The following is a 72089-nucleotide window of genomic DNA, read 5'->3' on the forward strand; positions in this document are numbered from 1 at the left end:
TATTCAAACCCAATAGTTGTTTTGCACATTATTTTTTTTTGCAGGCCTTACATCATAATTTTCATCACATGTATATATGTGTGTACATCCCTGATTTAGAGTGTATGCACTTATATTACTATGAAAATAAAATTTTGATTTGGTTTCAAGCCAAAACTAATTTTTGAGAGGGGTTTTCTTCAGAAAACCCTCTCTATTCTAATTTTGACAAATTCAACACTGAAGCCTCGCATGTTGGGTTTGGTACAAGGTTTATTTTATTAGAAATCAGAATAAACTCATGCCTATGAGTTTCGATTTACGTGTAGAGAATAGAACCCCTTACCTTTTTGCGAAAACACTCCTCTTGGCCAAAAAATAAAGTCTCCCTAAGTGAACCGATTGTCCTCTTCGTGTAGTGGTTGTGGCTAGATGCTCAACCCACTCCCTCCAACATGTGTAAGTTCACTTCTTGGTTGCACAAGAGGGAAACCACAAGAAGATAGAAGAAAGGTAAGAAGAAAGAAGGGTTTTTTAAAGATAGATAACAAAAAGCTAAAAAAAAGTAAAGAGGGCCAAATAAGGGGGGTGTGAGCCCCTCCTCCCTTTTTATAAGCTATAGGGATTAGATCAAACCCTTGATCTAATCACTCGTAACTTACCTTTCTTCTATTTCACTAAGTTTCCTATTCTTTATTTATTTATTTATTTATTTATTTTCTATATAGTAGACTTAGGTTAATATTATTTCATGTAATATATACAATGTACAACCTAAAATAAGGCTCACATGGGCTGGTCAACACCAACATATGGGGTTCCAACTTTTCATAATACTCAAGGTCAAGCTTGTTTGCTTGGCAAGTAAGTTAGACTTTGTCAAACTATTGTATTTTTTCTTTTCTTTTCTTTTTCCACTTTTTTTCTCTTGTTCTTTTCTTCCTTCCTTCTTATTACTCAGCCCTATCCTAAAGAGGTCTAGGATGGGACGTCTCCCCCCCCCCCCTTGGGAGGCTCCCCTAACGAATATAGAAAGTTTTGACTTGCTTCTTCAAGTGTAATTGTTTATAACTTTTAAAAACTCTTCAATTTAAAGCTTTAACTTGGTTTTTTTTTTCTTAAGTCAACAAGGATGTGCCACATAGGATGTGACGGCCCACCTATGGACCTCAACCATTTAATACAATTTAGTTAAACTAAATTATTCATTCTATTTTAATTATTTTACTAATTAACTTTATTTATTATTTTGAATTTCAATTCTTTCAAAACTATAATTTAAGTTTAAATGGAATGACTCTAAATACAAACCAAATTATTTTTAAAGGCATATGAAATTCTTTTAAACCATGATTTGTCTAGCTTATTTAAATTCTTTTCTAAGAATATTGTTTTCTCAAAAATGTATTTTAGAATTGATTTCCACTAGGGTCAATAGAACTCATTATCGTTTTGAGTGCTTTTAGTTTTTTTTTCAATCTCCTAATCTAAGACCTAGTCTATTCATATTGTATAACATGCACTATCATTATCAAATTATTACTTATAAAAATATTCGTGAAATTTTATGAAAATTTCTTAAAAACTTGTGGGCATTACAGGTGAACTGACTTAGGGTGAACCTGGAATTAGCTCCAATGTTCTCTTTTTTTCCAAGGGCATAAGGAACCCTGAGGTACTCTCCTAGTTTAGTGACAAATAGAGCCCTAATCTCTTAAAAGACCAGATATGGCAGCCCAGTTATCGATTATAGATCCCTATGACTAGTTATCGCTTAATACTGGATAAAATTCAATAAGGAGGGTTGTAGTAAATGCCAAGCTATTTATTTTTAACTCAAGATAATTTTGAAAAAGAAAGGAAGGATAGAATGGTTGAATTTAAATTTTGTGAGATTGGAGACATTTTGAACTAAGACAATCAGAGGCACAAAAAGTGTATACACAATATCACAAGTTTACACAAATGATTTTGTAACGCCCTAAAATTTAACCCAAATTTTTGAGGAATTTTTTTTTTAACAACAGAAAGATTCACAATTAACCGGATTAAACATTTCAGGCACATCACAGGAATCATCAAAGCAACTAACATTCATTTTATTTTCAAAAAAAATGTTTAAAACATAATATCAGAGTTTGGAATAATTGAATGACATAATTACAAAAACCAAATTTGAATTAACATCCCAGGAACACAATAGATCATATATCTCGATTCGCACATCATTCCGCAACCGCTCTTTATCTTTTACTCTTCTCCAAAAAAATTAGTAAAATAATTTGTGTGAGACTACAATCAGTCTGCGTAGGAGAATACTATGATTTTGCAGATATACTATGTAACAAGTATGCAATGTGTTTGCTTAATTATAGACAGTGAAGCATGATACTAAACATGGCATAAAAAAACAAGTAACATGAAAATAATTTATTGCATATCACTAATCTAACTCACAAAAATATAACATGAATTAACATCTAATCAGATAAGTAAACACTGGTTTAAATACTTAATCACATGCTCAATTATCTAATCTCAAGTTAACAAGTTCAAGTACAAAGCTGACAATGTTTGGTTTGATTGATAAGAAGTAAAATTTAATGTTTCTCTTGAATTATCCTGCGAGTACTTGTGTGCCAAGGAAACCGTAATAGAAGAAAACATTAGGGTTTATTATGCATTGGTGTTTTATTAACCCGAATGTCTAACTGAAACTGAAATCCTAAGGGAGCGGTTGAATGACCGAGAGAACCTTTCAAAGGCCCAAGATAATAGGATGCATCTCTAACTTCTAGAGAAGAACGTGGAGCTACCACCTAAGACAAATTTGGTAGTTTGGGTCTCCTAACTCCGAGAACTTAGGACCAATGAGTCATTACAGCTCGAAGCTAAAAGCACATATCCCCGAAGTTGTGTACCACCTACCATCTCCAAGGTAAGCCCGAGTCTGATTGGATTGCTTATCTTATTAAGTTTATTAACCAACTTATCAGGGTTTCCCTTGATTTGAACCCAGCCGCTCAAAGATACTAGAGTTTCTCAAAAATTTGAATCCTACCACCGTAGTAGTAGATTCTCAACCTCGCATGCCTTAACTAGATATGCTACCAATTTATCAATTTTCTTGAGCAAACCTACCCAAAGTGCTTTGGTACCTTTAAACTGTCAAGCACGAATGTCTCAGTACCTTTAAACCAGTCAGACAGAAAATTATTATATTTTAATTTACCTATATATTCACTTTATAAACTCAAGGGGCCCCCTGTGGAACCCTTATGCACTAGGCTTGGCCAATCATGACCTTTGTTTACTTATCAGTGCATAAGTCGTGTTCCCAAGTTATCACAATAGTTAACTTGAATTATAAGTTCGATTAGATTTTATTTTGGTCGAAATCATAATTACTTAGTTTAATAGTTACTAAGCATGAAGAAAATGCCAACAACCTTTAAGATAGATTTCATTGCCAAAATACAGACATTTCTAGACTTGAATGTCAGCAGCTTACATTACATATTTTCAGATATATACAAATTACACATACACCCATTTCTATATCAGGTTGCAATTCATTCTATCAATAAAGCTTAAAACACAGTGTTTCACAAATATGTAGCATCACATATTTCCAACTACAACCAGAATGTCATACCCAGGTTCACAATGAATCAAAAATCATAATGGCAATAAAGATTAAAACGTAGTTTTTTTTTCAAGTATCTAATATCACCCATATTTAGCTACAAGTATAGTGCCCATATACCCGCAAAAGGGTCAACTGTTGTTGGGCTCTCAAAAGTTTGTGCAGAAGACTATATTAAAAACTTGGTTTATTTACAGTTAGGATCACCATAGAAAATACATGTATACTTCTGTGGGTGTGCAGTGATATGTGCAACAAAATATGTCACAAACTAAGTGTGTGCGGGCGGCAGAATACAAACATGGACATATATATAGACTAGACACTGATAAAATGCATCTCACTTCCAATATTAAGTAAATGAATCTTGCTTTCACCGAATGGATATCTAACATGTTCTTCACCATTAAGACAGAGGTGTTCCTACTTACATGAATTAACATTACAAAAACAAAATTTGGCATTTATACACGGATTATATAACATCCATCATGGTGACTCAAATGAGGATTCATATATACAGGGGTGCCTTGTCAATTCAGACCCCTCGACTGAAACAACAAAAAGAAAAACATACCTACCCGACTATTAAACTATTAATCAAACTTATATTGAAATCTGGAACAGGAGTTAATATATGCATCTAACAGAAATTCGTTGCAGAATTATAAAGTAAATTACACTTTCTGCTTACAATCTTCAGCCCAATTTCATCAAAGGCTCAACGCCACTTCTATACAGGTTACATATTTACAGGAGGTGTAGAGCTTAAGTTCAAAGTATATTTTCTGAGGCAACTCTCACAGATACTTGTATCTTTTCAACCTGATGGTTTATGCTTACACACATGAAACAAATCTAAATGTGTGCATACTCTACTGATTAATGCTATCGCATATCCCTTTAAAGAAATTACTAATTAAACAATTTAATCTCAACATAACACATATTGTTAAAGAAAATGAAAATCACATACTACATACTACAAAGAAAAATCGGTAGACAGCAATTCAACGTTCAATATCAATCAACATGGTTATTAAAAATGATTTTTTTTTTGGGAAGTTCATAATAGAATAGAAAATTGTCAAATACAAATCAACTCTTCTCCCATTGTGCCTCTTACAGTATATATATATATATATATATACAATTCAAAAAATCCCAGATCTGGATTTAAAACATGTTCTCCAAAGCCCCTTACGCAGGTCGGCAATTTTTGCTTAATGTTTTACATGAATTACCCAAAACAGAATCGGCAAACCCGTGTTCACTCTGCCTGATTTCATGTTGATTGGTCATACCAGAGGATATTGACCAATTTGCCTTACACGAAAACACCCGTAGTTGTATCCACACGAAAACCCCTCTAAAATTTTGAAATCTTTTCTATTTGGGGCGTGTTACAACCCATTGCAAACTTGAAACAAAATACACCGACAAAAATTATAGTAAAACCCTACCTCGAAAACTCAAAATCCCCAATTTTCTTTTTATTTCCCTGACCTGCTGTCGTGAATCCAATAGATCTCATTGCTACCGTAGGTTTGGTGCAGCAGTCGTGCACACCTTCTGCCCTTGACGTGCAGCAGAGAGAGAGAGAGAGAGAGAATGAAAGAATGGTGAAGGGAGAGGGAGAGAAGAAGGGAGGTAATGAGTGAGAGAGGAAGAGAGAGCGTGGGGGTGTGGAGGGGGGACTTAAGAGATGCGAGGGAGAGAGAGCATGAAATGAGGAGTTGGAGGAAGAAACGGAAAGTAGGAGAGAGGTGGGTTAGTTACTCTACCCCCCTCATCCATTCCCAGCTGCGTGAATGGAATTTCATGCAGCCCTTCCCCTTTTCCACATTAAGAGTAAACCCCGTTTTTAGGGTTTACATTTTTTTTTTTCATTTTAACGCACCAATGGGTGCGGTTTTGGTTCGACCAAACTCGTGACCTGTGACCCACCTATAGTTGGGTTCATGTTTTGGGCCTATTTGGATTGATCCGCAGATTCAGATTTTCTTCTTTTTATTTTTTTTAATACTAATATTTAAAATTTTGAAGACGGATCTAATTATGTTATCCGGAATTTTATGTAACTGTTATTGATCCATGATCCGCTTTATTCATAAATCCATAAAAGAGATCCGGATCTAAGGATCCAAAGTTTTTTTCATACTCTGATTTGGAACCATGGATCCAAGCAAATTGTTCATGGATCCAAATTTCTCCATCGTGGATTCCAAGTGACTTATAATGGATCAAAGTAAAATTTTAATTGGATCCCTACCCTATTTACCTCTTCGGTGTCCAGGATCCAAATAGAGTAATGTGGATCCAACCATCGTATGTGCTATTACGGATCCCTCTAAAGTGTTATAAGTCTAATATATAATTTTTTCTCATTAAAAATCTAATGTAAACTCCATGGATCCACTCAATTCGACATGGATCTAATATCAAATTTAACCATGTTATTGAGGATCCTAAACCAGAGACCCGATCCATTTGACCAAAATCTATTATGAAATATCCAATTTAAGATTCACAATCTGATATCTAAGATCTGAATGGAATATCAAAGTTTCGAACATGATATTAGGGATCCAACATTAAAGATCCGAATAGGATATCTGAGATCCAAATACAAATAAACAAATACTACACTAAAAATACACTTGTACCAGCTTAAGGATATAAATTTCAAGTTTATTTATCTGATAAAATTCGTGAGTATTATAGATTTTCCTAAAAAGTGTGCAAGTGTGTGTTCCCTAGTGTGGAGATGAGTTTGTATGAAAAATGATCATCCGTTTTGTGTCATACGAAAATATCATTCATTATTCCTTGTATATTCTTATGCTCAAAGTCACACACATCGTCACGTCCATCATGCACATCCATTCATACCAAACATTCATCATTCAAGGCAAAAATTCATGTGCATTCATCTAGTTCATCAAATGCATAACATGTTTTATATAAGAGATAAAGCAAAAAAAATGAAACTATAGAGTGGTCTGCCTCAACGGCCTCTAGTTGTCTTTGGCTCCTCCTCTTATCTGCCGATAGCACGAGGGTCTTGACTCATTGTCCTATGAGCTAACACATGTTGAAGTGCCCAGAGTTGAAGACATCACCTCCAGTCAATCCGCTCTTCTCTGCATTGGTACTGGTGGGCTTCTTCGAGAAGTGCTCACTCTGTGTATGGAAACCCGAATCCAGTGGCCATCCATCTTCTCCTAGTAGCACATCATTAGTGCCTTTATAAGAGTCAGCTCTCATTGTGTGGATTGCAACCTCGTGGTATTCCATATGCTTTCCCCTCTACAAAAATTTTCAAAAAAATCAATGTTAGCGTCTTTAAAAATATTTTGTGTTTATCAAAAAAAATCTTTATATAAATAAAAGTGGGTCTATCAGCATAAACAGGGTATGATCTCTATATCACTATCCTAAATGCTAAAGACCTATAAGGAGAGAAAATTTATCTTGAGGAATTAGCTGATAACGACAATTTATGTATCGTTAATGGACCTGATAATGACAAATGTCAATTTGCCTTTCTAAAAATTGTGGCATTATCTAGGCTTCCTTTTTTGTTAAAGACAACTAGAAGTATCATTATTGGACTTTTCGTTTTGCTAATGACACATCTTGATTTTTGAACACCCCTTTGGAAAGTTGCCTTCTGTGCTAATGACAGTTCATAAAGTTGTTGTTTCTCCTTATAACAGTTGATGTCTGATGATGACAAATTAATTTGTTGTCATTTGGTATCTAACAATTTTTTTATGTTTGAGGCCCTTCTTCATTTCAATCAGTGGACCTTTTTTCAATCTATTTTCTTCTTTTTTGAGTGTGTTTTCCCTCTTTTCAACCATGGTGATGATCAAGAATAATAACATTTTTTCTTGATTCAATGTTTTGGGGCTGATTCACGAGTACCACTGAATGGAGGAAAGAGATGTGGTGAGATTGCTTCTCTCTTTCTTTCTTTCTTTCTAATTTTTTTTATTTTTGCTCTCTCTAACTACCTTTTTCTTTCTTTTCGAGCAAAATTTGCAAAGTATTGTCCTGTCTATCACCCTCATTGGTTTCTCGAATGGGTGTCGATGTGCGGACTTTTCCATGAAGAGTACCTAATCAGTTTCACTTGTAAGCTTTGCAATTTCAAGGTTAGTGGCCAGCTCATTTTCATGCTCACGGAAAGGTGGAATCTAAGTACCAACAGATTCATGCCTCCCATGACAGAGCTCATGATCACTTTATATGAGTGCATCACCATCTTGTTGATTACTTCTCTATCTTGAGGTGCAACCATCCATAATTCTTCTTGAACTATCTTCCCTATGATGAGTGGACGACCTTATAGAACCTAATTAGCGGAGTACAATGATCGTACATGGATCACAACAGAGTTTCTTGTTTGGCTTTGCAGTCCTTGTGGAAAGCATATTACAAGTTCACTGACTGTATGCATTCTACATTATTACTTATGATTAACATATCATCCACATAGAAACAAATAATTATAACATGACTATTTTTTACCTTGCTATATATGCATTTATCAAAGTCATGAATTCTAAAATCATATGAAATGATTACTTTATCAAATTTCTTATGCAATTGTTTAGGTAATTGTTTTAAACCATACAATGACATTAACAGTTTGCAAACTTTTTTTCCTTAACCTGATGTGATATAACATTTAGGTTGTTCCATATAAATTTTTTCTTCTAAGACATCATTAAAAAAACAGTTTTAACATTCATTTGATGATTTTCGAAACTGTAAATTGATGTCAAAGCAACCATAGTTCTAATAGATGCAATCCTACTTTCAGGAGCATCTGTGTTAAAATAATCAAGTCTAGGTTTTTGTTTAAAACATTTAGCTACGAGTCTAGCTTTAAATTTTTCAATAAAGCCCTCAATTCAAAGTTTTATTTTTGAAAATCAATTTGCATTCAAAGGGTTTGAAACCAGGGGTTAAATCAACCAAAATTCAAGTTTTATTTTCTATGATAGAGTCTTATCCACTCTCTATAACTTCTTTTCAAGAAAGAGCATCAAAAAAGGTCATACCTTCCAAAAAAGAAACACGATCTTTATCATCATGTAGAGATAAAAATCATGACAAAAATCTTTTGATTTTCTTGATCTTTTATTTTTTAAAATTTTAGGATTTTCAGGCTCATAAATTCTTTTTCTTGGATTATTTTCAATAACTTTTGAAGCTTCAAATGGTTTTAAAGTTAAATCTTTTCTTAATTTGGCTTAGATAGATTCTAAAATCACTTTGGTTTCAATATCCATAAATTTATATGTATAATTAGACCCATTATAAGAGAAACCATACCTAGATCTTATATGGATTACATGAATAAGACTTGGATCATACTTGATAAAATAATATGTTTTTATCTTTTTCACATTGAAAATTTGTAGATTTAATCGGAACTCGGGTCTCGCACGGATCCTTGGGTTTGAATCCCACACGGTTATCTCCCAGTTTGCCTATTAAAAAAAAAATTATTATGTCAGGCCAAGAAAAAGTAAAAGGATTTCCGATGAGAAAATTCATTCAACTCTATCCAAGTGCATCTCAAAGAGCGATATTAATGCATTTCTGAACCATGTAGGGATGTAGACAAAGTGGATTTTGTCTGAATCATGGAGAACAATGCGGCAAAGGTTCATAGAATAATGCATACATGTTTAAAAATGTTTTGCATTTTGAAAAAACGACCGAAGAAGCCATAAAAAATAAGTGAGAAAAAAAAGCACATCAAATTTTTGTTTCAACACAAGTAGACATGCATATATTGAAATTTTAATAGGTGTGCACTAGGTGCAATGCACTTGTAGTTTTCTCATGATCTTCAAAATTCAACGACGCACAATGTTCCAAGATTTTGTGTCATGAAAATTCGTATTTTTACGCCCAAAAAATATGGTCCAAGGCATGATCTCCCATCCTGAGAAAAACAGCCTACTTCACAAAAGGAGAAATAATGGCACCTCATAGACCATGTCAGCCCGAAGTTGTAACAGAGATGCCCATGCCTAGTGAAAGGTGCTTCCTGTAGCGAAACCATTACTTCAGAAGGTAAGTATGTCGAGGATCCATGAGCTATAATGAAAGAGACCAGGCATAGCCTGAAGCTGCTTTTAATCCTAGTACAAGACTGCTCAGACATAACATCCTAAGAAATGCCAGTGTCAAAGGGAAGGTAGTCATAGAATCAGGCTGAATTGATCGCTTTTACAGAATGTTGCAAGTTTTGGAAGGAAGTGGACCAAGAAGGGAGATGCCTATGGAGCTTAAACACATTGTACAACTTTGATAGGATTAAAATCAGTTATAATTATTGTAAAGCACAAATTTTAGTAAAAAACTAGCTAAATTAGCAAGTGAGGGGCTGATCAAAATATGAAAAGATCACCCCCTGGGTTGGCACCCATTGATTGAAGGGTCAATTTTACATACGATTATTACTATACTTGATTGATGAACTGGTAGGGGTCTGCCTAACCCCAGCTTGTTTATAAAAAAAAAACATGTAGAACACATGAAGAGGATCGAATCTCAAAAATAAAAAATAAATGAAATGATAGTGTGTTTCGCTCGTGGATTTGAAAGCCACTAGTTTAACCAATATTTTTGCCTTTTTAGGTGATTTAGAAAGAACAAATGCCAAACAAAACAAAATAACAGCAATGCGCACCTACCCATGTCTCGATTTTAAGGTCATTCTATAGATAGATGGGCAGTAGCTCCATAGGTTGTCCCATGAATTGATGGAGCAATCTGAAGTTCTTGATGAGTGCATAAGTTGTCATAAACCCAATCTTTGTCCTAAAATATGTATTTTTGAAGCAAAACCATTCCATGTTTCTCAAAAGGTCCAAAAATAATGTTTTTGGGTGTCTGTCTTTGTCTTTTCAAAAAAAAAGTCTCATATTTAAGAAGATATTTGCATATTTAAAAGAAAATCACATATTTAAGAGAAAATTTACATATTTGAGAGAAAATTTGCATATTCTCATATTTAGAACATATTTAAAAGGAATTTCATATATTTAGGAAAAAATTTGCATATTCTCATATTTGAGAGAGTTTGTATATTTGGAAAAAATTCACTTTTGCGAAGGGTAAAAGGTCCTTTTAAAGCGAAAAATTGTGAATTTAGACATGGGGCGGATTTCAAAAAATTACAGGACATTTTAGAAAACACATCATTTTTGTCATCCACTACAATAAGGTCATTTTCTGAATTTCAAAGCACCAATCCATCTATGATCAGAATTCAGCCATTTTGCATGTGCACAGCCTTGGATGTCTGATTGAACAAGAAGGTGAAACAAAATAGGTTTGAATATTTACCCGCAATTATTCCGCTCCAGCGACGGGTACCACCATGCCGAGCAGAGCCACCAACAAATGAAGCACCATTTGGGCAGCCCAGGCAAAGAAGGGGGACCAAGGATAAGGAATCTGAAGTATATTTATTACTACTTAACGAGCCTATATGAGAGAAGCTGAGCTGAACACCTCTTTTGCAACTGCTTCACAAACCTATTTTACAAGTTCAAACGAGCTCTTTCACAAGCCGAGCCATGAGCACCTTATGTCGCTTTCCAGTCCTAGCCATAAGGCACATGCATGTAAAGGCCTGCAATTCAGAATTTCATTTTCAATGCCTTGTTGAACATTCTAAGGACAATGGCAGTTGATGGACTAGTGTCAGGGCCACCACTGTTGGCCACCAGCACAAAAGAAGCTGGTCCAATTGTTTGGTGCCATCCTGTGGCTGTTAATGCACAAAAGGATCCACCAACGGCTGGGAAATCACAGAAATCATAAATGTTACTAAGTGCACCCTGACTAGATAAAAGATCTTTTTCTAATGTGCAGAAAACCAAAAAATAGGTTACAATGTAAAATTGATTTTACATGGTTACAATTAAATGGAAGTGCCTATGTGCTTCGTTTGAAAATAAATTGCTAAAGATACTCTTCAAACTATGACTACACGTCCCTGCCGGGTCGCCCAGTTGGTCAGGGTGAACATCAGGATGTTCTTCAGAGGCCCCGAATGCCACGAGTTTGATTCTCTCTGTTATCAAACCTGCGTGATGCAGGAACAAAGCGAGCCTTAATTTCCATTGTTCCTGCTTTCGTGTTTTTTATAGTATAACTTGCATAGGAATAGAGGTAAACTAGATTTTCTCTGAAAATCCAGCCACGGGTTTACATCACTATAGCAGGTATTGAGCAGAGATCGATCAGCCCTCTGAAGTTTCCCACTATAGGGTACGACCAATTAGGGATTGATCTTGGCGGCTTTCTTGTCTGAAAAAAATAGACTGACTTGGAGGGCTGGAACTATGGAAGATGAGCTTGTCTTGAATGGGCTCGGACCTGACCTTGAGTTTGGTGCCATCTCAGCCAAAACAAACTTTGGAACACAATCAGTTTTTGAGTTGGGTTTTGTTATTGGCAGCTGGATGTGTGATCTACACAAATCCTGGTGTGAAACAAAGCAATGACTTATGTGGAAGTTCTAGATGGACACTTTGAAAAAGGAAGAGACGATGGGTCTCATTGTCTTAACCAAACATTGGCTTTTGGTGGGCTGGTGTTGGAACAGAGCAGGATGTGTGGGTGTTAGTGGGAGACCATGATAAAGAGATGATTGTACAACCAAAAGAGACCCATCTTTTTGGGTGTTTCTCTTCCTGAAAAAGGTTCAACCCATCTGGGAACCAAGCATTGCACATGTCCACACCCAGCACGCCACCTTTTCCTTGGAAAAGCAGCCTATAAAATCCCTGATTTGCTAGGGTGAGGCCCACCCTAGTGCAAAATGAAGATTATGGATCCTGCTTATGCAGGACTATAAGACCTCCCACCACCCACCCACAAGCAAAATCCAGCCCACTTGCACCTTTGGCATGTGGCAGTGACAACTCTCTCTCTCTCTCTCTCTCTCTCTCTCTCTCTCTCTCTCTCTCTCTCTCTCTCTCTCTCTCTCTCTCTCTCTCTCTCTCTCAAAGGATTGGTCCAAAAATAATTTCAATTCAACGTCTTTTATTTTGTTGGCCTGGATCCACCATCCTCATGGTCCCATGATGCACTGACCCATCTTACAACTAGTTGCCCAGACATGTATAAATGAAAGATTGATGTGGAGTCCATAAAATAGTGTTGGTTCATTGCTACCAACTCCATCTTTGACACTGTTTCATGGTCCACCTACGTAAACATGGTGTTGCACAGACAGGGCTATGAAGGTCATGTAAGATCTCAAGTGGGGCTCCACGTCTTAGAAGATTTAGATATAAATGCAATAAGTAATAAGGCGCCCATTGCCTAGTTTAAACTCATTTAAGAGACCAAATTCAGTGGTCTGAATTTGTAGCATATCTATCTTCATTTGATCTCAACGTTATTTCTTTCTAAATATGGATGGCCATATGCAAACGCAGACAAGTATCAGAATCCAAACATGTAAGTGCAGGATATAGCACTGTTGGGGGAATTTTTGAAAGAATCACGTAGTAGACATCTTATCTTTGGCAAGTATACATCCACACGCAATTGGTTCTAACAGCAGAAAAACGCCAAAGGAGATGGTGTTGGCTGCTCCCCCAGCCAATTCCCGACTGTGTGAGCTAGCAAGAATTGTAGGGTTTCTACTGGAACTGTATAAAAGTTGACTATGCCAAGCATCACACCACTTTTTCTTTTTCTTTTTATTCACGAACTGGGGGGATTAAGCCCCCTCTCCTTGACTGTACAATTACACGTGAGATAGATCCACCTCCCAATCAGGAGGCTTGTCTTTCCAAATTATACAATCTTGATCCTGATCTAAACAACACAAAAGAATCTGCAGAATCAACAAATCTGGTTGTCTGAAACAAAATTTGCACTTGTGACATAGCTGTGCACAGTTCAAGCAGCTGCTGGCCAAGGGACTTCTGACTTCCACAAAGTTCCCATCCTGTTAATCCACCACCCATTGTTGGATGAAATATACAAGTCTCCAACATAATCCCCAATCTGATTCAGAACTTCCTTTATGATTTCAGTTTCAGGCAGGAGGTGATCATAATGATGCAGAACAGCACTGATGATGAATAGGGTACTTGCCCTAAGCATCACACTACTTGATCAGGCCAACCACAAGTTGATTCAAGGAACTCATGATGAATAGGGAAGATCAGTGATAAGATAGGCCATGATCCGATTGAAAGTCGTGCTCAGCAACCAACTAGACGCAATTAGAGAACTCATACGCAACGAAGATTGGCTAATCATCTCTCACATCGTTGGGATTGCCAAATGTGACACGATTTGCTAAAGAGACGGCTCCCAATCAATGCTAAAGAATGGGATGACAGGCAAACCAGGTGATCAAGAAGCAATTCCTAAACTGTTCATTGCTTTCATGATTCAATTAATTATGACCACAAGATTATTTCAACAATTATCGGAATAACAGTCAGATGACAAATACCCATATAAGCTTATACTCGGACCGCCACCCATACGTTAATCATCTATCAAATTGAGCTCTATATGCATCTTGCCTCACACTAAAAGCCCAAATAATGCATCATTTTTCATCCAACTTTTTCCAAGCCAAACTCAATTTGCATTCTTAATTTTCCTGGGGTGCGAATCCAGCAAAACCAAGATCAAATCAAGGAAGTCAGATACGGATGCTGTGGCATTCTTTTTATTGGCACAAATTTAAATAGTGTCCAGACCCAACTGCCCTCAGCCTGGCAGAAAAAGGTGCAGCTTTAGAAATAAGATCAACTCAAGGCCTACCCAACAGCATTCCAAAAGGCAAAAGAGAGAGGAGCAAACCAACTTACACGTGCAAGGATAATGATTACACATCCATACTTCCCTCACAACACATACAGCAAATCCAAACAAACCCATCTAGCCTGGAAAAGAGAGAACAAACAACGTGATCCATTCTTTATTCCCACCTCACCACCAATATGGCATGCTCAATACAAATAGGTACTCAGACCATCTGCTATCCGTGCTCATACCACCCTTTTCAACTCTGTTCCTGTTCTTCCTTATGGAGCACAGAGAGTTACAACTCCTACCAGATAAATATTCAACCAGTAAGAAATCAAAGTTTCCATTGCCAATGTTATCTTGCATCGCTTTCTCTGGTAGCACCGCCGAATGCACCGACCTACCATCAACCGATCTGCAACTCTCAATTAGTTCACAACCTGGGAACAGTTACAGCTCTTCAGACAGATCAACTAGACAACATGCTTTCCTCCACCGTGGTGGTGACCATGCATTTGAGAATGTTATCAAAGGATATGAAAAAGCGAGGAGCGACATAAGTTGTGCACAAGCAATGAAACGACAAGCAGAGGAACAGCTGCGGCTTGCCACTGTGGAGAAGGCATATGCAGAGAGAGTCAGAGAAATGACGAAGCAGGAGATGGAGTTAGCAGAGTCTGAGTTTGCATGTGCGAGGCACATATGGGAGAAGGCAGCAAAAGAGATGGACAGGGCACAGAGGATGAAGGAGAAGGCAAGTCGGCATGTTGATTCCACTTGCATGGAGATTACTTGCCATGTGTGTCAGCAACAGTTTCGCCTATAGCCTTCAGATCACACAATAAAATTTCAAGATGATAGATGAAGCAGCAAAGACTAAGGAGTAATCTGAAGTTCATGTAATCCTCATGCGCACTTTAAACAATTGTGCAGGAACTAAAGATTAATTTCTAGCCTTCCTGTCTTTTAGCTGTTTCATAATTCACATGATTTTCCTAAAAACTAGAGGGTCCCAAAATGTCCCTGCTCTAATGACCATACTGAATCAGCAAAAAGAGGCAGTTAAGTGTTCGACTGATGACGATCACAGGAGATATGGACTCTTCCTTCTTTTCATTCATTGTTCAAACACTTGCTGCCTCAATGCAAGCAATCAAAAACATGAATAAAGCACCATAGTCAGAGAAGTGTTTCTGCTTTCCCTACAGAGCAAACAAGATGAACACTGGCTTTGATGGCCAAGCCAAAAAAGATCAGTTGGTTCTGAGATCATGAATTTTAAATGTGCAAAATCTTGTATTGTTCTTAAAGATATAATCAGTAAACTTGTCTGATATTGATATTGATCCTTGATGCCTGAATATAATCCTTGTAACAGAGCTCATCTGTGCTAGAAAACTCTGAAGCAAGAGCAGAAATATCTGCATTTTCATCTGTGAAAATCCGCGGTACTCCTGCAAATTTATAGACAAAAAAAGGTTGAAATCATGACAAAGTTAGAAAAACAAAAGCATGCACTAAACTATACTGATGACAGCTTGTAGAAGGCCAACTCATATCAGCTTGAATAAACATGGGTTCGATAATAAGAGTATCAAAAGACATCTCTCCAAAGATAGGCATCACTATCCAGCTTGAGGTTGCTAATCATTTCGGCCACAAGGAACTTGATTTGTAAGACAACTATAAACTGTTTTTATGAGAGTGAATCGAGACTGGGACAATTCAAGACCATCTTTTGCATTGGGTATAGCAAACTGAATATCCCCATATCTTCTTTTTGTTTTAGATGCAATTTCTGTAATAGTATCTATATCACAGGGATACATGCTTTTTTGCATGTGCACTACATAATACGACACGATTCCATGTACCTCATGTCCAACATAGTCACACTGTGTCCAATAAAAAAAATATAGCATTTATTATTTTATAAAATTTATCTATTCAAGGCACCCCTCAAGTTTTGAACCGATAGAGAGGGTTACTATTACTAAACTCACACCCTCTCGTTAATGCATTTCCATTACCGAAAAATCTGAAACTCTCTCTCTCTTTCAAACTGATTAGCCCCCTTCTTCTCTCTTTAAATTAAAAAAAAACAATGAAAAAATATATAGTTGGATTAAGCTTACATGTTACGGAATTTTAAATTATTTTTAAATTATATATTCAAGATTATATGTTATATGTAAATTAAAATTATATCTATATATGTATATATCAACAAATGCATCCTCGGGCCCTAGTTTTTAAAGAATTGAATTTAATTCATTAGTTCATGTTGCATCTGTTTCCGTGCCCATATCCTTGCAAGATAGAAAAGTATTGATGTTTGGAGTTGCTGTCATGTAACAAAACATAGAGTTAGTATAGAAGTCAAGTTCTTATCAAAGTGGATCCCTAATTAGGTGCAAATATTTTCCATGATAGAAACAAGAAAACTAACAGAACTCAACACCTCATCATTAAGAGTCAAATATTTCTCTAAGACTAACCATCAGTAGATAAATTGCTTCAAAGTAATCCCTCAACCAGCATTTGCATGCTTTTTAATGCAAAACTTTGAGCAACATCTAAGGTAATCTTCCAACAATGTGAGTTGGTTGTGAAGCATATGCATTGACAAATAGCATGGGCCAGTTAAAGCTCAGCTCGAGTTTGTTTGCTTATAAAATGAGCTGATCTTGTACTTATTAGACATAAGCTCGATAAGTTAAATGAGCCCAAGCTCAAACAACAGTGTGTGTTCATTTATTATGTATACATAAAGTATTATTGTGGTAACATTGGTACTTCTAACAGGCCCCCCTACCTACGTCACATGGATACAGATGCAAGAGTGGGATGCGATGCGAATAAGCTTTGTACGATATGATAATTTTCAAAAATTAGGACATGGGAACACGGTTGTACACAAACACAGATGTACTAATGTGTGAGTGTGTGTGTGTGTGTGTGTGTGTATAGAACAACAATTCTAAATCACTTTATAATTAGGATTATCAAATAATGAAACTAAAATGAAATGTAATGTAATTGATGACAAATCCTAAAAGAAAAAGACAGCAAGTGAATATGAAATAACTAAACAAGATCATAAAAGAAAAGAGATAAAGTTAATGACAGAATGTTAGACTGTGTGAAACTGGTTTGACTATGTCCATGAAGTATTGTATTGTGTCCATGAAGTATCCGAGTGTTATCATGTCGACACGGCATATGCATGCTAAGTGAAGTGTCCGTGTGACATAGCTCATGTCAACAGGTCAGGTTTGGTTCAGATCCAGGTAGAACCAGAGCCAAACTTGATTTGAGATGTTGGTACTGGGTCTGGACCAATGTCCAATCGGACCCACCATAAGAGAAACCATACCCGGATCGTATAAGGATTACATGGACCAAACTCAGATCAGACCCACTAAAATAATATTTTTTAACATTTTTACATTCAAAATTGTGGATCTTAGTCAGAACTCAGGTCGGGCTCGGGTCTGATATGAAATTTTACAAACCATACCCGGGTGCATATATTAATCGGACCCTTTGGGTGCAACCCGGATTCTAATGGGACCTTCTTATTTATCACCAAACCCTAACCCTATAGGGTTTGGTATGAGTCAGTCCAGGTGAAACCCGACCCATTGACACCCCTACCTATTATTGTCATACTGCATTCTGTACCCGCACTGGTTCCTGGGTACTTCAGTTATGGCCAACTAACTTTCGGACTTGAATCAACTCATTTTATCCATTTTATGATCCAACCAACACATAGTCAACACTCGGGGTCAAAAGCATCCAATGTTAATAACATACATTTTTATTATTAATTGTTTGTTAATTATATATCTGTACTTCAGTAGCATGCTTTAAAACTTTTAGCTAGTATTGTTGACAGTCTATAACTTCATGGGTAGATTATTTTGTAAAATGCTATGTAACATGGACACTTCTAACATGGCACCACACCCGCGTCGCACCCACACCCATGCAGGTGCGACACTTGGACACGGCTTACTTTGTGTCAGGTGAAATCAACTTTCTATCCAAAAGTAGATTAAGTTAACCCTAACCAAGTCCAATTTTATCTATATTATATATATAAATACATAAATGCACATACATACACGTAGTGTTAACTTAAAACTGTTAAAAATTATATATATATATATATAGTAATGTGTTCATTCTGCTCCTTTTTCTCATTTTGCCCTGTTAGGCCCCTTCAAAAATCATAGTTTTTGGTATTTTTTTCTCATATCTAACACCATAGATGTGATATATAGGTTTTGTTTAGTGAGAACTGGCTTTTGGATCACTGGAATTTGACCTGTGTACAGTTTTTTCCAGATCCAAAATCAATGGCTATGAAGGCATCAATTTTTCTCGGCTCATAAAAATACATTTTTTCGTTGAAAAAACATGATCCAAGAGTTGATTCTCACTAAATTGAGCATGCTAAACACACCTAACGGTTCAGATCTATCATAAAACACTTCAAACTATGGGGCCTAACAGGGCAGAACGAGAAAAGAGGGCCTAATATGATCAGTTTTCATATATATATATATATATATATATATATATATATATATATATATAGGAAAATTGGTAGCTGTGAAATGCTTAGGTACTAAATCGGTGGTCACACGTGCTGGTCGTCCATCACGTGTGTTGATAGACAGTCACGCGCAAAAAAAAAATAGCATCAAAATGATGAGTTTTTCTGCCAAAAGGGCATTAGCGGCGACAAAATTGTCGCCACTAATGCTCATTTTTCTGCCGAGAGCATTAGCGGTGATGATTTTGTCGCCGCTAATGCCCCTTTGGCAGAAAAACTCGTCAAAAATGTTTTTTTTTGTTTTACGTTGGCCGTCCATCAACGCACCCGATGGACGGTCAACGTGTTTGACCACGGATTTTGTACCTATGGATTTCGCAGCTACCAATCACTATATATATATATACCCTCCCCGCACCCCTGCACTCAAGTTTTTTTAAAGTGCCGTATCGCCGCATCCACACCCGCACCTATGTGACATAGGTAAAATGTAGTATAGCTGTGCATTTTTGTGTGTGTACCCCATCTCAATTCTTCTAGAAATTCCCATGTCATACCCTTCATACCCATGTCATGCCCCATAAACACATACCTATGTGACAGTATTATTTACATGTTATCACAACCAGTGCCATTGGTGTAGTGGTTTTCTTTTGTCTTCTGAAAGGAGAGGTCACAAGTTAGATTTACTCCTCTCCTTTGCGTGTTTTCAAAAGGAAATTATTTTCTAATATCCAAGCTCGGCCCAAGCTCAGCCAAACCAAGCACAAACAGTCTGACCTTAGGCTTGGCTTGCCTTGACTCCAGCTTGAGCTGAGCTCAAAACTGGGTTTGTAATATCCAAGCCGAGCTCGAACAGCCCACACTCAAGCCCAGCTCGACTCATGTGCAGCCCTAACACCGCATCTTAGTTTAAGATTTTTTGCTACTTCAATCTCAGCAGTAATTGGCTAGCTTTAGGGTGTCAAATAGAATAAACTATAGCACTGTATAAAATAGTTTGCATTGAGAATGAAAATGCTATGGCGGTAAATGATTGTACATTCAAGCTTTTTTGATATCTGATAGTGATACTCTCCAACCTTTCTACATCTATGCGCACTGGAAATGGTCAGGCAAGGACACCAACACTGTCAACATCAAGGATGTGCTAGCTATATCCAAAATGATGTTGGTATCCAGTGTGTTCAAATCTGAGCATTTTCCCAACTTCATGTCAGTAAAAGAGACCCATGAAGACTCCATGACAGCACACAAATAAGTCATGAGACAAACAAAAATTGCACAAATAGTAAGTAATTGATGATATTAAGTAGAGTCACAAAATGAACAAATGGTGAGTAATGGTTAAACTCATTAGAAATCGAATCAAAAGGATCTACTCTCCATTCTTCCAAAGCACAATCACTGCACCATGAAAAGATCGTGAGTTCACGACACATTGACTATCGGAATGTTTTGAAAATGAAAAAAGGAAATCTCACTATTTTACCAATGGCAAGTTGCAATACAGATTAAAAAGACATGCTATTATTAGAAAAACCACAGCCTCAAAAGCTAAGATTACACCACAAACAAGAAAAGGCATATCATCTTTAATTACAAGTAACAATGGCCACAAGATTTAGAATGTTAGTGGTTTCCATGCATAGATCATGAGAATTATGAATAATGTACAATGACTGATTTACATGAACTGACATGACCAACATATGTTAGTATACAATTGCATCGGTTTGATCAGGTATTTCTCAATTACAACTTTCTTATTTGATCTTGTTAGTTTTTGTGTGTGAATGCATGGATCTATCAGCATTCTCTTAGGAAACATGGAAGCTGCTTCATCATTTCAGTACCTTCCTTTGTTGGTGTGTGGTGTTTAGGTTCCAAACCTTATATACAAGGTGAGCCCCTTTAGACTAGGCCAAACAACTCACCTTGGCCACATAATCACCCAGACCTTTGATAAGTTAACAGGTCATTGAAATTAATGGTGGACAATATCTTTAATGATGTACAAACTTACAAATCCCCAACAAATTTTTTTCTTGGAATATATCCAAAGTTCTGCCAAAAAGAATAAAACATGAGCAAAAGGAAAAAATAAATATAAAGGCCATGAAGTTGGTAAATGACATGCATTCGCCTCCATCAAGTGACGCAAAAACCTGAAACTGTTATAACAAGAACCCACAGGTCGAGCAATGACAGGGAAATAGGTCAACTGAGAGTAGCAGAACAACAATTACTTGCACTACAACAGATCAAACAATATCAACAAGTTGGTGGAAAACCATTGAATGTGTCAATAAAACAACACAAGTTGAAGGAAAGCCACTGAATGCATCCTCAATAAGATCAATGGGCTTTATGAGCAACATGGGATACAGAATAAATGGGTTTAAAGGGCTTTTGAAGCACATGGATACTCCATTTTAGCCCCCATATCATGTCCTCTTATATAGTAGTCATATCGAAAACTTCATACAAATGGCTGTATCCGCACCTGTATCCATGTGACACAGGTACATAGTTTATCATAAATTTTACCCTCCAGCTCAATATTAACAAACAAAGATTAGCTAGCTCTACTGTCACTTCTTGCTCGGGCAAAAAGACAGTGGATTGATTCCTAAGCCTATGAGTTCATGTGCCTTCCTCCTAAATATCTTCTCCTCTTTAATATTAACAAGAAAGTTGACAGCCACAAATACAACAACAATAGCATATCTGATGATAAGAAAATGATGGCTAAATTTATTTCATAGTTACGTTATAGTTGACAATAAAATATTCTTAATGAATGCATATAAAAGGTCATTCATGCATAAGAACTATTTGAATAAGATAAAAGAATATAGCAAATATAACCCCCAGAAGTGGGTCCCTAGGTCAACTTTAAATTGTATCAACTGGAGAGAGAGAGAAAAAGAGAGAGAGAGAGAGAACTAAAGACTACAGAACAATGGAAAAGATTGGAGTTCATTTAACCTCATTCTGAACAATGGAAGAGATGGGAGTTCATTTAGCCCCAAGTCTATCAGTGTTTCAGTTATTTCAAATAATAAAGATTCATTGTAAATTGAGACACTTAGTCATACATTTTGATGCAATTTCTGGTGCCAGGATATGCTAAACTAAAATGACTCATGACTTAGGTCACAACTGGAATTTTAATACATGTGACAGTTTATTTATGGGTTTGTTTATTCATAACGCCATGAAGTAGCAAAATGCAATCAAATGTTATCATGCATATGGATGAGCTGTGATGATTTATGACAGTTATTGTCGTCTTGGTGATTATTTCCCTGTTTTTGCTTCATCATGAGGAGTCAAAGAAAACATAATAAGTAAAATGATGCAACATGATGCAAGTGACTAGGTGCATGAGTAAAGGTCTAAAACTTAGAAGCAACCTCAATCATGAAGATGGTGTCACTGGAAGGCAAAGCATAACCAATTTAGATGGCACACATTAAGCTACTATGCAAACGAAGGCAGCTAAATGATAAAATAATAAGTAATATAATTATTACTAGAAAAGCTAATTGGAAATTGTATGGCCAGCTTGGATTTCGAATTTGCATGAGATATCAGAAAATGAAGTCCCTTAAAAGTTACATTGAACAATAGCTTCAGATTATAAGTACATTTCCCACTATTTCTCAGCTGAAAATCACAGCTTGTACTAACAAGGAAACTGCAACTCTATGCAAAAAAGTGCTCTGGATGATGCACATATAGCAGGCTTAGAATAAGGACATATGAGTAGAAAGAAATGAGCAATGGAAAATTACTATACTAACCATGGAAGCATTCTCTTGCTGCTCCAGCCATAAGCACAACATCACCACTCCGAAGAAACATCGCAATTGGAGGGTGATCCCTATGGTTCCCACCCAGTAGAAAAACAGCTTTGCATCCTAGACTGCGGTCACCATAGATATGGTCCTATTTAAATCCCCCCACAATAATTCATCATATGGATCCAGGAAACAATACCTGATGCTTACAATGGGCTTACTCCAATCTGCTTCCATGTCATCAACATGACCTCCAAGTGTATCATCTAATGACACAAGGCAAAAGCTTAGGCAACAAAGTCTACAGGATACTATTTCAGACATAAAGAAAAGAAAATACATTATGGATGAAAATAAGCATATCCAGTGACAGTTCCACATTAAACTGCCAAAGTATCTTTGAACTGCACACATACCAGTACCATAATAATTAATGATTGCAGCTTCTGGACAGAATTGACCCGCTGGCATGGCCGCCCTAGCTAGTTTCTTGGCAATTTCAGACAGCTTGTCAGGGATCATGCCATGCGGAAGAGAAACATCATAGCTCCGCTACATGTCAGAATAGTTAAATAAAGATGATGTAAGAACCAGGCAGTAATAGAAGGAGCTGTTAGCAAAGGATGAGAAGATGTTTTTGAGTAAAAAGAAATAAAAGTAGAAATTCATCAAAGGAAACCAAACATATGTGAAATTAAATTATATATATAGATATAGTGGCAGAAGCCACAGGACATAACCAGACCAAATCTGACTGAACAAATGGACAATGAAGACAACAAACTGACATCCACTTATCATGGTGTTTTTGTTTATTTTCTTCATGAAATAAAGTTCATAAATCTGATAAAAGAAATCTATAAAGGATGCAAATTTACATATTCACAATATTCACATATCAGACAAACAAAAAGCATAGAGTGACAACTGACAACCATGTTCAGTCACCACAAGACATTGTGGTTTTTGACAGTGAAATTATGGCAGATTATCCCTCTATATCCGATATTTGTCTCTATTAACACAAGGAAGAAGACTGAAGACCTATGAGAAGTCTATATGAGTTCTTGGTCCAGCAAAAGGTTGGGGGCACAGCAGGGAATAGAGGAATAGCTGGTTGAGTTATATAGTACATAACCAAGAGCTTTTGGGTTCAATTCTTAACACTGTTAATACAACATTTTGTTTATTAAAATGATCCAGATCTGGCTTGTCTAAAGCCCAGGATAATGAATCCAAGCCCAAGCATGACCGGTGTTTAAGTCTAAACAAGATGAACATGAACAGATAAAGCTCGGTCCATATTATTAACCTGGAGAGCAAGAAATATGATAGGGAAAACAGACATTGTTTGCAGCACAATATCCGGACCCTAAATGATAAATTATTTCTAAAAGCCATTGAATGTGTCTTTGTTGGCTATGGAGAAAATAAAAAAGGGTACAGGTGTTTTGATTTCAAAAACAATAAATTGTATGTTTCTAAAGATGTGACTTTCATAGAAAATGAGAGTGGCTTTGAGAAAAAGGAAGTAGATTACTCTTTTCTTATTTGATCTCTTGCCTAAGGACCCGGTTCTTATGAACCAAGTGATTGCGAAGTTAGTCATGATAATAATTATATTTGTGATAACAATGTAGATAATGATGTTCATGATGTTAATGATTTGTTAGAATCATCTCATAGTGATCATAACACTGTTGAGAATCCTTCTAATAATATAAAAGTTTATACCCGGCGTGAACAAAGAGACCAACCATGTGCATTTGAAAAATACTCACTAGGTCTACCTATAGAAGAGTCAACCCTTAAAAGATTCAATCGTGTCTTCATCCCTCCAAATAGGCTTGCATTCTATGAATCGTTTTCTCTAAATTTTACAACTTGTTTGATAGCTCTACATTCTTTTCATAAGCCATCTCATTAAATAAAACCAAAAACTACTCACATTGGATTGAAGTTATAAACTTAGAATTAGAAGTCCTTCGTAAAGCCAACACTTGGAAAGTTAATTTACCTTCAAGAAAGAAACCAATAGGATGTAGATGAGTTTTTAAAGTTAAAACTAAGAGTGATGGAACTTTAGTAGCATTGATTATAAAGAGACTTTTGCACCCGTAGCTAGAATAACTAGTGTAGGAACCTTGATAGTCGTTGCTTCAATTGAAAATAGTTTATTTACCAATTGGTGTAAAAGATGCATTCCTTAATGGTGAACTTAATGAAGAAGTTTATATGGATCCTCCACCGAGATTTAATATTGAAAATGGCAAAACTCTTAGATTAAAGAAGACTTTGTATGGTCTTAAGCAAGCCCCTAAGGCTTGGTATGATAAATTTAATATTGTTGTGATCAGTTTAAGTTATTAATCTTATTATATTGACAGTGCTCTTTTTGTCAACAATACATGTACTAACAATATTATACTTCTGCTATATGTAGATGACATGATAATCACAGGAAATGACAAAAGGAGAGTTTAAGAAATAAAAATTATCCTTAAAAAGAATTTTGATATGTCTGATATGAGTTTTCTAAGATATTTTTTAGGTATAGATGTTGCATACTCACCTAGAGGATATATTTTGTCTTAAATGAACTTGTTGTAGTTATTTATTCTAAGTCGGGAATATCATATGACAAGTGGATGCCCCAGAAGTTGTCAATGCAACACTGAGGCTTGAGGATAGAACTCTACATGAAGATTCAACACCTTATAGACAACTGATTGAATCTCTCACTTATTTGTCCATAACTATACCGGATATCGCCCTTGCAGTTCACTCAACAAGCCAATTTCAACATGTTCCCACCACAGTGCACATGAGTGCAATGATAAGGATTGTTTGATACATCAAAAACTCCATAACAAAAGGGTTTTTCTTATCCTCATCCCCTTCTTTAGATTTAATCGTTTACATTGATGCAGATTGAAGAGGAAACCATAATGATAGAATCTCAACAACCGATTTTTGTGTATTTTTAGATCCTCTAATATCTTGAAGGTGCAAGAAGCAACAAAAGGTATCGTAGTCTTCAACTAAATCTGAATATCGTGCAAAGACAACAAGAAGCTGGTGTGGCTAAGAAATCTTCACAGAAACATGGGTGTAGTCATCTTCAAACCCTTGAAAATGTGTTGCGACAATAAAGTGTGATCTATATTGCAAGTAACCACACCTTCCACGAGTGAACAAAGCACATAGCGATGGACTGTCATTATGTACGTAATGAATATCTAAGAACTATTAAGTTGTCGTATGTCACTTTAGAGTGTCAGCTTGCGAATTTCTTCACTAAAGCTCTTTTGACACCTTGATTCATATTTTTCCTTAGCAAACCTTTGGTGATTACATTGAAAGTTTGAGGGAGAGAGGGTGATAAAATATGTTATTCTTACATATATATATATATATATACCAACTCCGTCTGTTATACACTGTCGGTCCCAAGCTCGGATAAAGGAGGGTTGCGGTAGGCCAGTGACAGCCAGCATAAAAACTTAGTCACACCCTATGAATATGAACCAATATGAGAATTTCGTTGGGGCGTTCCCTACTGAGCGACGCGTTGTACTCTATAAGCCCGGAGGCAGTGATAAATGGGCAAGGATTGCTAGGTCGTCGCCCAGAAGCGACGCGTCACACCGGCGCTCGGGTGTGGTGTCAAATAGGCAAGGGTTCCCTCACTTTGTTGGACGGGTGGGGGTAAAGAAGATAATTCAAGACCATAAAATTAGGTTAGCCACTTGGAAGTCTTTAACTGGTAAGTTGGTAGAGTTAGTAGATGTTATGTGTAGGAGAAAGATGGATATTTTATGTCTACAAGAGACCAAATGGGTAGGTGAGAAAACAAAAGTGATAGAACCTTGGGGATATAAAATTTGGTATACAGGAATAAATAGGAATAGGAATGGAGTAGGGATTGTTATTAGTCGTGAGTTTATAGATAATGTAGTTGAAGTCCGTAGGAAGGGTGATAGGATTTTACTTATTAAATTAGTATTAGGTACAAATATTATTAATATTATTAGTGTTTATGCACCTCAAGTAGGTTTAGATGATTCCATTAAGCGTCAATTTTGGGAAGATTTAGATGGAGTAGTATAAGGGATATTTTATGGAGAAAAGCTTTTCATCGGCGGCGACCTTAATGGACATGTAGGCATTAGTAGGGATGGATTTGAGAGTATCCATGGAAGCTATGGTATAGGAGAAAGAAACGAAAGTGGAGAAAGGATTTTAGATTTTGGTTTGTCCTATGATATGATCTTAGCAAACACTGGGTTTAGGAAGAGGAGTCTTACCTAGTAACATTTAAAAGTGGGGTTAATACGAGTCAGATAGATTTTTTCCTACTTAGAAAGAGAGATAGGGGTTGTTGCATCGATTGTAAGGTTATACCAGGAGAAAATGTAACTACACAACATAGAATCTTAATTTTAGATCTTAGAATTAGAAAATGCCGCAAAAGGGATAGACATAGGATAGATCCTAGAATTAAGTGGTGGAAACTGAAAGGAGCTAAACAAAGAATGTTTGTAGAGCAGGTAGTTAAGGAAGTTGATTGGTGTCTCGAGGAAGATTCAGAATCAATGTGGAATAAGATAGCGGGTGGCATGAGAAAGGTGGCTAAGAAGGTATGGGGTGAGTCTAAAGGCGATGCACCGCTAGGTAAGGATACGTCATGGTGGAACGAGGATGTCAAATTAGCTATTAAGGTTAAATGAGAGTGTTATAGAAATCTAATTAAGAGTCATGATAATGAGAATTTGGAGAAGTATATGATAACAAAGAAAGAAGCTAAAAAAGTAGTTCGAAACGTGAGGGATAAGGTATATGATTGTAAGAAGGTAGGCGTTGCATCCATTGAAAATAAGATGAGAGAGAATCATTTATGGTGGTTTGGACATATTCGGCAAAGGCCTAACGATGCTCCAATTAGAAGGATGGAGAAATGGGAAAATATATTAGTTAAAAGAGGTCGGGGTAGGCCTAAGAAAACTTGGATGGAGATGATAGGAAAGGATATGAATGCTTTGAACCTCACCGAGGACATGGCATTGGATAGAAATGATTGGAGGAGAAGGATTCATGTGGAAGACCCAAAATGATTTTCTTTTTTGGTTCATATCGCCGACCCCAATTGTTTTGGGATGAAGGCGTAGTTGTTGTTGGTGGTGTTGTTGTTGTTACATATATATACCTATGTATGTATGTGTATTCGTCTATATATCTTTATGTAATAGGTAATACCCTCTAAGAATATTTTTGTCTCTTCACTCATATATTTTTGTCTTGTATTTTATCTTTTTCTTTTTCTTTTTTCCTTTTTTGTGTCTTTACTTTAATATGTAAGGGCATTAAGATCAATGGACCTTAGAACCGTTGAGAGCTCCCCAACGGCTCTATGAGGCCCATTGTTTGCCTATTTAAAGGGTTATTTGGCCCCACTTCATGTATGTTTTTCTTTAGCATTCTCAATATAATTATTTTTATTATTCTTGGACTCTTATTTGGGTGCACACTTTGTTCTTTTGTATCCCATTAGTGGCATTGTCTTTGTGGACCATTTAGTTTTATTATGGAACATACAAGTGTGGTCACATTTCTCATATCTGCAAGGTAAAATTCTGGTGATTTTTGCCACCAAGATTCGATGTAGGAAGAATTTTGGCTTCTCTATTATCAAGATTCCCACGCCCATGTCCTTGCTCACAAGTAGCATTAGCTGCAATCATGACCTCATGTTGGGGCTGTTGAGTCTCCTCTTTCTTGGAAAAATTTAAAACATGGTTTCAAATTCCAGGAGCATAGACCATAGTTGACAAACCCAGTGATCCAACTCAAGAATCGCCTGAGTCAGATCGGATCGCCCATTAACTGGGCCAACGATTCATCCCAAACTTGTTTAAGACAGGTTCGGGAGTGAATCGGTCAGGAATCGCCTGACTCGACACTCGTCGAGTTAGTCCTGAATCTGACAATTCAGGGTCAAGACTGCACAATCCGATTCTGACCCGATTCATCAAGTTGAACAGGTACAAATATCGGTTCGTCCCGAAATGAGCTGGGATTCGTACCTGTTCATTCTGAGACAAACCAGTTTTAAGGTAATAAAATCTTTTTTATAAGGGTCTCAAAAGTCGAGACCCTTCTTCCCCATTGTTTTCCCACTCTTGAGTCCACACGAAGATGAACCCTAGCATCTCTTTGTCGGCGACCACCATCGGCACTAATAGCCAAGCTCTCTCTCTCTCTCTCTCTCTCTCTCTCTCTCTCTCTGCAAGGAGAGCCTCTTCCTCAAGGGTCGCCCGAAGAGGTCGGGCGTTCGAGACTGAATCTTGTGTCCCGCTGGCATCCTTCCTCCTCTTCCTCTGCTTCTTTCTTCTTCTTCTTCTTCTTCCTCCTCCTCTTATGCGGCTGCAATTATAAGTGTGGCCTTTTATTGAAAGAGGGAAAGAAACCCTAAAAAAATTAGGGTTGCATTTGGTGTGGTAGCGATGAGTGAGAATCGGGTTGACCCGATTGTTTTAAACCTTGGTATCTGTAAACACTCCAAATTTTTCAGGTTTATTCCGGACACCCTCATTTCACAGATGCCAACTCCCTGCAGGACGATGTAGAGTCTCATCCCTAGGTTTACCCCAGTCTAGAGGTCAATTTACCCCCATTTTAATAATAAAATTATCATTTTACCCCTGAGTCACCCTTAGATCCTTCGTCAGTCAGACTTAGCCAAACTCACCTTAAGTTCAGAGAAATTAGAATATCGGTCATTACCAGCTCCACTGAGCTCACGATAAGTTGTGTCAGTTTCCTCGATCTAAATTTAGTTCATTTTAGGCGAAATGAGCTCATTTCTAACTCAAATTTTAGCTAAATTGTCTCTGAGTCAGTCAAACCCAGTAGATCCTATCCCCATGAGTCTAATATGAGTTCATCAGGAGTTTGAATGGTCCAGTTCAAAGTCACTCTCCATATCCCAGGACCTTCATTTTAACTCATTTTAGCTCATTTCAGTCAGAATTGAGCTAACCCCAATCAGTTGAGCTAGTGTTTTAGCTCCGAATTTAGTTCACCTGAGTATAACTGACTTCCAATTCAGTTCATTTCAAACATATCCAGTTCAAATTAGTTCAAACCAGTTCAGTACCGTGTTTCTACCCCTGCAGAGCAAAAACAAAAAAATAATAATTTCTTCATAACATCGTTTCTGACAATTTTCAAACTGGGACAATGATAAAACTGTTGTTGTGTTGACGTGTTTTGTTGAAGAAATCAAGAAAGAATAAGAAGGGAGGATAGAGCCTTCTTGGGAATCAACAGCCCCTGTATTTCTTGAATGGATGCAGTAATCTATCATTAAACTTAATAGGGTTACAATGCTTTTTACATGGACGAAAATGCCCTGTATTAGAAATACATATTACGTTAGAATATAAAACATATAAAACACGTGAATGGCTATGGGATATGGATCTTTTATTTGATCCATATTCTAATACCCTCCCTCAAGTTGTATATGGGGTTGAACCATGTGCAACTTGTTCTTCAGATACCAGAAATGGTTACTTGTGAGACCTTTTGTGAACATATCAACAACTTGGTCTTCTGAAGACACATAAACCGGTTCAATCTCTTTGTTTGCTATCTTTTGTCTGATGAAATGTTAGTCAATCTCAATATGCTTAGTCTGACTGTGATGAATAGGATTGAACGCAATTTGTATAGCACTTCTATTATCACACATAAGTGTCGAACTTGAGATATTCTCTCCCATCTCTGTAAGTAGATGCCTGATCCAGGTCACTTCTGTTGTGGCAGCTACCATAGATCTATACTCTGCCTCTATGCTAGATCTTGCCACAACCTTCTGTTTTCGGCTACTCCATGAGACAAGATTTCTCCCAATAAAAACACAGTATCCTGAAACAGACCATCTCTCATCTAGATCCCCTGCCCAGTAGGCATCTGTATAGGCCAATATATCATGTTTTGGTGTTCTCTACGAAGATTGTATATATGTGAGTTCATCGCCCATCGTGCCTTTTAGATAACGGAGAATACGTTTGACGGCATCCATGTGACCAGTCTTTGGTTCATGCATGAACTGAGATACTTGATTAACAAAATATATTATGTTTGGTCTAGTAAAAGTAAGGTACTGTAACATGCCCACTAAACTGCAATATTTGCTTGCATCAGGATATAACTCACCATCACAAATATTGAGCTTTTGATTAACAACACTGAGGGTAGGCGAGGTTTATAATCTGTCATTTCTGCTTTGGCCAGAAGATCAAGAGTGTATTTATGTTGAGTTAATGACATTTTTTTGTCCTGTCTATCCACCTCTACACCAAGAAAATATCTCGATTCCCCAAGATCTTTCATTTTGAACCGCATACTTAATAAAACTTTAATTCGTTGAATGTGGTTTGGAGCATTACCAGTGATCACAATATCATCAACATATATAAGTAAGAAAACCATAGTAGTATCATCCCTGTATATAAACAGAGAATAATCTAGTTGGGAACGAAAGAAATTGTGGTTCTGAATCTCTAAGGAGAAGCTTTCAAACCATGACCTGGAGGCTTGCTTCAAACCATACAAAGCTTTGATTAATTTGCATACATATTCTTTTGGATCTCTCTCTGCATAACCTTGAGGTTGCTCCATGTAGACCTCTTCTTTTAAATCCCCATGAAGAAATGCATTTTTAACATCAAGCTGACTAAGAGTCCACCTATGTTCAATTGCCAGGCCAAGTATAATGCGAATGGTTCTCATTTTCACCACTGGGCTGAATGTGTCATCATAATTTTGACTATATTCTTGAGTGAAACCTTTGGCAACAAGACGTGCCTTGTACTGTTCAATGCTACCATCCGGTTTATATTTAATCTTATATACCCACTTTGAACTAACAACATTTCTATCTGGAGGACGACCAACTATCTCCCATGTTTGACACTCATGAAGTGCCTCGATCTCCTCATTCATCGCTTCAATCCATTTGTTAGATTGAATAGCTTGACAAAAACCAAGTGGTTCCGCGCGTTTTTCAATCTTGGATAGAAAAATCTGAAAATCCATAGAAAAGTTATCATAACTAACCCATTTTTCAATAGGGTGTCTTATCCTGCCTGATCTTCTTGGTGTCTCTCTGTTATTAGACAATGCCACGTGTTCTCCAGCAGATACATTTGTTTGCTCTCTGGGTCTCCTGGTATAGACATTTCTTTTGTATCTCAGACATTCTGTTTGTAATGCCTCATCTGAAACCATCTCACCATGTATGCTTTTAGGAGCCAAAGTAGTATGTTCTTCAGCATGTGAAATAAGTTCAGCACTAAGTCATGGATCATACCAATCAGCAATTGCGTCGGTATCTTCACGATTGTGGTCTACTTTATTTCCCAGAAAACTATTTTCATCAAAAACAACATTTCTAGAGATTCTAATCTTCTTATTGGCAGGATCATAGCACCTGTAACCCTTGTGTTCATCTGCATAACCTACAAATTGGCATATGGAGGCTTTGTCGTGAAATTTAGTTCTCATGGATTTATCGATGTATACAGAACATGTGCATCCAAAAACTCGTAACTCATCATAATCAGGATGTACACCAAAGAAAACATAATAGAGAAACTGATTTTCAAGAATAGGCATAGGAAGACGATTTATCACATGAGTAGCAGTATGAAAAGCTTTGGTCCAAAGATTGATAGGCAAGTTACAATAATGCATCATACTCATTACACTTTCCACAATGTGTCTATGTTTACGTTCGGCAATTTCATTTTGTTGTGGAGTGTACGGGCAAGAAACTCTACAATGCATCCCATTATCTTGGAGGAAATCTAAAAATTCTTTGGAGGAATACTCACCACCTCCATCACATTGGAGACTTTGAATATTTTGGGAGAATTGAGTTTTAACATAGGCATGAAAGTGACGAAAAATAAGATAAACTTCTAATTTATGTTTCATGAAGAATATCCAGGTAAAGCGAGAGAAACTGTCAATAAAAGATACATAGTATTTACTTACAGAAGAGGAAGGATTGGGAGTTGGGCCCCAAACATCAGAACATATTATTTCAAAAAGCATGGAAGCTCTCTTATTTATTTGATGAAAATGAAGTACATGACTTTTGCAGACCTGACAATTGGGACACATTTTGTCCTTCAGTAAGGAAGATGAAACAGACTCTGAAAGAAAACCATTGGACACTAATTTCTACAATGACCAAGACGGGCATGTCAAACACCTGGCTTATTACATTTGGATATACTTAGAACGCTTTTAGAGACATGATCGGACTTTGGCTTCAGGACACTGAAGGCTGGATCTTCATTGAAGATATACATGTTTCCACGTCGCTCTCCTTTAGCGAACGTCTCCGTTTGAAGATCATTGACAAAGACAGAAGTAGGAGTAAATTCCACAGATGAATTGGTAGAGTCAACAAGATTAGAAACAGAGACAATGTTTTTCTTTATATTTGGTGCATGGACAACATTAGATAAAGGAATGGATGAAGACCAGACAAAGAAATGAGGACATTGTCTACGTTTGAAATAGGGTGGTGAGTCTCATCTCCAGTTACAATATTAGATTTACCAAAATATGGGGTCAAAGTAGAGAATTTACCTACATTGTCAGTGACATGAGTTGTTGCCCCAGAGTCTACATACCATATTCCATCATCTGTTTCAAGTTCAAGTTGGTCATTGCAGACAAGAGAAGATCCTTAGCATCATCACTGACCCGAAAGGTACCTGCAGTTCCTGATGTAGCAACGTTTCTATGGTTTTGCATTATGTTACGATTTTGGGGGTTGAACCAGCAGTTAGTTTTGATGTGACTACGTTTGTTGCACTGGTAGCATGTGGGAACACTCTTCGAAAGACCGACAGTGAAATTTGGCGTAGGTAGCAACCCACGTCCACTCTGGATTTGTGCTCCTCTGCCACGCCCCCCTCTAAAGAAGGGATCTCGTCGTGCACGATCAGCAGTCATGCCTGTAGCAAAAACATCATGCGTAGATGATTGCCCTGTTGAAGTATCAGACATGCTTTTCAAAGACATCTCGTACTAGAACAGTTTAGCACGTAAATCCTTGAAATTGGGCAATGTAGGCAAGCACAATAAAGAAGTGACAAGAACATGATACTCTGTTCCTAAGGCACTCACTGTCTGCTGCACTTTTTTTTTATCTGACACTGGGTAACCGACAATAGCTAATTGATCTGTGATGCTTTTGACTTGATTTAAAAAATTCAATAATAGTCATTGCCCCCTTTTTTAAAAGCTGAAATCTACGCTTGAGAAATAACACCTTAGCCTCTGATATCTGAGAGTAGGTCTGAGCTAGAGTCTCCCACAATACTTTAGTTGTGCAATCATCAGGAATAGAAACTAATATTTCTTGTGACAATGTGGAAGTGATGTACGCGACAAGGGCCTGATTGCGCTTCATCCAAGCAATAAATGCAGGGTTGTGAATGATGTTTGGTAATTCGCCTTCCTCTTTTGCTTCTTGTGTGATAAACTCTGGAGGCGTTGGAGTTTAGTCATCCAAGTGACCTGAAAGATCTTGACTTCGAATGAAAGGAGTAATCTGCCTTTTCCAAGTCAGATAGTTATTTGTATTTAGTTTTTCAGAAACTAGCTCCTCCAAGAAATTGGAAGAAAGACCAGAGTTGGCAGAAGTATCCATTTACAGACCTTGGAGTTAAGAAGAATTAAGAATAAGAACAATGACTTTTGAAGGAAAAACTGAAATCGAATCAGTGAAGCAAGATTGGCGTGACTGATTTCAGATTGAGAGTAGAACCAGAATAAAGAAGAAATGTGAGGTAACCTACACGTCACAGTCGGCTAGAGAAGGAGAACAGAAAATCAGTTGTTGACTGTAGGGCTCAGTTCGAAGAAAAGTAAAAATCTATGGAGATGGTGGACGATGGATTTAAAAGATATAAAGTTTATTTTAGGGTTTTAAAAGGAAAAACAGAGGATATCACGACAGGGTTTTAAAAGGGAAAACATAGATTTGTTGAAGACACACAGCAGTTGATCTGAATGCGTTCAGATATGCGATATGAATGGTGAACCTTGAGCAGACGAAGATAGATAAGGAAGGAGAAGGCGTGACCAGATTCATGTGACCTATTGACGACAAGGATAGGTCGAAAAGAAACAGGAAGAAGAGGGAAACTGAAAGACACGAATAAACTCGCCTGCAGATTGACTTGATAGACGACTTTGAACCTTGTCAGCATGAGAATGGAACTGAATCTGGACGAGATGGTCCAGGGAATATGCAGAGGTGTAGTCTGCTCTGCAACATAAGCCGCAAACGCTCTAGAGGAATAGTAGTTGCAGAACAAAGTTTTCTATACTGCAGAAGAGGATGCAGGAAGTCTGGAACATAAGATGAACAACAAGGATCGACCAAGGCTGTTGTTGAGATGAGAGCAGAAGCAATAAGACAGGTTGATGAAGAAGGCCAAGCTAAGCGGCTGGCGAAGATCAAAAAATCCGAGTCTATCAGGGTATCGACTGCTCTGATTGTTAATATATATATATATATATATATATATATATATATATATATATATATATATATACTTATATATATATATACATTCGTATATATATAAGTATATATATACATATATGTATATATATACATATTCTTTTTAGTGAAATACCCGATAGGGGTATTCTTGTAAAACTGCAAAATGTACTTTTTATTTTTTTACTTTTTTATTTTTTGTTTGAACCACAAGGGGCCCCACTCTTGTAGTCGTTGGGGCCCCAATGCCTACAAGGGAGCCCCCTTGTGGTCCCTTCTTAGTGCCCTCCTCCTCTATAAATAGAGGAGGTGTTCCCCTCTTGTAAGCATGGGTTTTTACACCCTTCTCTTCCTTTCTTCAATAAATCCAACTTTTGACTTAAGTCATTTTCTATATTTGAGAGTTTTGTGTGTGCACATTTGGTGTTTGTGTTCTTGGCTCTAGTAGTCACTCTTAAAGAGTGACTTTTTGCTCTATTGGTGCTTCCGCCTCTTTTCATTACATGGTATCAGAGCAAGGTTGGTGATTGGGCTTTTCCTTTGTCATCTTGGAACGCGTGCCTCTCAAAGTTTTGAAGAAAGGAAGAATATTTGGTGCCGATGGAACTTGACTCTAAAGTGGAGCTTTCTTTCAAGCTAAATGGGTCCAACTATCTCATGTGGGCCTCCGCAATGAAAAATCATCTAAGAGGTAAGAAACTTTGGGGCTTTGTTATGGGAACTACTCCCGAACCCTCTCTTGTTCTTACCAAAATTGAAGATGAAGTTGAAAAGGCTTTAGATGGAGATGAGCGCATCAAAGCCATTAATGAACATCAATCCAAAATTGAGGATTGGGAAAGTAACCATGCCAAAATTTTGGCATGGTTTATGAACAATGTAGACCTTAAAAAATGTGCCAATATTGCCAAATTTAGAAGGGCCAATGAGGCTTGGTTTTTCCTTAAGGGTATGTATACCCAAAAGGATCTTGCTCGGCAATTTTTTTGTCAAGAAAAAATTTGTTCCACCAAACAAATGGATATGAGTGTCCGGGACTATTTTAGCTCTCTAACCCCTCTTTGGGATGAGCTTGCCCTTCTTGAACCTAAATGGGTTGCTCCATAAGATATTGAACTAAGAAGGGAACAAATTGAAAAGGAGCACTTTTTTCAATTCCTTCATGGACTTCGCCCGGAATTTGAACAAGTGAGGGCATCTCTTCTCCATAGAAGCAAAGCCCTACCGATTGAAGATGCCCTTGCCGAGATATGTCAAGAAGAAACTCGACTTGGCTTGAGCATTAGGAGTGATGAAGTTTTGGCCGTTAATAGGCCCGAATCGAATGTTAAAGCATATAGACCTCCCCACTTTAACAAAAATAGTAATGGCCCTAGAAAGGGAATTATATGCCACTATTGTAATGAACCGGGGCACATTAGACCGGTTTGTCCAAAGTTTAAAGGAAAGGTTGCCGCGGTTGGGGAAAGTTCTCCAAAGAAGGAAGAAAGTACCAAAGAAGGAGATATCAAAGAAACTCTTAATCATATCTCTGAAGTTCTCCAACACCTTCTCAAGTCTTCTCCTTCAACATCCGGAGCCGCCATCGCCTACTCTTCATCACCTCCAGGTATGTGGATACTAGACTCTGGTGCTTCTTTTCATATGACATCTCATAAAAACTCTCTTTCAAATATTTTTTCCGAACCCATGTCCTCCTATGTTTCAACGGCCGATGGAACATCATTGAAAATTGAAAGTATTGGAACACTTGACTTCAAAAAATCTCAAAACTTTTTTGTTCCTAAAGTAAGAGTCGTCCCAAAAATTAATTTAAATCTCTTTTCCGTTTCTCAAATCACCGACCATGGATGCCAAGTCTCTTTCTCACCTAAAGATTGCACCGTGCAAGATCTCCAGTCAGGGAAGCTGATTGGGCAAGGCCATAGAAGGGGTGATCTCTATTTTATGGACTTTTTGACGCTTCCATCTAAGTCATCTTGCAATCTTGTTAAAGACAAAAGTATTGGAATTTGGCATGAGAGACTTGGTCATCCAAATTTTGTAAAAATGTCTATTTTCCCTTTTTTGAACAATACTTGTAAAGACAATCACATGACTTGTAAAGATTGCATTTTTGGGAAATCTAAAGCTATTCTGTTTCCTCAAAGAAGTTACTTTACCACTCGGCCATTTGAACTTGTTCATTCCGATGTGTGGGGACCCTCCCCAATTTTGTCTAAAGGAGGTTTTTCGTATTATGTGGTCTTTATTGATGACTTCACTAGATTTACGTGGATATACTTCCTAAGTCGCAAATCCGAAGTCTTCTCCTTCTTTAAAGAATTTCATGCAATGGTTAAAAATCAATTTTTGGGAAATCTATCTATTCTTAGGTCTGATTCGGGAGGTGAATATATGTCTAATGATTTTCAAAGTTACTTAAAAGAAAATGGAATTTGTCATCAACGTTCTTGTCCCAACACTCCGCAACAAAATGGTCTTGCGGAAAGAAAGCATAGGCACATAATAGAAACTACAAGAACATTATTGATTTCAAAAAATATCCCAAAATCCTTTTGGGCCGAAGCGGTTCTAACCTCAACATATCTCATCAATAGAATCCCTTCATCCTCTTTGAAAAATCTTTCTCCATTTGAAAAACTTTACAATATGTCTCCCGATTATAAAAGACTAAGAATTTTTGGATGTAAATGTTTTGTTTTAACTCGCAAAAATGATAAACTTTCTCCTAGGGCTATTGAATGTATTTTCTTGGGATATGGCGAAAAACAAAAAGGATATCGATGTTTTGACATTCTTAAGAATAAACTTTATATCTCAAAAGATGTCACATCCCTCGAAGAAGAAAATGGTTTTTCGCATCAACCAAATGAAAATATTGACTATTCCTTTTTATTTGACTTGTTACCTCAAGAAAACATCATAGATGATCATGTTGATCCTAGTGAATCTCTTGATGAAGATCTTGTTGAACATCCAAATAATAATCAAAACTTAGAAGAAAATGCTTCAAGACAAATACAAGTCTACTCTAGAAGGAATGAAAGAAATCCTCTGTGTGCTCTTGAAAGATTTTCTCAAAGTGAGTCGATAGAAGAAACCTCTCAAAGAAGATCAAATCGCATTCCCAAAATACCAAATAGATTTGTTTCTTATGACTCTTTTTCTCCTAATTATCGAGCATGTCTACTTGCTCTTCACTCCTTTCACGAACCATCTCATTACAATGATGCTAAACAATATGCTCATTGGAATGAAGCTATGGAACTTGAACTTAATGCCCTTGAAAGGGCGCAAACTTGGGAAATCATTGATCCTCCCAATGGCAAGAAACCCATTGGATGTAGATGGGTGTTTAAAGTAAAAACTAAGAGTGATGGTTCATTAGAAAGATATAAGGCTAGGTTGGTAGCCAAAGGATATGCCCAAGAGTATAGGGTAGACTATGATGAAACTTTTGCCCCAGTTGCTCGAATGACTAGTGTTCGAGCCCTTATTGCTATAGCTTCTGTTAAAAAATGGCCCATCTTTCAACTTGATGTTAAAAATGCCTTCTTGAATGGCAATTTAAATGAAGAAGTTTATATGGAACCACCTCCAGGTATGAATTTAAATGGAAAAGTTTTAAAATTAAAAAATGCTTTATATGGACTTAAGCAAGCTCCTAAAGCTTGGTATGACAGGTTTAGTAATGTATTAGTCAATTTAGGTTTTTCTTATTGCTATACTGACACTGCTCTTTTTGTTAAAAGAACAGGTGACTCCATTATTATGCTTCTGCTGTATGTTGATGATATGATCATCCCTGGGAATGACAAAAAGGGAGTAAATGATGTTAAGTCTATGCTAAAAGATACTTTTGATATGTCTGACCTTGGTTATTTGAGATAATTTTTAGGAATTGAAGTGGCTTATTCCGCACGATGATACATCTTATCTCAAATGAAGTTAGCTGCAGAAATTTGTACCAAATCAGGAATATCAGATGAAAAGAAAGTTGAGACTCCCGAAGTTATCAATGTGAAACTAAGACTTGAAGATGGTGTTCTTCTTGAAGATCCAACTCCCTACCGTCAATTAATTGGATCCCTCACCTATCTATCCATCACCCGTCCTAACATAACTCATGCGGTTCATGCAGCGAGCCAGTTTCAGCACGCACCTACCACGGTTCACATGACGGCCGTAATGAGAATTGTGCGATATATCAAAAACACCATCTCCAAGGGACTCTTCTTATCCTCTTCCTCATCTCTTGAATTGACTGCTTTTACTGATGCTGACTGGGGAGGAAATCCCAATGATCGTATCTCAATTACGGGTCTTTGTATTTTTTAGGTGAATCTCTCATCTCGTGGAGATGCAAGAAGCAGCAGAAAGTCTCCTTATCATCTACTGAAGCTGAATATCGGGCTATGGTGATGACAACTATGGAAATCGTATGGCTCAGAAGCCTCCTTGCTGACATGAGCGTCCTCATTTCCATTCCTACCAAGCTCTGTTGTGATAACAAAAGTGTGATATACATTGCCAGCAATCACACCTTTCATGAGCAGACAAAGCATATCGAAATGGATTGCCATTATGTTCGAGACGAATACCTCAGAGGGACTATCTCATTACCATATGTTACTTCAGAGTATCAACTAGCTGACTTCTTCACCAAAGCGCTCCCAACTCCACGATTTATGTTTCTCCTTAGCAAACTTTCGGTCTACTCCCCGTAAAGTTTGAGGGGGCGTGTTAAAATATATATATATATACATATACTTATATATATATATATATATACATTCGTATATATATAAGTATATATATACATATATGTATATATATACATATTCTTTTTAGTGAAATACCCGATAGGGGTATTCTTGTAAAACTGCAAAATGTACTTTTTATTTTTTTCCTTTTTTCTTTTTCCTTTTTCCCTTTTTCTTTTTTCTTTTTTATTTTTTGTTTGAACCACAAGGGGCCCCACTCTTGTAGTCGTTGGGGCCCCAACGGACAGATTTCTGACCATTGGGGGCTCCCAACGACTACAAGGGAGCCCCCTTGTGGTCCCTTCTTAGTGCCCTCCTCCTCTATAAATAGAGGAGGTGTTCCCCTCTTGTAAGCATGGGTTTTTACACCCTTCTCTTCCTTTCTTCAATAAATCCAAGTTATGACTTTAAGTCATTTTCTATATTTGAGAGTTTTGTGTGTGCACATTTGGTGTTTGTGTTCTTGGCTCTAGTAGTCACTCTTAAAGAGTGACTTTTTGCTCTATTGGTGCTTCCGCCTCTTTTCATTACACTGATACCATGATAAAATTGTTGTTGTGATGACGTGTTTTGTCGAAGAAATCAAGAAAGAATAAGGAGGGAGGATAGAGCCTTCTTGGGAATTGGCAGCCTTTATATTTCTTGAATGGCTGCAGTAATCCATCATTAAACTTAATAGGGTTACAATGCTTTTTACATGGACAAAAATGCCATGTATTAGAAATACATATTATTTTAGAATATAAAACATATAAAACACGTGAATGGCTATGGGATATGGATCTTCTATTGGATCCATATTTGATCCATATTTTAATAGACAAGTCCCAATTCGGACTCGGATCAACTCCTTTATCTGAGATTTTATCAATGTCCGAGATCCAATTCACTTTGCAAATTGGATACTGGATCTAATGTTGGATCTGATGTCCATCTTCCATCCCGAAGCTGGATTTTTCATCTAATTTCATTCTATAATCCATATCCAGAGTCCAAATTCACTTTCTGAACCTGGAATATCTCATTAGATATCCAAGATCCAATTAACCAGTCCTGGATCTAGATCCATTTCTATCTAGATCCACCTTCTGATCCATTCAGAAGGATATTTAAAATCAATTTCTGATTTCAAACTCAGATTCATCTGATATCTGAGACCCAATTTCATTTCTTGGATTCTAATCCAGATCCAATTCTGTTTTCAGGCTTGATCCAATATCCAAATCCAAATTTCATCACGAGCATGGATCTTTCATTTCATAAAACCCATATCCAGAGTTCGAACATCGTTTCGAACCAATTTCTTTCATTTTTAGCTTCCTTCGAGATCCAGATCCAATCTTTTTCAAAACCTCGGATCTAGATCCTTTTCAAAATTCAATTTCAAAATTAATCATCTTATTTCAAAATAAATCCAGTATTCTCCTTCTTTCAAAAATTGATATTTCAAAGTTGGATCCACTTTTAAACTTTGATTTGGATTTCAAAAACCAAAATGGATCTAGATCTAGATTCAAACCCCAATTTCTATCCAATTTTCAAAACCAATCCTTGCATTTCAAAAATTCAAATCCAATGTTTTGAGAAAAACTTTCAAAATTCAATCCGGAACCAATTTTTAACTCCATTTGGATTTCAAATATCAAAATGGATCCAAATTCAAAATCCAATTTTTATCCCAATTTCGAAAATATTCCTTGAATTTCAAATTCAAATTCCATGTTTTTACAAAATCTTTAAAAATTCAATTTGGATCCAGTTTTAATTCAATTTGGGTTTCGAAAAAAATCCAATTGGATCTTAGATCCAATTGAGATCCATTATCTTTAATTTCCAAATCTCCTTTATTTTCCACCATTTTATTCCCCTTTTATTTTCAAATCTTTCATTTTTAGTTTTGAAAATCAAAAAAGAAAAAAAAATTCTTTTCTTCTAAAGAGGGCGCTACTTGGCATTTTCAATTTAAAATCAATTTTCATTTTAAAAAAAACCTTTTCTTTGTTAAAAACCTTTTTTTTAAAACTCATTTTAACCTCCCCTTTGTTTTAAAAAACCCACATGGGCACCCACTTGCAAAGTGGTGCCATGTGTAAATTTTTTCTCAAACTACCCACCTTGCCCATTTAAACCTTTTAAAAATACCCCATGTGTGCTCCATGGATGGCACATCAACCCTAAGCCTAATAAAATATCCAACTTTTTGTTCCCAAAATGCCCTTCACTCAACCAATAAATAGACCATTTAGGAGGGTCTATTTTCATATCTAAAAATTTAGAGAACTCCCTTTAAAGTTGGAGCTCTCTCTCTCTCTCTCCCCTCTCCTTGGGATTGGCGCCCTTCTTGGAGGATTTCAATCCCTCTCTCCTTCAGCCCTCTTCAGGTCAAGGTAAGTCTCCTTCTTCCCTCTTTTTTATTTTTTATTTTATTCTTCTTTCTTTTTTTTTCTTTTTTTCTTTTTTTTATGATTTTCGGTTAGATTTCTTCTTTCAACAAAAAATTTTATGAATATTTTTAGAAATGAGTAATGATCTAGTGGTTTCTAAAATATGTCTATGTTTTCTTTCCGCTAGACCGTTTTGTTGAGGAGTCCTTGGGCATGATTTTTTATGACAAATGTCATGTTGTTTTAAATATGATTGAAACTCATTTGATAAGTATTCTCCACCCGAATCGAATCTAAGAATGGATATGCGGCTTTGAAATTGATTTTGAACTTTTGCATAAAATTCTTTGAAAAAATTAAAAACTTCTGATTTAAGGTTAAGAAAATAGATCCATACATATCTAGTATAATCATTAATAAAGGTAACATAATATGAATAACCACCTTTAGATAGAACTGGAGATGGTCCTCATACATCAGAATGCACCAATTCAAAAGGTCTTGTTGACACAAAGGTTCTTATAGGAAAAGGAATAGACTTCATTTTTCCAAAAATGCAATCTTTGCAATTGATATCTTTTTCTTTACAAAACTTGTTTCCAAAAGGAAAAAGATACATTTTAGAGTAACTTGGATGTCTAAGCCTTTTATGCCAAGTTTCAATATTTTTATCTGGGACATAAGTACAAAAAGAGGTATTAGGGAGCGTTAACTGATCCATAAAATAAAGATCTCCCTTCCTATGGCCTTGCCCAATCTGCTTCCTAGACCGGAGATCCTGCACAAAGCACCCTTGAGATGAGAAAGATATTTTACATCCATGGTCGGCAATTTAGAAAACGGAAAAAAGGTTAAGATTTAGTTTAGGAACTATTTTTACTTTTGGAACAAGGAAATTTTGAATATTTTTAGAATCAAGAGTTCCAATAGCATTTATTTTGAGAAAAGTTTCATCGACCGTAGACACACAAGATATTTTTGAATTGGTGCTCACGTTGGTTAATGCATTTTCATGAGGAGTCATGTGAAAAGAGGCTCCGGAATCTAAGATCCAAGAGTACGTACCGGGAGGTGATGATGAGGCAACGGCGGCACCGGAGGTGGAAGAAGTGGCATTTAGAATTTGTTAGAGAGCCATGAAAATTTGACCAAGAGTATCCTTGAGATCCCCGTTTTTGCCTTCATCTTCTTTGGTGGAGGATTCCTCAACAGAAGCCACCTTTGGCTTGAATGTCCCATTTAGCTTTGGGGAAACGGGTTTAATATATCCCGGCTCATAACAATGATGACATATAATCATTTTTCTTCCACCACTCCCTTGCTTACCAAAATGAGGTGGCTTGTATGTTTTAACATGATTGTCGGGTTTAGATACGACAAGAACTTCATCTATGTTTTTACTCATGCTATGCCTAGTCTCTTCTTGAGTGATTTCGGCAATAGCCTCCTCTAAAGGAGGAAACATAGATCTATAGAGGAGTGAGGATCTAACTTGTTCAAATTCGGGACGAAGCCCAAATAAAAATTGAAACAATCTATCTTGTTCAATTTGCTTTTGTCTTAGTTTCACATCCTCCGTAGCCACCCATTTAGGCTCTAAAAGAGTCAATTCATCCCACAAAGGATTTAGAGCACTATAGTAGTCTTGTATGCTCATGTCGCCTTGTTTTGTGGTTCTCACTTTTTCTTGCAAAAAGTAAGCTCTTGCAAGATCCTTTTGGGTATACATACCCTTCATAAAAAACCAAACTTCATTTGCCCGGCGGAATTTTGCAATATTTGCACATACCTTAAGTTTAACGTTATTCATAAACCATGCTAGGATTTTTGCATGGTTGCTCTCCCAATCTTCCATTTGGTGATGATAATCTTCAATGGCCTTGAGATGAGCATCACCTTCAAGCGCTTTCTCTTGATTTTCTTCCATCTTTGTGAGCTTAAGTTGGGGTTCTGAAACGGTTCCCATTACATAACCCCAAAGCTTCTTGCCTTTGAGATTATTCTCAATTGCGGATGCCCACATCATGTAATTTTTTCCATTAAGCTTGAATGATAGGTCGATCTTGACTTCCATTGCTACAAAATGAAGATGTGAAATAGAAAGGAAGTAGAGAGAGAGAAGATTTCACCTTAGAGAATCGATTGGCTCTGATACCATGTAATGAAGTATGCGGAAGAATTCAAGAATGCAAATGTATTCACTATGTCCAACACTGGACAAAGGAAACAAGCATAAGAGAAGAAATCCACTAAGGGATATCGAAACGCCTTACAACAAGGCTACACACATAAAATAAATACTCCTTTTATTGGAAAGGAGCTCTCTAAAGCAATGCCAAGATACAAGGGGGTTCCCCTTATTTATAAGCAAAGGGAGACTAAAGGGGGCTCCCAATAGAGTCCTTGGGAGCCCCCAACGGTCACAATTGTGACCGTTGGGGGCCCCAACGACTCCATTGTGGGGCCCCTTTAGTATCTCAAACAAAGATTCAAAAAAAATGAAAAAGAAAAATAAAAAACAGGAAAATAAAAAGAAATAAAACAAATACCCCTATCGGGTACTTGTGAAAAGACCATAATACCCCTATCAAGTATTATGGTGAATATAGATGAATATATATATATATATATGTATTATTACATATGTTTTAACAGTGACGAGTAGGGTTCTTGTTTTTTCTATAATATGCTTATGTTTTCTTTCTGCTAAGTCATTTTGCTGTGGAGTATATGGGCATGATCTTTGATGTGAAATACCATGTAAATTTAACTAATCGTTAAATTCTTTTGACAAAAACTCTCCTCCTGAATCAGTGCGAAAAATGGAGATATCATTCTTAAATTGATTCTTAACCAGTTTATGAAATATTTGAAAATAAAAAAATACTTCTGATTTATGTTTTAGAAAATAAATCCAAGTATGTCTTATAAAATCATCTACAAAAATGACATAATATGAAAAAAAACCTTCGGATATAACAGGTGCAGGACCCCATACATCTGAATACACTAACTCAAAAGGCCAAGAGGAGACAAAATTTCTTTCTTGAAAGGGTAATTTATTCATTTCTCTCATAATACATTTTTCACATTTAAATGTTTCAGAATTACAAAAAAAAATCATATTTGAAAAAAAATGAATCTTGGATATGCTAGGATGACCAAGTCTCTTGTGCCATAGATTAAAGTTTATATTCTGAACATTACAACAAAGTGTATTCTTGGGAATTTCTAAAAAGTCCATGTAGTATAAGTCTACTTCTCTATGGCCTTCCCCAATCAGCTTCCCTGACTGGTGATCCTACACTCGACAACCACGAGAGGAGAAGGAAACGTTATATCCATGGTTAGATAGTTGAAAAACAGACAATAGATTGAGATTTAATTTGGGAATATATCTAATTTGTGGAATATGAAATCCTTTTAAGTTTTGAGAAATTTTTTCAAAATTCTTTATTGCTTTGATTTCTAGTGATGTTCCATCAGCAGTAAAAAACTAAAAACATTAGATTCATTTGAGTTATGACATTCAGATAATATTTCAACATTCAGAGTCATATGAAAAGAAGCACCTGAGTCAAGAAGTCATAGAGTTTTACCTGGATCGGAGGTGCTCACGGAAGAGACAGCAGCTCCTGTAGATGAAGATACTCCCTTGAGTAGTGGTCCGAGTGCTTCCACCAATTGTGCAAGAGACATACTCTCAATAGAAGTTTCGCTTGATTCTTGTGGTGGTCCGACGGAAGCAACATTTTTCTCATAAGGTTTCTTTAATTTTGGACAGTGAGTTTTCACATGTCCAGGTTCACGACAATAGTAGCAAATAATTTTATTTTTCTCAAAATCATCATTTTCTCTTCCATAGTTGGGAGGCTTGTAAGTCCTGACAAAGTTTTCAGGTTTCGAGATGGCTAGAACTGAGTCGTCATCGCTTTTGAAAATTCTACTTTTTAGTTTATTTTCTTTCATACTCAACTCCTTTATTGTATCTTCTATTGACAACATTTTTCCACTATGGAGAAGAATAGACTTAGTGGATTCAAATTCCGATCGTAATCCACTAATAAAATGAAAAAAATGTTCTGCATTGATTTGGTTTTGGCGGAGTTCAATATCTTGTGAACAATGTCACTTTGGTTCAAGAAAAGCTAACTCTTCCCACAATTCAGACAAGCCATTGTAGTATTCTCTAATGCTCTTGTCTCCTTGAACCATATTCTGAACTTTAATTTATAAATTGCACACATGTGCAATATCCTTAAGAGAATACATTCTCTTAAGGGAATCTCATGCATCATTAGCATGCTCGAATTTTGCAAAACTCGAGCATTTCTTTATGTCAACACTTATAATAAGTCAAGACATAATTTTGGCATGACCCATTCGCCATTCCTTGCATTTTCTTTCATAAGTGAAAATGGCCTTGATCCTTTCTACCTCTCTGAGAGGTATTTCTTTCTCTCCTTCATCCTTGGTGAGGATTAATGTAGGTTCCATATCGGTTCCGTCTACTAATCCCAATAATCTTTTTCCCCATACAAGGGGCTTCATAATTTAAGCCCATCTGACATAGTTTGAATCATTAAGCTTAATGGGTTTAATGGTGACGTTATCATTGTCATCCATTTTACAAGGCTTAACAAGGAGAAGAATAAAGAAACTCAACGAGGGTAGAGAAGAAAGATGTACTCTACCACAAATGGTAGATACGAACACACCTCCAAGCTTGTTGATCACTCTTTTATATATACTTGAAGAAGAACGCCTCTTCTCCTTCAAAACTTGAGTGGCATGCTTCCCAATGCACCAAGATAAGTAGCTTGATCACAATCGTCGCTCTGATACCATGTAAGAAAATAGAACCTCAAACGGAACTTCAAAAAGAAACTCACAAAAGATCTTTCTCAATGAACACAAAGGTTCATTCAACACACTCATTAAAATGGGATAAACCCACATAAAAAACTTATTTAAACAAGAAGTAAAACCCCATATTTATAGGGCTGAAAAGGAGCTTAGAGAGGGGGAGTCGTTGGGCTCCCAACGGCTCAAATTAGAGTTGTTGGGAGTCCAACAGCTTTATTGACTTTTCAGTCAATAAAGGCATAAGCTTATTTGAATGTCCTAAAACAAACAATGCTTTATGCTTTATTGACTTTTCAGTCGATAAAGGCATAAGCCTATTTCAATGTCCTAAAACAAAAAATAAAAGTTATTCTAACTAGCCTAATTCTAACTAAACCTAATTCTAACTAAACTAAGAAGCTAAACTAAAAGATAAGATTTCATATGACAGAGTTAATCTCACATATGAGATTAACTATGAGATTACAATTTTAACAGGCCCTACACTAATCTCCGGTCAGCACCCCAAGGGAATGGCCTCCACTGCCTTCAAACATGAGAGGCCTGTTAGAGGACATGTTTGTATATAGGGGTGTGCTGGTCATTTGAATTGGAAGAAATACCCTGCTGTCTTATGTAATTGTGTTTGGGGTATTTTTGTAAAACAGCATGTAATCTTAATATATTATGAGGGACGACCCAAGAGAAAGGGTATCACCCTATTCTTTCTCTTTCCTCTCTATTCTTTATTGTCTTGCAGGGCATGAAATCCAAGGAGACGTCTTCACAGGCCCCTGGTTGAGATAGTGTGGTCCTTACCTCTTATTAATACAACTATCACATTCAACCTCTGTCCAAGTATATATTAAAGAAGAAAGAATTTCTATCTATCACAACATGAAGCTTTTGCACGTAAAAAAAATGGAACATCAAGGTGGCAGAAAAATGCTACACAAATAATAATTAAAAGGAAAGTAGTCCTTACAAACCTTGGACCAATCGAACTGCAATCCCAAAGTACTCCAGCGCAACTTTCTCAAAAGAATAGATGCTGGGATCATTTTCTGTGAACACCCTGTGCTCGTGCCACAACTTTCCTCTGTAAATGCCCACCTAGAACCATTTGATCCCATTGGATCCAAGGACGACCCAGACTTAGACACACCAACATTTGGATTACATAATTCAATCAACACCTTCCCTTTCTTGTATGCGTCTAATAAATCATAAATTGGACCATAGATTGCATTATGATTGGTCCTGTTCGGTGGTTGAGGAAAGCTTGCTAAGCTCTCTTTGACCAAGTGACATTGTTCTTCTATACTCAATGCATCCAGAATAAAATAAAAACCTAGTTCAGATAAAAAATCTTGAGTCATAAACATGATCAATGTTTGAGCGAATTTGTTAGGAAAATAACTGGAATAGTGAAGTGATTCATCATAAAACACAAATCCACATGTAGTGGTGGGCATCGGGCTGGCCCAGCCCGGGCCCGTTTAGAGCTCAGCCCACCGGGCTTTAAGTGTGGCCCGGCCCGGAGATGGCCCAGGCTTTGGCCCGGTTCTTAACAGGCTCAGGTTTTAAGAGCAGCCCATGACCCGGCCCATTGGCCCAATGGGACAATGTGAACCGGGTTGGGTCCAGGTCAGCCTGGCCCAAACCCAACTAATTAGTGCAACTAATTAAGTAAATAATAAATAATTAACAGGTTCTCATGTACCCAACTAATTATCTTTCTAGTTTTCATAAAATTAATGCAATTAATTAGGTAAATAATAATAGTTACCAAATTACTATGCAATTAATTAATTTTATATTTTTATATTATTAAAAATTAATAAATAACTCAAGCCCGTCGGGCCGGCCCGGACGGGCCGATCATGACCCAGCCCACATATATAACGGGCCGGGTTTCGGCCCGGTAGCTAACGAGCCCGGGCCTAAAACCTTGACCCAAATTCGGCCATGGCAGGCCGGGTTGGCTTGGCCCATTGGGCCACCCGTCCCGTTGCCCACCCCTATCCACATATGCTGAGTAGATTAATAATATCAAATAAATAACAGTTTAAACATTAGCTGATCACAAATATTAAAGAGAAAACACTAACTTAATGGGCATCAATAGTAAAAAAAATTATCAGTTAAGAAAAACGAAAAGAGCCCTAACCTCCAAAAAATATGTCGCCAAGTTTAGCTATTTATTTTCATAATATCACACCATTATAAATAGCCATCACTAATTCCATTAGTACCAGGCTACCAGCAACCACTCTCACCATGTGAAGCTTCCATTTTTTAAAACATACTTCACTAATAAGAGCACATTAAAATTCTGTTATTTTGGTATTTATTAGCAAATGTTGCATTCTTTTCTCAAGAATATATACATATAGCAAATGTTGCATTCTTTTCTCAAGAATATATCTATGCCTACTAGTTTGCTACTTTTGCCTGTGCCATATACCTCCAATAGAAACTATCCATTGTCAACATTTTGTTGATATTTTTGTGGATCAAGCACTACTATGTATCTTATCTACATACTTTATTTAGCCAAAGAAACATGCTTTGAGTGTGCTTCAAAATTGGTGGTTCATAATGCATCCAAATTTCATGATTGAGAAAAACATATTATTGTGTACAAGCACTTGGTCCAGCATGTGATTCCTAATCAATTAACCAGGCCGAACACATATCTGGGGTCAGATTGATTGCATAACGCTCACAAGTCACAACCATGACTTTCTACTAGACAGCACAGTACAGTGGAGTGCACCAAATATGTGTTTAGTATAGTGGGGTGCACCAAATATGATCCACACACACACAGAAATGCACACATATCCAAAAAACTGGCATTTTTGGCACATATTAATATATTATGATATTTTTGGAATTTTGACTGTGTGGGTGTGTTCTGCATGCTTGATTTTGTAGGAATCGACTCTTGCATTGTCCAATTATGGCATATGAGCAGATTCTTTTAGGCCTTGAAAATCAACAGTCCAAAATTATTTTAAATATTTAAGCCTCAAAAGATTATATTTATCCGTTGAGAAAACACAATCCAAGTGTCCATTTCTAGCAAATGGACCATGCTAAACACATCTGTGGGGTCAAATTTGCAAAAAAAGTGGCAGGAATTCCCAGTTTGTACGCACTTTATATATATATATATATATATATATATATATATATATATATATATATATATATATATATATATATGGTAAATATTTGCTACTAATGAAGGTAAGGAACTAATGAGTAGAAATTACTTTTTTCTTCAAAAAATTCCAATTTTTTGTAGATCAAATGTTACAGATGTGATCTACATGGTTTGTTTAGTAGGAAACTTGTTTTGAATCATGTGATTATGACAAGTAATTAGGTTTTTAAAGGAGCCAAAAATCAATGGCCCACAATGTGCCAAAATTTCATAACTCAAAAGATCACATTTTTACATCATAAAAGCATGATTCAAGGCTTGATCCTTAGCAAACAAACCATGCTGAGCATGTCTATGCGGTTAGATTGAGTCGATACAAGTTGCACCTATGATTTCAAGCTCATTAGTTCCTTACCTTCATTAGTAGGAAATATTTTCCCATATATATATATATATATATATATATATATATATATATATAATGTATTTATTTATTTATTTATTTATATCTAGGTTAGGTGTGCAACAGATAATGCATGCACTCATTGTGCATTGGAGCCAAAGAATCCCTCGCACTCAATCCAACTCTATGGATGTTATCTACATGGTATATTTAATTAAAAACAAGTTCTGGGTCATTGTTGCAATGTGTAAGGAAGATTTTCAAAGGTGACAAATTTTTCAAAATTTCACAACTTAAAGAGACCATGATTTTATTTCGAAGAAGCATGATCCAAAGTTTGATTCCTACCAAACAGATTATCTTTAACACATCCATAGGGTTGGATTGGGAGAGAGAAACGATTCTTGTGCATGAGAGACGAAATCTTCGTCATTATAAAATGCAAACGACAAGAAATTAAGAACACTAATCCATCATTCACAAGAACAACACCCACGAACACTCTATTTCTACATATTGGGATAGAAGCTACGAAATTCCGCATCAGAACCACGGCCAAACACACTAAAACACAACCCTCAAACCACAATTCTGCACAAAATCCCTTAAAATTTATGCCACGACCAAGAACTACAACTAAAAATGCACAACCCCTAAAATCCAATCATACAATAAAAATACAAGAAGAAAGAAACTCTCACTACCGACACGGAACCGAAGAAAAACGAAACAGAAGCCAAAATGCAGATACGATAAGAGGAAAAAAAAAACTAATATTCCATTTCAGCGCATTTAACGACTGATGAACAGATTAAAAGCCATATCAAACACTAAGCGAACGAAGAAAACAAGTTCGAAACCAGGAACCCTAATTGTTAAACGAAAGAGCAGTCGGATTGGGGAAACGGAATCGTTTAGGCAATTGGGTACCGGGGCGATCATCGAAAGCGAAGACGGAGAGGCCGGAATCGTCCGGGAGCTTGCGAATGCCGAGCGGGAGGGCTCCGTCGAGGGCGAAGGATTGGAGGATGGCCTTGAAGTCTACTACTTGGGAGAAATCGACTGGCGGGTGGTGTGGACGCGAGTGTTTATTCCTACGCGCTCATTCCAAACCAAAACAATTAGAAGAACAAGGAGAGAGAGAGAGAGAGAGAGAGAGAGAGAGAGAGAGAGAGACCTGTGCTTCGGTTGAGGGTGCTTGTAGAGCTTGTACTTTTTCTCTGCGTTTCTGAACGCCGTTCTCTCGGTGTTCGTCCCTTCGGCTTCCTCACCGTAACCCATTTGGCCTCTCGATCGATCGATCGAAACGGCTCGCGCGCATAGATTTTGAGCGGGCGAGTAAAACGACAATCAAGCGGAAGTAAATTTCCCGTGAGGTTTGGAATTTTTTCTTGTTTTAAAGCATATTATGGGAAAAATAATTATATCCAAAAATAACGGTTCGTTTTGTCACGATATTGATGAATTCACGAAATTTATAAAACAAAAATATCTGGTTCAAAATACCACGATATTTATCGCTCGATGAATGATAATGACGATTGATTGAAATGCATGTGAACGTAAGGATGGGAAACAAGCTGAGCCCACTCGTGAGTCGGCTCACGTTCAGTTCCTACAACGCAAAGAGCTTGTTCAAACTCCTGAATATGAACGATAAGTACTCGTGTCGGCTTGGCTCTTATAAGCTCGTTGGTTAGCAAGAAATATATTTTAGACATATTTTACATATATCTTTTGTAATCCTATTGTTTTTCCATAGACTAGCTAACTAACTGGTGCTCAGCTTGTTTAACTAGGGCAATTATGAGCTCGAACTCGGCTTGGCTCACCACAAGAATGAGCTAAGCTTGAATACTTAAAGTTCGTCTGTACGATTACCGTGAAAAGATCAGGTGCAATATGATTGCACTAATATTTATGCATTAAGCACCTGATCGCCCTCCATCTTGGGGACAGGGCCTGTCAGTTGTGAGGCCCAAGGCCTGGTGAAGGGCAATAAAGTGTTTAATGCACAAATTTTTGTGCAATCTGGGACCAGCAGGTCATCTTGGCATGGGAGTGCGAGTGGGTCCCGGTATGATCTGGATCATAGTATACCCAAATCCAAATTTTGACCTGGAATCTGAGTCAGGATCCGAATTAGATTCTTATTCATATGGCAGTACTGGATCCAGTAAAAAAGAAAAAAGTTGGGAACAAGGGTTTTTCAGGCAAAAAAGTGTGAAAATATATGATTTGATATGGGCACCGATGTAGATCTAACAGAAGATATTGATCTGAGTCTAAATTTGGCAAAAGTCTGAACATCTGAATCCAACAAGTTCGGATTTTATGTTAGGATCCATATACAAAATAATGTGTTGGACTGCCCATGAGGGATTTGCTTATTTAGAATGTAGCACCGCGGCATCATGCATCGCCCACACGTCCACCCATCTTTGCATTTCTTGAGTTGTGTGGCTGTCAGCAGCGCTGCATTAAAAATGCCCTCTTAGGATAATGAGCTTGGTGAGCAAGGCAATGAAAAAAAATATTAATGTGTCAAATTCAAGTCAAACATCTAATCAATATGAGCTATGTGGGTTCTCAGTGCAAATTTAGTTACCAATGATCTCATTGACAACTTAACTCAAATTGATGGTCTCTCTCTCTCTCTCTCTCTCTCTCTCTCTCTCTCTCTCTCTCTCTCTCTCTCTATCTATCTATATATATATATATATATATATATATATATATATATATATATATATATATATATATATATATATATATTGGACCTGATCACCAACTGTAACAACACACTTAAAAGTGTGAAATCACACTGCAACATAATCTCAATTCCCAATTGTGAGTGTTGTTTGTTGTGGATTCCAAAATTTTGAAAACCAAAATAAAAGTAAGTTTGAAAAGATTTGAATTTTAAATCTGGATCTGAAATTGAGATTAAAGAGATGTGGTTAATTTTTTAAGTTGCACATGTTTCCTCTTTTGTTGATTAGGGATCAATCATACCAAGAACTTCAAAAATTGGGATGTAACTTACAAGTGACTCACCTCGTACGCAAATCCTAAAAAAAGATAGGCTCGATGCCACCATCAAGGCTAAAAAAAATACAAAACAAAGACGAATATGATATATGTAAATAAAATCATACTTTTAATAATAAATAAAATAAATTTAATAAAAAATATAAGAAAATCAAATATCACATCGGGTTTAGATAGTCCTTTTCTATGATGTTCGCGAGTGCAACGAAAATCTAACTACACATTCACATGGCTTGGGCTCACCGAGGTTCTAGTTTGGTAGGGTGGACCCTGAAATTAGGATAGTTGATAAGTGGGCTCAGTAAAGTTGGGTTGACATAGGCTAGGGCGGACTCTCAATGCAACAAGGTATTCTTACTCTGGTTCTAAATGTTGAACTAGGGAGCTTAGGCCTCTATTTATATATTTTGTGTTAGCTATAGATTTTTAATCTTATTGAGTATGGATTTTAAAGTTTCTTTCCTATTGATTATTGGTTTATATGTTAAATTCTATTTGTTGGAGTTACCTAACTTAGAGACTAAGCAACTTAAGAAGGACTAAGTTTAATGAATCTAAGGTAAAATCAGTCCAAGAAATTAGGAAGACTTATTTCTAAGAGAAAGGAAAAGACTTTTAGGTGGCTTATAAAAATTTATATAAATATAAAATCTAGGGATATAGATAGGGTTTCAAGAATATTTATAGAGACTGAATATAAGAAGTTTGGATATTTGCATTTTAAATCGGATCGTACTTCATGTCCATGATAATAAACTAACTTATTTTGATCATAACTCTCTATCATAGTGTTAGATTGAGAGAGTTTAACGATGAAAAACTAACACCCTAAACTTTAATTCAATTTTTAAATACAAAACTAAATTTGATTGTTTTAGTAGTAAAAATATACTCAAATAAGGTCATAGTTGAAAAACATGAATTTTTATTTAACAAGTCACTTTGTTTTTATTATAACTTTTTACTCAAATATCATATCTACTTGATTTTTGTCTCAATTGAAAGTTGAGATTCTTCAGTTTAATGCAGTTTTTGAAAAAAAAAAATCTTGAGAACGTCATTTTAAAGGACAAAAATGCATTTGAACCTATTTTTGACTTAAAAAAATTTGAAATACCTTGTTTTCAAAGAGAATGTTTTTCTTAAAACAATTTGGTCAAAATTGAGGCATCTACACTTATGAAGATAGACTAGTCCAAACAAGAATTTTGGCGTGTGTCCCCCATGGCATGAGCAGACATGCTAGGGCACGTGGGCATTGACACTGACATGCATGGCTAGTATTTTAATGTTTTTAAGTATTATTATAATATATATATATATATATATATATATATTGAAATATCAAAATAATAGTTTTATTGATTAAAAAATTCAAAAAACTCATTTCCTCGTGTTATGTTTTTCAAAAAAAAAATCCAACTTGTCTTCGAATCTGCGTCAAGCATCCTCGTATCCACGTGCCTTTGTCACATAGCTTGCAATGAACTAAGCCGAGGGAAAAGAGCCTATTTGATTCAAACTTTGTTCATGACCATTACTGATTCCCTTTTTGCTCCAATCTTCCAAAGTCTATGTAATGGTTTGTAATTGACAAAACTCAGAAAAGTACCATCAGTGGTAGGCAGAAGTGCCTGTAAAGGCTACGTCAATTGCCACTATAAGTCTTGTTAAAATCTTTTAAACGGTGCGCTATAGGGACAATTTGAAGTGCTACTAAACATGGTAGCAGTTTTGATGTGCCACCGTTATGCGAATAGAGTCTGTCCACAGTGCACTCTGTGCCAATAGTGACATTGCAATTGACACTGAAGGTCAAAGGTGGCAATAAAAAATGTCATCATTTAATCTTTAGTGGCAATAATAAGTGTCCTAAGCTTCTTTTTTACAAGGAAAACCCTCATTGAGCACCAGGTCACTCAATGGAACTGCTTTCCTGGTACTTCTCACCTACCTGTTTGGGAGCACTATCATAGCTTTGGCCAGCACTTAACAAAACGATTTTCATTACTGTTTGGATGACGTAAGATTTTAGAGTTCCCTCTCTAGCTACCTATTTTCAAACATATATTAGAAATGTTGCAAATGTAATTGTCATTGTGAGATATTAGAAAAGGCTTGGGATTGGTTTGATGTGCCCTTATAGTGGGTGTGACTGGTCCTTGCAAATTTGAGCATAGCTGCACCTAGTGGGTCCAATTAGCTTGGATCCAAGCCCGACCCAGTGACTATTGGGTTTTAGTAAGGTCCACACATGAGCCAAACTCTGACCAAAATGTGAATATTGTTTAAGTTCAGCTTGTTGACTTTGAGTTTGGACTGTAGGTCAGCTCAATTTTGGTTTGATTCAAAAAATAATTTTGTTTTTTGCACAATAATGGAAAAGGTGGTGGCATTAACGTAATGCCCACAGTAACAAAAGGGACAAACGAAAGGTCTCTGCATGATATTTACCTAAGAATCAGCGTTATGTTTTATATTTTTTTTACTTTTTAAAGGGTCTTCGCTCGCACTTCTCTTACTGTAAGTTGGGGCATTGCATTTTCTGACTACCACCTCCGGATGGTGGTAGCTGGTTTGTGGAACTGGGGTCGGCTAATGCCATGCCAATTCCATAATTTTCACCTTTTTTCCTCCATCCCAAACGGAGGTGGGAGTTGTGGATTCCATAATTCCACTCCGGTGTCCTCCCGCACTGAGTTTTCAAACAGGGTCTTATTGTTGGTGATACCAATTTTCACATAATTTTTTTACATGAGCCAGTTCATAGCTCGTGGCTTGGTTTGTCTGACTTGAGATCGACTTGCTTACTTATGAACATGAGCTGACTTAAATGGTAAATGAGCCGAGCTTGAACAGGCTAGGCTCAACTCATTCAACTTGTTTACCAACCAGCAATGGGCATCAGGTTCAGCATCACACTAAACCTGTGCAATAACATTGCACCTGATTCTCCCTCTGTTTAAACACCCAGCATGGCACACTCACCTAAGGGGCGGAGGCATCCCAGGCATTCCATATTTAAACCTTGAGATGGCCACCATTAGCTTTAGTGCTGAAGTGAAGGAAAGGCCTACCACTACAAGAAAACTGTGAATTATCCGTCGCTAAATGTGTTTAGCGACGGATTAACATCCGTCACATATTCTTGGTTGCTAATTAGCGACAGAACTGATATGTCGCTATTTTCATCGCTAATTTGTGATGGATTAGCGACGATCATTATCCATCGCGAGTTCGTCGCTAAATAAGCAAGGATTTGGTATTGCGATAGATACATATCCGCTATTTTAGCGATGGATTACATTTTGTCGCAAAATCAAATATTAGCGACAGATAATATCCATCTCTAATCCATTGCAAAATTTAAAAAAAAATAAAAAATTTTGTTTGAAATATAAATATCGAGAAAAAAAATCCGTTATACAATTTATATAAGCTATGTATAAAAGACAAAGAACACATAAAAAATACATATACAAAGTAGGTGAAACAAATTTAATACAAGTCATAAGTGAAACAAATTTGACAACCCAGTATAATCCTCGCCAAGTTCTAATTAGTTATAAGTGAATATATACAAAGAATTTTGTTTGAAACAACAAGTACGTAAAACAAATTCAACACATGAAGCTACTTCTCGCCAAGATTTGGAGCATCATCCTCTTCATTGTCTCGATCTGCCCCTCCATCCATGCCTCCATCAGCTCCTCTACGCTGATCATCTCCAGCATCCTATAAGAGAACCAAAATATTAGTATTGATAAACAAAATATAATGAAATAAATTATATGCAATGCACCTAATCTAAGATAATCAAAATAACATGGCTGAATGACACATAGACTAACCCAAGAATGATATCGAAAGGACTTACAGGTTATACAAGTCAGCCAACTTCCCAAGTTCAGGTGGTATGTGGCTAGATAGCTGATTATCATGTAACTTCCTGCGGGTGAACAAACAACACATCATGCAACATTCCCACACTAAAAATGAAGAAAACAAAATAAAGACATGCTCCTCACAGATAATGATTACCTATCTATTGGCTACACAAAAAATTACAAAATTTTGAAGAGAAAATGAAAAGAAAATGAATGTAGCTTTGATTACCCTCTAGACAATAACAATCAATCTAAATCTAAAATAGGACGGGAAGTCTGACTCTGATTAGAAACATCAACTTACATTTTTTCTATGTAAGTCAAATTTTCCAATATTGGGGGAATAGGACCAGTCAAAAGATTGCAACTCAAGTCTCTGAAACAAAAAAACAAGTTATTACAAGGCCGTCATCCATCCTATAGTCAAGGCACAAAAATAAATAAAAAAAGAAACCTTTTAACACAACAAGTTTCACTAAAAAAGATTGCATTTGATATATGAGGTAGTACTTTCTTGCACTCAAAATAGCAAACATTTAAAGACTGAATCTATCATGCCATTAATTGCAAACTATGAAGCTTATCCTCTATATGAGTTGCATGCTTACTTATTAAGCAAGTAAAAATTCACAAGTTTTTGATAGAGGTGCTCACAGAACAGCAAGAGCTTGCATCAAGCCAATTACAGATGGGATCTCTCCACTCAATCTGTTATTCAACATCTAAAAATAGCCAACATGAACACCTAAATCCATTCTTGATGTTATGGTCCACCAAAGACTAAATAACATTGGGAATTTTGATGAGACACAAAAGATTTGGTCAAAACCAAGTAACAAGCCATATTTGATACATTCTCAAGGAAACTCATGACACTCTGATTTCAAACCTCTTCACATATGACAATAGAACATTTTGAGTCAGAAGGAGAAAATACACAAACATGAGAGCTAGACCATCATAGAATCCATGTAACACCACACTAACAAAAAAATTAGTCAAACGAGCCACTAACAGATGCCAACAGAAAAATGAAAACAACCCAACCAGAAACATAAGCCAACCAAAGTTGTTGGATCTTTCAAGACATGCAAGGAACATAATGCAAACCACAAATGTTGATGCTACCATTGGTGAAAAATCTCTATTCAAACATGAGAAAATCAAAATTACTGAATCTTTCAACAGATGCACGTAACAATAGAATCCACAAAAACTAACAGATCATTGGTGAAAAATGTGGCTTGACACAACAGAAGCCTCATTATAGATTAAGGAAGAAGGAAAATGGAAAGAAACAGAAAAAACAACAATCTAAACTGTATTAGTAGCATATTCAACAAAACCTAAATGCACAAACAACCCCTATTTCCTACAAGAGAAAAGAAGAGAAAGGTAAAATGATATTCACATACCCTCGATGCGAAAAACTTATTTATAAAAGAAAGAACCAAAAGAAATCAAATTGTAGGCAGGGCTAACTAAACCACAAGAATATTAGATCCTAAAAAGTTGAAACATTACTACACAAAAAAGAAATATAACATAAACAAAAAGGATACACTTCTCCATTTGTACTTCTGTTGCCATTAAGTCACACCCAAGATCCCCACAGAAAAAGCCTTTGTTACCTCCCTCCAGTTCTACACACAAATGCAACCATCAAAGAAAAGCAAAGATTAAAACACCAAGCTCAGAACCTAAACCGCCACCACAAACTTCCATCTGTCAAACAACAGTTCAAACCATCTTCTACAAAGACAATAGAACCTACAAAAAAATCTACAAAGATAAGTGGCACAAAAAACAGTCTTAAATCAACACAGAACTTCTCCACACAGTTCAAACATGGATTGAAAAATGATGGTGATGACAATGAAGACGTCGATGATCACGACGATGAGACAAAAAACTAAAATCAACAAAATCTAAAGCAAACGCTCAGGAAATGTTTTTGAAATAAGAATACTCTCATAAAACAAAACTGCCACAAGCAAAAAGGAGCAGCCTTACAGATCACCAGTGACCCGACTAGAAAAATGAGTAAAAACTGAACACCCAAACCACTGTGAAATAACTCAATCTCTCCACCATGTGGAAGAGTAAAGAGGAAAATGGTGCGCATCCCGGACGACGAGTCATTGTTCATGCGGCGGTCAGTATGGGTGAATGGGCCGATGTTCGAAGGGGCGGGGCCGTCGAGATTGGAGACACGGGCGTGCGTGCTTGAAGCAGCAAGGGGTGCCCTTCATGATGCTGGAGAAAATCGACTGCATTGCCTCGTTGTGGCAGCGCCGCACCTACGACCACCTCAAGCTCCACCTCCCCAAGCGCTTTTGCCCACTCCTTCGCCTCTCCTTCCCTCCTCACTACCCCGAGTATCCCTCCAAGCACTAATTCATCGCCTACCTCGAGTCCTACACCACCCACTTCGCCCTAAACCCAACCTTCAACACTTGCGTCCAATTCTCCATCTACAAAGACATTTGCGGCCTCTGGCGCGTAAGAAGAAACCCCCAAATCCAGAACACAATTACTCCCAAACATGGCGATTATCAATCAGAAGAGGAAAACGAAATTCAAAAAAAAAAAGAGGAAAAGGGGTGCTCACCCTGTCCCATTATCGATGACGACGGTGGGACGAGAGGTAGCGTCCATCCAGATGCAGAAGGGTAGAGGAAGACACTGGATCTACGACGGAAATGCAAAGTTGGGCGATGGTGCTAGATCCAACGGAGGTCGGCGATGACCCGGCTCCAGCGAGACTGCAAATGGGGAAGTGAAAGAGGCGGTGGTGGTTACATCGATAGCACCTGGCTCCTGCCGGCTGCGGACGAGGAAGCCAATTTGGGGGAAAACAACGGTGCCCGACCAAGGTGGAAAACAAGAGGTAGAGAGAGCGAAAAGAGGAAGGGAGAATTTTGCGCATCCTTAAAATTGAAAAGTAGCCACAGAAAATTTTTGTCAGAAACTCCGTCGCTAATTAACGACAGAGTAGAGACTAAAAAATTTTGTCGCTCATCCGCCGTGAAGTTGCGACGGCTTAGCGACACAATTTTTTGTCGCTAATTTTTTATTTTAGGGATGACTAGTTTTCTCTAGCCAATCTGTCACAAATTTGCGATATGGAAATAATCTGTTGTAAATTTTTGTCACTAATTAAGGTTTTTATTGTAGTGTACCTAGTTGTCGAAGGGGGAAGAGGGTTTTGGCATCCAAGGAGGATGAGGTGCAATATGATTCTACACTTTAAGTGTGCTGCTACACCTAATCACCCTCTATTTGTTATTGCGTACTAGAGCTGACAGGCTGTATAAAAAAAATGGAGGTTGTTTAGATGCAGCAGCACACCAAAAATATGCAATCACATTGCACCTCCAAAAAGGTGCAGTAAATTAACATGCATTTCTCACGACGAGATACTTTGTGTAGACCAACATTGTAAAAACTGATTCAAATTGAGCAGAATCGAATGATTCTGATCAAATCGACACATCAAGTCAAATACAAGGGATGATACAAGATTCTTTGAAATTGAGAGATTTATGGACTAAATCACAAAATCAGCCTGAATTGGGCCTATTCTACCTTGAATATCGATTCACTTAAATGTTTCCCGAAATATATATAAAGTAAAATTAAATAAAAAAATCAATAAAAAAATCAATAAAAAATGATTCGATTCGATTACATTCTATTCAGGCATTTCAGTAAACCTAATCAGTTTAGTGAACCGATTTTAACAACATTGGTATGAACATCATCAGTGTTAGAGCAGAAAGCAGTTGAAACAGAAGCACATATCCTGAAATGCCCGAACCTCCCCTTTGCAGAAGCCACATTCTCCTCGCACAGAAACTCTCATGAATACCACCTTTCCACCATCCGATCAGCATTATCCGCCACCATATTTGTAACCTTCTTCAACTTGGTTCCCATTATTGCAATGACTCCAACACTGTAGATGGCTTCCATCCTTCCTGGTGCATCCAGTTGATCGCCACTAGGACCATCAACAATCACCATGTCCCATTCTCCATCATACACCTCTGCTGGGAGCCCTGTCATGGCCAATTCATACTACGAGCCACGAAGCGAGCCATGAAAGTCGCAGACGGTCTGCTCCACTCGCTGGCGCGACGGAGAAGATCATATGCTTCCTCTACCAACTTGTCAAGCTCTACCTTGTAGGTCTGCGATCCATGGAACTATAAACTTGAGCTCTCAATGCTTGTGATCGCTTCTAGGAAGACCATTTGGCCGCCATTGTTGAGAGCCATGAGGAGAGGAGCTTCGGCTCACATTCCGAAGATGAGGAGGTTGATGGGAGCTCTGGTGGAGATGAGATTGATGAGGAAACAAAGCGCTTTCTAAGTTCTGTAGTGGTGGATGATGAAGCATGATAGGTCAGTATTTGTGAGGTGTTGGCTGGGAGGTTGATGCAAGTTAAGGGGTTGAGAGAGAGAGAGAGAGAGAGAGAGAGAGAAAGAGAGAGGGAGGATGAAGAAGATGAGAATGGGGAGTTTATTCTTTGAAGGCATTGTTGGGCGGTCTGGGGATGGATGGTGCAACCTTTGTAAGGTTAATATACTTGATAATTTTTCTGTTTTTTAGTGCAACTGAAGGGAGGTTGATCGAATCACATTAAGATGATGATGTTGGGGTTTTGGTGTTTTGAGTGGTTTTTTGCATTTTCTGGCCTTTGATTGAGAAGAGGGTGAGTTGGTGCGAAGTAGGTTATATGTACGCAAGTGCGTGTTCGGGATCCGAGTGAGCGCCACGTATGTAAGCACGTGAGGCTTGTATTTTCGTGTGAGTCAGAATCAGTTAGCATCAAAGTTCAGTGCGATTGTAAAGACTTAAGTACCCTTTCTCGTCATTTCTATCATGAAATGATAATTCTAGAAAAAGACAAAAATGTCTTTCATACAGAAAAAGGGAGCAATATCTTAATTCTTTAAAGTCTAAATGTTTTGTTTTCGTCCTAACAGTAAATTCATCTATTGTAACAAGAGTTCCTCACAATATTTCGCCCTAAACATTTTGGATCACCCTTTGACAATGCACCATCTGCTGTAACAGGAGCTCTCTTTGACGACACACCCTTTGTCGTCGTCTGCTATCGTCAAAGCACCCTTTGCCGTCGTATTCTGTCGTTGAATCACCCATTGTCGTTGTTTGCTTGTGAGAAATAGTTGAACTAAGAATAAGCATTCTGCCTATTGTTCATCACGATACCAGGGTGCAAGCGTCAAACTAATTAGACAGAGAATAGCAATTTACAGAAGAGATAATGGTGGCAACGTCAAACTGAGTAGATAGAGAGCATCGATTTACAACAAAGATTAGATCAGAGAGTAGCGATTTACAATAGAAATCAGATCAGAGAGTAACGATTTACAGTAGAAATCAAATCAAATAGTAGTGATTTAGAGTAAAAATCAGATCAGAGAGTAGCAATTTATAGTAGAAATCAGATCAGAGAATAGCGATTTATAGTAGAAATCAGACCAGAGAGTAGCATTTTATAGTAGAAATCAGACAAGATAGTAGCGATTTACAGTAAAAATCAAATCAGAGAGCAGCGATTTATAGTAAAAATCAAATAAGAGATTAACGATTTATAATAAAAATTAGATTAGAGAGTAACGGTTTACAATAGAAATCAGATCAGAGAGTAGCAATTTACAGTAAAAATTATATCTGACAGTAGCAATCTACGAGAGAGATCAGAGAGTAGCGATTTACAGGAGAAATCAGATCAGTGAGTAGCGATTTACAATAAAAATAAGATTAGAAAGTAACGATTTACAATAAAAATTAGATCAGAGAGTAGCAATTTAGAGTAAAAATCATATCAGACAGTAGCGATCTACGAGAGAGATAAAATCAAAGAGTAGCGATTTACAGTAGAAATCAGATCAGAGAGTACCGATTTACAGTAGAAATCAGATCAGAGAGTGAATTGTTAAAGGGTGATCCAGAACGTAGTCTCACAGAAATGTAGACTCGCGGGAATGTGGAAAACTATTTATGGGAGGATATTTTCGTTAAACGCATATCTATCTTTTAAAGACTCTCATTTTTACAAAAGAGATCACCAAAACATTCATATCGTTCATCGTCGCGTTTATTTCCTGTTGTAATGTAATTCTATGTGCAACTGAGGATACAACCTTTCCAAGCAAACAAGTTCATTAGTAATGACAGCCCACTACACCATTTTTCTCGGACCGAAGTTGATTCTTAGAGACTCTAGTAATGATGCACTCTTAAAAATATGCTTCACAAACTTCAACTCAGGCATTGTCTTCTTGAAGAAGCCGATGGGCTCCAACTCAAACAATGATAAGAGTCGTAGGAATGTGCAAAGCTATTTACAAGAGAATATTTTCGTCAAACGGATATCTATTTTATGAGAGAACATTTTTGTCAAACGCATAAAATAATCATGGATAACATTGGTATATGAATTATCATGGGTCCCAAGATATTCCTCCTCCGTACACATCGGACTTTGGGCGAGAACACAACACCCTCTAGAGTTGGTGGTTATGGTGTACCAACCATGATGTGAGGATTAGGGGTGGCAATCGGGTCGGGTTGGCGGGTTGGCAGGTTGGCGTGTCAGCATACCTCAACCCGAACCCGACCCGTTTATTAAACGGGTCGGCTGTGGCAAACACGAACCCGACCCGTTTAATAAACGGGTAACCCGACACGACCCACCAACCCATTTAATAAATGGGTTGGGTCGGGTAAACGGGTTTTCAGGTTCGCGAGTCAGGTTGGCGGGTTGACGGATCGGGTTGACGGGTCAGGTTGGCGGGTCGGGTTGGCGGGTTGACGGGTCGAGCAGACGGGTTGGCGGGTCGGGTTGGCGGGTTGGCGGGTTGACCCACCCGCCTAACCCGTTTATTAAACGGGTCAGTCGGGTTGGCGGGTTGGCATACCCCCAACCCGAACCCGCCTAAGAGGCGGGTTGGCGGGTCGGGTTGGCGAGTCATGTAAGAAATTGCCACCCCTAGTGAGGATTGGAGAATAACACACAATTGATGGTCCTCATGAATTAACAAGTCCAGTGATTGGGGAACAGGCATTCTTAGCGCCTACGAATGCTCTCTTTGTTTTACTTAAATATGAATTTATGCACATGGCTCTCCTTGGAAGCTTTGCATTGGGTTGGAAGCAAATGTTTGCAGCGGCTGCCACACTAGTTTCAAATGGCTTCAACTCATGTGTCATCCCTATCTTCGTACTCTTTTTGAGATTTCATTGATGCCAGTGGTTTTGTGCGATCTACATCACTCATTTAGTGAAGATTAACACTTAAATTGTAGAAATCCGACGTGTCTGCCGAATGTTTTGTCGATTCAAAAGTCAACCGTTGACAAAAAACACACAATTTTGTGACTTAAAAATTTCTACTTTTTCATTGAAAAACTACAAAGCGGTACGAATATCCGGGATGACATAGGGGATGAGTGAAACCAATCTCTGATTCAAGTTTTGCCAAAATGTGGTGCTCCCAAAATCTTACCAAGTGGATTCGGATTTGGTCGCGATTCAAAACCTGCTCCGATGTTACTCACATGAAAATGTGCTCTTTTTGAGCTAATGTGAAACTTGAAACATGATATCGGATATGATTGCATACCACCGGGAAGCAAATGGGTCAAACATAGATTGGATCAATTTCGACCCTATCCAAAATTTGCAAAATGGGTATGTTTTTGGATATGAATCCAACTTGGATGAAATATTATATCCTTGGATTTGCATTTAGATTTGGCTGTAATACCATCTACGTCAACCCATTTTTTCTTTCTCAAAGAAAAAATTCATTTGTACCTGAATCGATGTTTTTGGATCTGCTAAAAGGAGAATGAGATTTTACGTGTAGTACAGATCTGATGGACATTGACAGAAATGTCTTCTACACCAGTGTTGTCAGTATCGGTGCGTATCGGCGTGTATTGGCAGAAAATCGATCCACTTTACTACTGAATGGGCTATTTTTTAATAAAATATAAAAATAGTTAAAATTATTTTTTTAATATTATGACTTTAACCCGTATCAAGTTCTGATTGACACATAATATTTTTTAATTGACTCATAACGATTCACTTGAGTATCGGTTCGGCCAATTCACCTGAATCGTTGGCCAAACGATACATGACGTCATTGATCCAAACCCGATAACGAGTACGCCCACACAAGTCCAACTTCAATTCGAAAATGCATTACATTTTTACAATCCTTATCCGAAACCAAAAATATCGTATCGGTTTTGTATCTAAAATTCTAACAAACTCAACGATCTATTTGCTATAATCAGCACGTCTCGCAAACTTCGTCGATATTTGAAATATCTAACGTTATTCTCCCGAGATGCTCAGAAGCCATGAAAATCTGGATATTGTCACGATAACTTCATACGATAATATGGTTTTTCACTATTTTCCATACCGATATTTATCTCATTTTTTTGAGACACACACAAAAAAAAGTTTTTTTTTTCTCTCGGAAATTCTGTACGATGCGATTTTGTGGCTACGTCAACAATGAAAGTGAAAAAGAGTCAAATAGGGCGTGTCCGTAATTTCTTATAATGTTAGTGGCATTTAATTCATTTAAAGGTTTCAAACCGGGTGTCGCGTGTCGACCATCTAAAGAATTGCGACCACGTGTTGCAACGTGTCACCCATGCAGATGCCCTTCACTGACGACGCCCCCCACGTTTTCAGGCGCGAAATGACATAACTCACCATAATATAAACTTTAAATTACCAACACATCCCATCTTGCTGTGAACCAAAACAGCAGAAAAGCCCGCGCCGATTTTCTTTTACTGATTGGCGGAAAATGCCCCAAAGTTTCAATCGAGGGACAAACACCAATCTCGATAACAGACCATACTTATTTTCTTTCAGTAAGGGTATTTATGTCAAAAAACAGCTCTCGTTCACTAGAAACGGTTTGGGAGTTGGGACTCGAGTCCATGTGGTTAGAAAATTTTAACGAAGGGTAAACTCGTGATCATGTTCATAATTATCCATTCCCTCCCGTCGTCTTTCTTTGTCCAAAAGAGAAAGGAAAACATAATAGAAAATAAACAAATCTTTCTCTCTCTCTCTCTGGAACTCAGTTCGAGTACTCTCTCTCTCAATATACAGGAAATTCCTCTCCCTCTCTCAGAAGAGAAAGAAAAAGAATCTCTCTCAATATACAAGAAACTCTCTCTCTCTCTCAGAAGAAAGAAGGAAAGAAAAAGAATCTCCCTCAATATACAAGAAACTCTCTCTCTGTGAGAAGAAAAAAGGAAAGAAAAATAAAAATGTCGGGGGTGTCCCTCGCAGTAGCACCGAGGAGTGACCCGTCGCCGGAGACGGAGCTGGCACAGAGCGTGGGGGGAGTGATGGGGTCGCTCCGCGTGATAGAGCTGCAGCTGGTGGCATTCATTATGGTCTTCTCCGCCAGTGGCCTCGTCCCTCCCCTCGACATCGCCTTCCCCGCCTTCATCACCGTCTACCTCCTCTCCCTCTCCCGCTACGCCTTCCCCACCCTCTCCTCACCTTCTTCCTCCTCCTCTTCCCAGGAGATCTTCCGCGGGTCCATGCTCTTCCAGCTCTACGTGGTGGTGGGCACCACCGTCGGCCTCTTCCTGCCTCTCGCCTACGTCCTTGGCGGCTTCGCCCGCGGCGACGACCACGCCGTCCGGTCAGTGACCCCGCACCTCTTCCTCCTCTCCAGCCAGATCCTCACCGAGAACATCATCTCCGGCTTCTCTCTCTTCTCGCCTCCCGTCAGAGCCATGGTCACCCTCCTCTACACCGTCCGCCGGATCTTCGTCATCATCGACTGGGTCGTCGAAGTTTGGACCCGCAAGCCACTGCCCGCCGACGCCAGCATCAAGGTGAGAGATTTTGGATCCGGGTAGTAATATCAACTCCTAGTCTCCTGCACCACACGTCCTCTTATTTTTTTTTTTTCGATAGGCGCATTGGTTGGTTGTTTACATGGTATTGGTAGCTATTAACAAAGACACGTGGACACGAGGACGCGTGACGTGGGTTCGACTCGCAAGTTCGAAAATTATTTGGGAAAATAGGATCGCAAAGACACGAAGTTTTTTTTTTCAAATTCAATCAATAAAAGTATTTTTTTATATTTTAATATTGAAAAAAAATGCGATTTTATTGAAATGTAACCTTAGAACAATAGAAAATAATAAAATAATAAAATAATACTAATATTGTCTGTCCGGTCAGTGTCTGTGTTCATGTGTCAGCTTGTATCTCATGGATACGACACGGGTACATGGCGGGTCTAATTTGAGGAGAGACCCCGTCGTATCGGAGAACTCGTGATGCCAATTTTGGGCCATTCACGTGTCCGAGTGTGCTCTCCACCAGAAACGCTTTTTTGATAGGTATTCAATATCTCCAGAAATTGGTGATATTCACAATATGAGTCATATGACCGGATCTCCTCTCGTTTCTTTATCATATAAACATGTCAGCTCTCTCATTTTTCGTAAAGGTCCAAAAGTCCTTAGACACAAGTTTTTTATTCAGTAGGATCCGATCCAGCAAATATAGTGGATCCAAAACATATCCCGTGATTCTGTTGATGGGCCTCCAAATCCGGGAATGTAGAATTCCGGTTCATATAATATAAGTCCAAGGGTGCTATTACACATTCAGAACTTGTTTTCAGATCTACATCCAACATGGATAATCAATCACAAGGACACGCACTGTGAATATGATCGTGTCGTTGTTGACACGTGTCGGACACGTCAAACCGTGCCATGTAGGGGTGTCAACGGGTAGGGCTTGGTTCGGACTCAGGTGGAACCACACCTGGCCCCTGTTTTGGGGGTATGGTATCCAGTCTGGGCCCCTTCGCTCGTGGGCCTCGGTTGCTAAAGAGCTAGGCTACTACGCATCTAATCAGATCCACCATAAGAGAAACCATACCCGGACACGATAAGAACTACATGAACCAGACCCAACCATACTCGGTAAAATCATATTTTTTTATCATTTTTACATTGAAAATTTGCGGGTCTTAATCGGAACTCGGGTCAGATATAAAATTTCACAAATTATACCCGGATCCATTTATTAATCAGACCTTCGGGTCCGGACTCGCGTCTTCTTATTTATCACCATAACCGGACCCTGTACGGTTCGTGTCGGGTCCGGGTACACCCGACCCGTTGACACCATGTGTATACTGATTAAAGTGAGGTTTGGGGTTTGATGATGAGTTGCAGGACGTGGGATGGGCGTGGTTCGGGAGGGGCTTGGCGGTGGCGAACTTGGTCTACTTCTCCACCAACCTCTTTGGTTTCTTGATCCCGCGGTTCCTGCCCAGGGCGTTCGAGACGTACTTCAAGGAGAGGGACGAGGTGCACGCGAAGTCCTCCGAGGACAAGCCGAGACCGTCCTCGTCCCCATCCGAGACTGCTGCCCAGAAGAAGGTAGATTGATGTCCACTGCTTCCTTTTATCCTTCCATCTCATCTTCAAACTCGTCATTATTTGTTGTCACGTGGGGCTTGTTGCACCTGCCATGAAGGTTTTGATAAGTTGGTGTTTCCTTTCTTTCTCTTAGCTGGACGTTGTATATGAAGTTTGGAAGGAGTCTGACACTGCGTTTTGTTGTCCAAGAAGTCCTTGTGTTCAGGGCTTTTTCCGTGGATACGGGTCGGATAGATGTTGGAACATTTGACATCAATGGATCTCAACTGATCACTTATGTACCACAGCCAATCACTTGACTGCATTTTGAGTGGGACCGGCCCAGACTCTGTTGCTGTGGGGCCCATGTGATTAAGAAATCCCTGGATCACCTCTAGTAGTTGGAAACTTGGAACCTGGATTGGTAGACCAGGGTTGCACCCGGATCTGGAACATGTAATCAAAGTATCCAAGCCCATTAGTCCAATCTTAACTTGAGGGGGTTAAAGAAACGGCTACGACATGGCCTGGACTAATTACAAGTTTAGAACTTAGAAATGGAAATTTGGTTGAGGATCATGTGCACCAGATCGCAATCTATACCAGAAGAACCGAACTCGTGCACCCAAGCACAATGTTGTCAGTATTGGCAGAAAATCAACACGATTCAACTCTGAATCGGTTATTTTTAATAAATGTAAAAATTACTTAAAATTATTTTTAATATTATTTTAATGGCTTTAACATGTCACGTAATATTTTTTAATTATTTTTTACTGATTCAAAACGATTCACTTGAGTATTGGCATCGTTGGCCAAACGATTCAGGGCTGATACCGATACTTACAACATTGCCCAATCCCCAAGAGTTTGCTGGACGGGCTTAGGCAGCCTGATCCGTAGCTAAGCCCAATTTTTTTGTGAGTAAGGCATGTTTACTTGTTATAGGTAGGATGAGCAATCACAACTAAGTAGAAGCTGTGATTGTTAGTGATGAGGCCAATCTTGTAACCAACAATCACAAGATTCAAGGGATAAGCAGTCTCAAGTGGGAATCAAAATTATGGCTTTCACTTTTTCTCATTTTACTAAACATGAGAAAGTGTTATAATTGTGTTGTGACTCGCAATCTCAAAATCTTGAGAAAATCCAAGAATCATAGGACGCTGCACATATACTTTCAATGTGCACTCAATTCTATCCATAAGGGGTAAGGGGGCATTTCTTTCATGCTCTTTCTCATATACGAATGAGATCTTTTTAATAGAAAATATGTTTTTTTTTTTCTAGAAACAAACATCTTCATGAGAAATGTAACACCCTAGATTTCCAAAACAAAGTTAATTTAAAATTTTCATGATTTTTTTTTCTTTGCAGCGAAACTTAAAAAAGCGTTTAGCAGTGGAACCAGACGATAATGAGTCGTCAGTTTTAGAAAACTCTGGGCAAATCAAAGGTATGTGGCCAAGCACTTTTTGACCACCAAAGTGTTTCATTTATCAAAATCACTTGTTTATTACAAACATCACTGCTTAGAAAAAGTAATATTTGGTTTAATAAAGGAAGCAATATAACATTGTCTAGAGAAACCCTGAAACTCGATGTTGCCTTGTTCCGCATATCATAACACAGTGCATTCGTATCCCACGAACCTAAACGTAAACTTCTCAAGCTTCGCTTAGTCGTGCATATACAATACGTGTCTTTGCTCTATTGGTCCAGTAGTATACCGATTATGACACATTTCTCAAGGTTATGCAGGACTTCACACAACAACGTCCATTCCCTCATACATTCATACATCGCTGAACCTAGAGCTAATGCATTGTTTCGATATTATTCTGTTCACCTCCTGGTATGCGATAGAAGCTTTGTTTATGCATCAACGCGACGTTCTAAGGGTTGATTATTCCATGTATTTTAGATACCTCGGAGGGTTGTTGACCCCATCTATGTTAGGGCGGTAGTTTTCATATCGGGATAACCCTAACAGGCCGGTTGACCCCATCCATGTAAGGGCGATAGTTTTCATACCAGGATAACCCTAACAGGTCGGTTCAGATGCATCATCTACTATAGTAGTCGGGTTCAATCCTTAGATATTTAAGGATAACCACGACCTCGAAACCCCTGAGTGACTGGAGGTCCCATTGAACTCTATCAGGTTCATAATCAAATACATCTCACTCGCGGCTATACCATCACAGTATGCCATGGTGAACAATAGTCCTGAAGGGGTCTGTCGGTTTTACGATTATTTATCGGATATGTGCATGCCATTCAGGCAAGCCAGTGCCTCCCGCACTGAAGACATATATACCTGACCCCATTCAGTAGTCCCCCCTAACATAGTCTTCAACCACGAGATTCGTTCAGACTTTAAGTCTTATTTATATGCATGCTTGACTCTGCTCTCGGCATCTACAGTCATCACGAGCATATCACCTCTTTCAGGTGGACAACGTACTCCGACACAACGACCCTTACGAGTCTAGTTATGTATTAGTATCTCAATCAACCTGCATATGACACGATCTCAATGAATCGACTATTCGGCGTCTGTCACCACAACAAGCAGTTGGCCTAGTCAAGGCACGACAACTACTCTGGCTCTCTGGCCCTTACGAGTAAAGTGCCCTTACAAGCGAACATGAAAATGATCCATTCTGGCAGCGTTTTAACAACAGAGCATCCTCGTGTCATTCAATTGG

The 72089-nt window shown here is 37.6% G+C and overlaps 3 protein-coding genes across 3 annotated transcripts; 2 read left to right on the forward strand and 1 right to left on the reverse strand.

Annotated features, from left to right (window-relative positions):
- Positions 1-14497: 14497 nt before the first annotated feature.
- Positions 14498-52264, reverse strand: LOC149833408 (DNA N(6)-methyladenine demethylase ALKBH1A-like). The gene is made up of 7 exons (XM_090012824.1): positions 52150-52264; positions 51903-52066; positions 48387-48748; positions 23227-23362; positions 23010-23076; positions 22814-22935; positions 14498-15894 (listed from the first exon to the last, which is right to left on the reverse strand). The coding sequence occupies exons 1-7, from the start codon at positions 52251-52253 to the stop codon at positions 15758-15760; spliced, it is 1092 nt and encodes a 363-aa protein (XP_089868950.1). The 5' UTR covers positions 52254-52264; the 3' UTR covers positions 14498-15757.
- On the forward strand, positions 14640-15266 carry LOC149833409 (uncharacterized). The gene has a single exon (XM_090013430.1). It carries the CDS (start codon positions 14640-14642, stop codon positions 15264-15266), a length of 627 nt encoding a protein of 208 aa, XP_089869556.1.
- Positions 52265-67248: 14984 nt separating the features above from the next.
- Positions 67249-69408, forward strand: LOC149833410 (uncharacterized). The gene is made up of 2 exons (XM_090013432.1): positions 67249-67827; positions 69193-69408. The coding sequence occupies exons 1-2, from the start codon at positions 67249-67251 to the stop codon at positions 69406-69408; spliced, it is 795 nt and encodes a 264-aa protein (XP_089869558.1).
- The last annotated feature ends 2681 nt before the right edge of the window (positions 69409-72089 follow it).

Source organism: Nuphar pumila, chromosome 7 (genome assembly GCF_984573655.1).
Source record: "Nuphar pumila chromosome 7, dmNupPumi1.hap1.1, whole genome shotgun sequence".
In the NCBI taxonomy this organism is placed as follows: Eukaryota; Viridiplantae; Streptophyta; class Magnoliopsida; order Nymphaeales; family Nymphaeaceae; genus Nuphar; species Nuphar pumila.

Excerpts from the sequence above, each read along its gene's own strand:
- LOC149833408 (XM_090012824.1), bottom strand. The coding sequence starts at position 52,253 with ATGGGTTACGGTGAGGAAGCCGAAGGGACGAACACCGAGAGAACGGCG. Across the intron at positions 48,749-51,902 it reads CGCTTTCGATGATCGCCCCG|GTTTTTATTTTATTCTGGAT; the intron begins GTACCCAATTGC and ends TATCTGAACTAG. Across the intron at positions 23,363-48,386 it reads TGCAGTTCGATTGGTCCAAG|CGGAGCTATGATGTTTCTCT; the intron begins GTTTGTAAGGAC and ends TCTGACATGTAG.
- LOC149833409 (XM_090013430.1), top strand. The coding sequence starts at position 14,640 with ATGCTCAATACAAATAGGTACTCAGACCATCTGCTATCCGTGCTCATA.
- LOC149833410 (XM_090013432.1), top strand. The coding sequence starts at position 67,249 with ATGTCGGGGGTGTCCCTCGCAGTAGCACCGAGGAGTGACCCGTCGCCG. Across the intron at positions 67,828-69,192 it reads CCGCCGACGCCAGCATCAAG|GACGTGGGATGGGCGTGGTT; the intron begins GTGAGAGATTTT and ends GATGAGTTGCAG.